Source organism: Juglans regia, chromosome 12 (assembly GCF_001411555.2).
Source record: "Juglans regia cultivar Chandler chromosome 12, Walnut 2.0, whole genome shotgun sequence".
Classification (NCBI taxonomy): domain Eukaryota; kingdom Viridiplantae; phylum Streptophyta; class Magnoliopsida; order Fagales; family Juglandaceae; genus Juglans; species Juglans regia.
This window is the reverse complement of record NC_049912.1, coordinates 8760026-8832114: the sequence shown is the minus strand read 5'-3', so window position 1 is coordinate 8832114 and position 72089 is coordinate 8760026. Positions and strand designations below refer to the sequence as shown.

Here is a 72089-nt window from a genome sequence, read left to right as displayed (position 1 = left end):
AAAGCAGTGAAAGCATGTAAAATAAAGTTGTTAAGAAGGAAGACAATTTATGATGGTTCAAAATTGCATATAAAAAGCAACCTCGTAAAAAGCAATTAAAAAATACACGATTATGAGGAGGTTGCTTTTTATCTTCCAACAAATAGTAGAGATAGCACTCGGAGTTCGAAGTTTGAAGTTCAGAATTCAGAGTCGATATCAACTCTGATTTGGACTCCGACTCCAATAATGTTTTTCAAAGAAATATTGATTTCAACTTTGAATTCTTATTACTCTGACTTCGTCAGAGTCGAAATCGGAGCTGCCGTCGGTCGAAGTCAGAGCTGGCGGAGATTTTGCCCAACCCTACTCATTATTCCTCGATGGTATTAATGGGAAATTTTGGACCCATCTCACTTGAGTTTCTTTCCAACTTTATGAACAAAAATGCTTTAAATTTTTATTTGCCGATTTGTAGAGGAGGGGTATCATAGTTACAAATAAAACCTAAAATTATTAGAAATCTTAATAAAATATTGGAAAAAACTAAAAGACAAAAGACTATACCACCAAAATAAAATCTAATGGAACATCCAACAATACTACTAAGCCTATGCACAAATTCTAAGTATTAGTAAACTTGCTAAGTCCATGCAAAGCTATCCACAAGCTTGTCTTGGAGGTAAGTTTCAAAAATGCTAGTTGCATCATGCTTAGCTCTCTCAATTTGCTAAAGAATCCCTTCTCTATAAAAATCTTGAAGAAAAACATGAAGGATTAAGAGCATTTATAACATCCAATAAACAATAATACTTCTTTGGTGAAACCAATTAACATCTAAAGTAGGTTGGATTCAATGATAATAACAAAAACATCAATTTAAAGACAGTAAATAAATCCCTGATGCAACATTGACAATCCAGTAAAAGTATGAGAGGCTTATCCTAAACGTAATGAAATAACAAACATCGGTTGTCAAGTATGTGACCAGAGTACCACCACATTTAGTTCATCCCTTGAAATTCGTTTACTGGCTCTGAAAATTTAAATGCAAACTTTTTATTTTATTTAATGCTTTGTGTATGGATTCCACTAAGATTCACTATCCCTAACTCACAGGGGTCAACAATGGATATCGACCTATGACAAGTTAGGCATTTTATGCATAGATCATGTTCATGTTATTTACTTATATAACTATGAGTACGCATGTTTTCCAAGAAACCCGATGTTAATATTATATTTACTGTATGATGTATTGCTTATTGCGCATTCGACTCATTTTTGTATGTTTTTATGTTTTATCTGTTGGAGGTGATGATTTTTATGAGGCTTGAATTGCAAGACTAGACTTGGCCAAGGTAAACGGGGCAAATGCCTAGACAATTTATGACATACTTAGTTTCATGATTTCAGTTTAATAAGTTATTCTTAATAAGTACATGAGACTTTATTGATTTTAATAAAGTACTTTCGTAGACTCTCTTTAGGTTTTAAGTATTTTAATAAAGTGCTTTCGTAGACTCTCTTTAGGTTTAATAAATAAAGATTAATTTTATTTATTTATGGAATCTTTTGTATCTGGCACTTCGTTAAGAAGAAAAAATTTTAAGTCAAGGTTAATAGCACAACGGTTTCCATATATTTCTAAAAATAATTTTATTCATAACCCCAGGAGAATGGAGTGTTACATTTAGGTGCACCATCAATGATGCATTCCGACATTACCATCCATCCCAACCTCATTATATTTTCATCAATCTCATATAACCAGTTCATTAACCTCATCTAACATGTATTCATACCATTCATTTTCTTTTACCTTGTCTTACCTTTCATTTTTTTTAAAAATAGATAGTCATACTACATAGTATTTAGTCACACATCAGTCATAGAGTTCTAAATCATAAAATATCTTTCATCGTAAGTAGGATTCGTGAAAAGTGGCTATCAATTATGGGCTTATACATATATATACCTTTAAAAACATTTACTACATATATATATATATATATATATATGTATGTATTTGAAAAGAGAGTTTAATAGTTTACCATAACATGATGTGTAGAAGAATATGATCATAGTCACTTACTTCAGTCCTTGTGCAATTTTAGCTAATCGTGTGTTTCTCCAATCTTTAAATTGAACCGAGGGCATCAAAGTGTGTGTCCCGTAAGGTATCCTAGGGCTTTTGGTTTTACCACAAAATATAAGAGAATTTCATGGTCTTGGAGTGGCCTTGGGGCTTATCTAATGGTAGGTAGGCTCTCATATGGGGTCTATAACTAGAGCTTGGAGGGTGTAGAGCCCAAGGGGTAAGGTAATCCTAGTATTGTGGGTTTAGTGGAGTGTTTGAATGTGATTTGGAGTCATAGTTGCCCTAGGAGTTGTGGTTGGAGTAGGAATGTGTGACTTGTAGTTGGAGTAGAACTAGACTTGTGCTTGCAACTAGAACTGTAGTGCAAGTAAGTTTCATGTGTAACATATGGCTCTTTTTTATAGGCTATATGGGCTTGGCAAGGATGATACTTGGCTTGTTCATCCTTACATGGGCTTATACATATATATACCTTTAAAAACATTTACTACATATATATGTATATATATATATATATTTGAAAAGAGAGTTTATAGTTTACCATAACATGATGTGTAGAAGAACATGATCATAGTCACTTCGGTCTTTGTGCAAATTTAACTAATCGTATGTTTCTCCGATCTTTAAACTGAACCGAAGGCATCAAAGTGTGTATCCCATATGGTATGCTAGGGTTTTTTGTTTTACCACAAAATATAAGAGAATTTCATAGCCTTGGAGGGGCCTTACCTAGGATTTATCTAATGGTAGGTACTGGGTAGTCCTCATATGGGGTCTATAACTAGAGTTTGGAGGGTGTAGAGCCCAAGGGGCGTGGTAATCCTAGTGTTGTGAGTTTAGTGGAGTGTTTGAATGTGATTTAAGTCATAGTTGCCCTAAGAGTTGTGGTTGGAGTATGAATGCGTAACTTGTAGTTGGAGTAGAACTAGACTAGTGCTTGCAACTAGAACTGTAGTGCAAGTAAGTTTCAGGTATAACATATGTGAGCTCTTTTTTATGTGTTATATGGGCTTGGCAAGGATGCTACTCGACTTGTTCATCCTTATATGGGCTTGTAGGTTTGGGCCTAATGGGTTTGGTGGGTTTCTAAAGTCTTGTTTGGTTACACAAATGAGATGAGAAATCTGTAAATAATAGTGAGATAATTTATAAATAGTATGTAAATAGTTTGACTTAAGATTTTTATGGAGTTTTGAAAAATAAGAGAGAAAAAACTGAATAAAAAAATTATAAAGTTAAAAGCGAGTTATAATATCATTTTTTAATATAATTTGTTTTGTAATTTGAAAAAGTAAAATTTTATTGTGTTTTGTTTGGAAGTTTGAGAAAGTTGTAATGATTAGATAAAAAAATTAAAAATTTAAAATTGGTGTTTATATGTTGAGATGAGATGGTTTCAAAGGTTTGTGAAACCAAACTAGGCCTAAATCTTCTTAAATTTAATCCTCCATAACGAGGGTTTCAACTTTGATATTGTAGAGCTACAATACATTTACTTTTTCTTTAGATTCATTTATATTATATCCATGTTTCCAGGCATCTAAACTGGAACAGAATACAAATTGACCAGAATCACATATCCCTGGGACTCATTTTTCAAAGTTGAACAAAGCAATGCTCTTGTAAGTGTGTTTTATGCTATATTGTTTGAAATCAATTATACAATTAAAGCAGCCACATGAACAACAATTCATTAATTAGTGGGCAAATCCCACCTGAAGTAGTATATCCAGATTACCAATTAAGGCTCCTTCACTTCATGTAAGTTAGTAATTGGTCATATAATTAATTCCTTTATTTCATAATCATTTGTCAGTACAGTCTATGATATCAATCATAACCGTCTTCTTAATAATAACCACTTATATTCACCAGAGTTCTCCAAAATGTAGCCTAGATTACGGATACTCATCTATGCTTTCTACCTTCTTGCAATCTAAATCTATTTATGTTTATCACATAATTAAGTTGAGAAAACCTGGGCAACAGCCCATCTGAGAATCACATAAAATCAGCCCCCCAATCATAATACAACACGTCAGCTTCTTTACATCATTATCATGCATCCCGCTACACTCGAGTTATGCCCGTCCAGTTCCCCTTTCCCATTCCTCTTTCTTCCTCTTCCTTCTCTTCTTCCTATTCAAACCCGCCACCCGACTCCACCCATTCCATCCCAACCCAAACGCGACGGCTCCATCCCACTCATCCCCGACGGAAGATAACCGGCGCAACTGCCTCTCGACGGCAATCCTGACGTCGCCAAAGAAAACCTAAAAACTGGTAATTTTCACTTGTATTGTATTGGAAATTTTCCAAAGATTTTTGAAATTTTCGGTCTTAACAGAACTTCATTTGGACTTGTATTGGAGTTATTGTGTTGGATTTAAATCTCATTTCGAAGTGATTGTAATTTGGGCTATGGAAATTATCTTGGCATATAGATTGATAACTCATTTGCTCCATGAAGTCCAACTGTTTGTAAAAACGTCTCAAAGGTCCTTCGGCCACTACACATTACCTATCATACGTGCATCTCAACCACTGCTCATTACCTATCATTTGTATAGTTATTGTTTTGCAATATCATGGTATTGGATCTGTTTTAGAATGAAACTGAGAGTGAATGGTATTGGATCTGTTTTTATAATGGTTCACCACTGCTCATTACCTATCATTTGTATGGTTATTGTTTTGCAATATCATGGTATTGAATCTGTTTTAGAATGAGACTGAGAGTGGATGGTATTGGATCTGTTTTTATAATGGTTCACCAATGCTCATTACCTATCATTTGTATGGTTATTGTTTTGCAATATCGTGGTATTGAATCTGTTTTAGAATGAGACTGAGAGTGAATGGTATTGGATCTGTTTTTATAATGGTTCATGGCTACTAGTTTAAGAGTAACCCATGGAGGGTACTGGATTTTCAGCAATGACATGTTTGGCAAGAAAAAGAAGCTGAGAGTAATTTTACATGGAAATGCAAAGAATTTTGAATCAAATTATGTTATTTTGCTTATTATTGAGTTTTTCAATTATAGAGCATGTAAAAGTTAGTCTTAAAAAAGTTATCTATGAACTCAGATTTGAGTGAGTTCTCCCTTGAGTTTTTGCTTATCTATAAACTCATATTTGAGTGAGTTCTTCTATGAACTCAGATTTTGAAATTGTCCTGGAGTGAGTTGTTTTGCTTATCTATTGAGTTTTTGCTTATCTATAAACTCAGATTTGAGTGAGTTCTTCTATGAACTCATATTTTGAAATTGTCCTGGAGTGAGTTGTTTTGCTTATCTATTGAGTTTTTGCTTATCTATAAACTCATATTTGAGTGAGTTCTTCTATGAACTCAGATTTTGAAATTGTTCTGGAGTGAGTTGTTTTGCTTATCTATTGAGTTTTGTCCTGTATATGCTTACTTTCTTCCATATTTTCCAACAAATTACAAGTTCAGGTGCTCATTCCAGTTCAAGTTCATGGACTTCAAGAGGGAAAGACAAAGCAAGGAATCAAAGGTTACTTCGTTCACATCAGTTGATTGAAAAAGCCAAATATAAAGTGATAAAGAAGAAGTATAAGGGAACTTTGAAGGCGTTGTTGGCATCGTGGTTGTTTTTTATCTCAATTTCTGTTGTACTTTTTATGTATCCCAAAAATATTAGTGTATGTCGGATAGTGATGCGACTCATGTGATGTAATGAACATGTGATGTTTTTTATTGCATCGATTTTTATGTAAGCTTTTTTTTTTAGCTTTAGCTTTGGACACTTGATTTGTAATGAACATGTGATGTAATGAACATGTAAGCTGTATTTTTATTGCATCGCTTGCACTTTCCCTATGTTGAAACAGTACTTGCACGACATTTGCAAGACATGCATGCTTACTCAAATATCAGATCAAATATTTCCATAAACATAAGTTTGGGACTGATTTTGGGACTAATTTTTTATGATCAACTTGTATATCTTCAAGCAAAGCCTACTCAAATTCATCAAATAAACTTTACAAAAATAATCCTTTATAAGATCAATGACATCCTTTACAAACAAACACTTGGTTATAAGTTCAATGACATCCTTTACATAAGTACATAACCCTTGGTGCTAATTACATAACACCAAACTCCCAAAAAATCACTTGAATCCACAACATCACTTGAAATTTTTATCCACAAAACTCCCAAAAAATCAGCCTTCAATCCATAAACCTTCCAAAAATATTGAGCTTCAATCCAGCAAAACACATTTTCTTCACAACCTTCAAATGCTCCACAACCCTCCTATGGCATTAATCACAAAACCATTAATTATATAAGACTTAAATTTTTACAAAATCATTTCACATTTAAGGACTTATTTCCAAAATGGTAAACCGAAAAAAAAAATGATTCACATACATCACCAAATTTGATTAAGAATCCAAGTTAGTGCGCTCGACCTCAGGTATATGCCCAATATTCCTACATAAACAAAAACCAAACAAATAGAAAAAAAATTAAAATTTTGATTAAAAACCAATAAATAAAAAACATTCAAAATCTATAATACCTGACTGAAGGACAGTTGTTCCTTGCATGTCCCTCGTTTTTACAAATGCCACAACGTCTTTTCTTAGTTGATTGACTCTCTTTTGGGTTCTTTGATCTCAAAGACTTTGGGCGCCCTTTCGTGGGCACCCGTGGAAGATCTTGCACCATCTGTGAAAAATTTGAGATAACCTCACTTTTTCTATTGAACCCATCATTGGTTGACTCCCCTCCACCTAGGCATTTTGATAGGTAATAAGAAATTTAATTCTAAGTAAATAGGCATAGCCAAGTTCAAATAAAGTATAAAAGCAAGTATACCTTGACAATTTGTATCGTCAATATCGTCATGATCTTCCATTAAAAGTAGCTCTTTATGGGCCTTGTCTAAGGCAAGGGAGAGGTAGTTAAGTTTTTATAGTCGTTCCAAGTTCCGCAATGATGTAAAATTGCATCATCAACTTGCTTTTTTGCATTGTTAGAGCGTCGTGGTGTGACATGCCCTTCGGGAATGGGTATGTCAATAATAGGTCGACTCTTAGCATTGATAGTCCATCTATCTAGAACATAGTGTTGTGACAAATTATGTAATTTATCTTTCTTGCAAAGTATACACATGATATCCCTACAGAGAATTCTCATAGACTCAAACATATGGCATGTACAAGTCCCCTTGTCTCCTCCACTCTCCAAGGTCACAATATAGATATGGGTGTCTTTGCCATGAGGTGTCACTATATAAGTCTTGCTTTCACCTTCATTGCACAATTTTGTTGACTTGTAGCGCTGACTAATGAAAAGCTCATTTTGAAAAATCATGAAAGATTTTCTTGTGTACACTATGGCAGCCTCTTCTTCAATTTTGTGAGTTGTTTTCAATATGGCCCGGGTAGATTTTGTTCGCACATCCTTTTCTTTCTCTTTAAAATAACGTGCATCTAATGCTTTCTCGTATGGATGCACAAAATCACTTACCATAGTACTAGAACGAACATAATCTTTGAGGAACTTGTTCATGTTTTCACTTCTTTGAGTTGTTGACATACCGGCACAAAATGTTGAATGCAAGTAAGCTGGAACCCACTTCTCTCATCGATTATAAAGATTATGCAGCCATGTGTTATCTCCTAGCTCATACTTCACTAATATAACACCCCATTTCTGCTCAAACTCATCAATTGTAATTGTCTCATGAATACAATGATGAAAATCTTTTTGAAAGTCTAGAAATCTGTTATATAAATGAGCTAAATGTTTGGAAAATTTTTGCAAAATATGCCATAAGCACAACCTATGAGTTGTATTTGGGAGTACCTCTACAATGGCCTTCGCCATTGCCTTGTCATCATACGTAATTATGGTTATAGGGGCACATCCAAGCATTGCCTCTTGCCATGTTCTCAATAACCATATATATGACTCGGCTGTTTCATTAATCAACAAGGCACAACCAAACATTATAGTTTGGTGATGATGAATTGATGATTAACTCCAGAAAATGAAACAAATGGTATCTTATAAATATTTGTCAAATATGTAGTATCAAATGTTACAACATCTCCAAAATATTGATATGCAGCCTTTGATCGAGCATTGGTCCAAAAACAACTTCCCATAAAAGCATTCTCATCAACTTGCATGGAGTACACAAATCCAGGCTCTTTGCATTGTCGATCAAGAAAATACGCATATAACCTTTGTGCATCTCCCTCTTCAAAAAGTTTCCTCCTTTGGTTTCCCAAGTAATTTTCCACATCCTTGCCAATACACCCAATGTTAAAGGCACCCCCTGCTTCTTTACTCAAGACCGACATTATCTTTTTCATCAGTACACCAGACTCATTCAAAGTCATAATAAGTTTTTTTTGGACACGTGTCACTCCCCTATGTCCACGAAGTAAACTAGTACTTCTCGGTGTAAGTAGCACGTGATTATGTTGAAGCACAAACTTACATACTATCCACTTTTCACCTTCTTTTTTTATCCCCATCAATGCTTTACAACCAATCTTTGTCTCAACGGGTTCCGGAATTATTCGTTCTTTTTGTTTGCCCATTTCCCGTCGAAATCCTTCCCTTGAGCAAATGTAGTCTACAACACATAGTTTTTTCTCCTCTTTCGACAATCGTGTATGCTGGGTTCGAATGGCAAAACCTTTTTTCCTTGCATACGCCTTGTAAAATGCTTGGGCGTCTTCTACGTCATCAAATACCATACTGATAAATGGCTCATTTAGACCACTACTCGAACAAGGTCTCAAATTCATTTCATCTTCCATATTCATTACATTTTCTACATTCACATCGTCACTCAGACGAACTTCATCTTCCAAATTCACAACATCTTCTACATTCACATCTTCTAAATTCACAACATCTTCAACTTCATCACTATCAGAACTCCAAATTTGATCCTTTGTTATAAAATAAGAAACAAAAAGTCAATGCACAAATCACATCAAATCAAGTTTAATTTATAGATTAGTTTATAGCTAGCTTATGTTATATATATATATATAACTAGCTAATGGATTTTAGCTAGGGAGGTTGGAAAGCCAGCTTATGTTATATATATATATATATATATATATATATATATATTTAGTACATGTAAGTTTGATTTATTTAATTATTGGAATGCAATTTGAGAATTGGAGGTATATAAATAAATATTCAAAGGAACATGTAGATGACATTGCCCAAGTTGCCTTTTTGTTGCTCATATTTTTGTAGTAGATATGTAGGCTTCTTGAGCACCATGCTTACGTGTTCATTGGGACCACACTTGAATTATTAATCTACTCAACTTTTCTCTTCCATTTTTCTTCAAAATTTATTATTTAAGGATGATTAATCTGGGGCATGCACTTATTTCTTAAAGTTAATTAATTAATGGTCCATTCAATATTATATAACTTATAAAAGAATATTTGTATTTGATAAGATGCCCAATTTGAAACTCCACTTTAACATTTTTTGCACATTGTGGTGTGGAGGATAAATATATGGACCCAACAATCACTGTCCAATAATTCCACCCAACAACAAAATGATTTCGTATACATGCCCAATAATTTCACCCAACACTTTTTGCACTTCTATATTACTATCCAGATAATTTCAAGTAAACAATAGTAAAGTTTTTCTATTCTATTCCTTTCGATTTCTTTTATTAGAACAAACTAGTACTCTTCAAAAAATTATGTTTGACATTTTTACAAATAGTTAGTGTCCTCAATTTCTATTTATATTTTTTAACACATTATTGTTTTGATAAGTAATAGGAAGGGGTCAAACAAGAGGAAATCTGGGGAAAAAAAAAATCGAGACTCTACATCCAGTGAAAAGAGAGAAACAAAAGAAAAAAATCAAGGGGTGCCTACAAGAGAAATAAAGTGTAGAAGTAATAGCTAATTGTTGGCAAAAGAGACTCTACAAAAGAGATAAACAATGAGCAAAAATCAAACCATTGTTGGCAGCAACGGAAATAAAAATGGCTGATTTCCTTGTCGAATGGAGCTTGGAGGAGTGATTTTGTAGTGGTTTTTGAGTTCCTGGAAAAAAAACAAAACAAATTGTAGTAGTTCTAACGGGGAGGGGTGGGGAAAGGGATGTGAAATAATCACATGTATCAAGTCTATTGTAAAACAACCTAAAAAGCTGACGTGTCGTATTTTACTGGTGGGCTGCTTTTACTCCATCTACAACGCGGCTGGTCCAAAGAGTTTCTGAATTAAGTTCTATCATATCTGAAACAAACTAATCTGTTAACTTTTTTTTTTTAATTTTGCTATAAATCAGTCATTGTTCACATCACATCCCATAGCTATAGTTTTTATAGGGTGTGAACTGTATTTCATAAACTGTAGAGTGTGGAATAGTAAATATTAACTTATGAAAAGAGTTTTTCCTTCTTTTTTTTTTCGCTTCTCAAGTCGAACAAGGTTATGATTACTAAATTTATATCTTCCTGCAATAGTATTTGAATAATACTATACGTGGAATGCGTAAGCGCCGTACAATCACTTTGAAAAAAAATGTGGTTCACTATTAAAAAATTATTATTTTTTCATGTGGGTCTCCGATTTATTCATTTTTTTCAAAGTGATTGCACGAGATTTGCGCACTCACGACTTCAACTATCATTTCTCATAGTATTTTATTAAGTTTAAGGATTGTCTTGTCAAGTCTCTAATGCTTTCAATTTATTTTTCTTTTATATCTTCTTAATACTTAAAAGCATGTATAACGTGAACAGTAATAAACAGTTCTAAACAGTGAGCAGTGTTCCAGCGTCTTCTTTTTGGTCTGTCGTTCCTTTGCATGATATTTTTTTCCCTTCGGTCACAATTTTACTTCTTCTTCGTTGAGTTTGAAACATCTGGTTAGTATTATTGTATTGTGGTGTGACAGTCGAAAATATCTGGCCTATTGATAGAAGGGATGGAGTGCATAGACGTCTTGTGGTTTTCTAGCATCTGCAGAGCTTTCAGACTCAAGTGGAGGAAGAAAAAAATTATCCCGTGCTATTTGAGGATTCTTCTTCTCGCCGTTGGTACGCAATATTCTTCTAATTTCACTTCTGCATCTTGTTTTTCTTTTTCTCTTTCTCGCATGTTTGTTTTCTTTCTACAGCTCAACAATAGAAATATATTTCTTCTTTGTTTCCCTTTTTCCCATACGGTTTCTTCTTCGTTTCAAATTTATTTTTCCATGTTTGTTTTCTTTCTTCTTCGTTTCTTTTTGGATTGAAGAGAGAGAGAGAGTTGCCGTGAGAAATGGGTTCGTGCGTGCGAATGTCAGTGTACGACGGAGAGGGAAAGGGAGGTTCGTGGTTGCTGGGTCTGCTAGAGGTTGTCGCCGGTGTGAGGTGATGGAGGTGCGGTGGCCTGGGTGGCCGCATACGGCTGCGCAATTGGACACAAATGAGTGAAACCCATTTCGATTGGGTTTCCACTAGGGAGAGACAACTGCGCGTGGAGGATATCGATGGTGGCTGCCTTGGTCGCCGGCGTGAGGGGGAGTCCCCGGTGGTAGTCGTGAGGCTGGGTGGTCACGTATGGCGGTGCAGATTGAGAGAAATGGGAGAAACCCATTTCGATTGGGTTACCGCAGGGGAGAGAGAGGGCTGCGCGTGGGGGACATCGGTGGTGGCTGGGTTGGTCGTCGGCGTGAAGGGTACTTGCCAGTGGTGGAGGTCAAGCTGGCCAGGGCACGGCAGCGCCGGGCTGGGCTGAAGGAGAACGGGCCGTGGGGAAGAATCGAGCCAGGGGAGAGAGACAAAGTGAAGAAAAATAAAATAAAATCACTATAATATTGAAGATTTTTTTGTTCAAATAATCATCAATTAATATTTCATTCATACAACTTATCAGCGGAAATAGAAAACTTAGTTTAAAAAGATTTTTCTTCAAACTATAAATCAGAAAGAGTACGTCTGAAATACCAATTTTTTATAAGAATCAATATAAAGACATTTATCGATCAATAAATCTCTTTATAGCTAGACCAATATATATAGCTGGATCAATATTGGACCAACTATATATATGTTGCTATATCTTATAATTTGGGATTTAAATACAACCATTCATCATAAGTTTTCAAATTTGATCTAATAGTAAAAATTTAAATACTGATTTAAATTAATTTAAAATAGATAATTAACATATAAATATCATATCATAAATAAATTATCAAATTTAATTTATAAAATATTATAGTTTTTGAGATTTAAATCCAACCCTTCATCATAAGTCTCTAAATTTAATCCAATAATAAAAATTTAAATATTGATTTAAATTAATTTAAAATAAATAATTAACATATAAATATCATATCATAAATAAATTATCAAATTTAATTTATAAAATATTAATCTTTCATCTTTAGATAAATAATAAAATTTTGTTAAATAATTTTTAAAAAAGTAAAATTATATAAATAATTAAAAATTTTAACATCATTTAAATATAATAATATTTTTAATTAATTAAATTAGGCAAACGTTTCTTGGACATTATCCTAATGCTAGTGTGTGTGTATATATATATATATTGCAGCCAGCTCATAGCAATCTGTTTGATGGGACTACAATTCCAGTTTCTCACAGCAGCGTGTCTATTGCTGAAGTTGCGAGTGTATTACTAGGTTAAAAAGGTAAAGGTAGAGCTAGGTGCTAGTCTTGAGGCTTGGGTTGAAAGTTTTTATTAACTGTAATTGATTTTGTTCAATGACTGAAGATTTGTTTTTCCTCATTTTAGTTGGCTTTGCCAGGAGCCTTAAGAAACTTAGATGGAGGTAGAAGAAGAGCTTTCATTTTTTAAAAATATTGAAAGAGATTTAAGAAATTCAAGAGACTTTTCTAATTATTATAGAGGAAAAATATTTTTTTTCGATTCTTTTTTTTTTTTCAATTTGAAAAAAAAAATAAAAATAAAAAAAACTTCTTTCCTTTTTCTTTTGGGAGGCCTGGGGCCATGGCCTCTCTCCTCTGGTCTCCATGTGGCTCCGCCACTAACTGCAAGGACAATGGATTCAAAATTGTCGATGAAAATCATCTTTAAACATGGTAAGGAGGCTTTTGTGCTTGCATGAAAATTAAAAGGATCTAATGAAACATATCAAGCACTTCAAGTTATTCAAGACTTTAAATCGGAAAGGGATTATTCAAGACTGAGAAAAGACCACTGGAATGGTGTTTCCACTCAAGAGGATCCCTTTGATTATGGTATTGATGTTGAGAAAGAGGGATTCTTTCTATTTCAGTACCAGTCTCCTCAGAGAATAAAGCTTGGATCAAGATAGTATTCCATGTTCTAGGTTCCTCTAAGATGAGTTCAGAGACTCTAAGCAGAGGATTTTGAATTATTCTTGAGGATCTAGGAGAGGGGACAGGAGGAGAAAGGATAAGGATCCAAGGGTCACTCCCAGCTTTAGTGTTAAAGCCATTGTTGATTTGGAGGCAGCAACTAAAGGCAATGAAGTCTCTCTGTTTTAAGAGGCCTTTCCAGAAGTTAGAGTCAGAATTTTTAGGGAGAACATTAAGCCAACCAGATCACCCATCAAAACCTGTCTCTCTCTCACTGAAGATCAGGCTCTCTGTCCATTGTGTTCAGGGGAGGAGGAATCTGCTTCTCACCTTTTTTTAAGGTGCCCCTTTAGCCACATTTTGTGGCGCCATTCCCCTTGGCCAATAGACATCACATTGTCACTGAAAATGATCTGAGTAAATGGATAGAAATTGTTCTTAATCCTGCCATCTCCTTAAATCTCAGATCTGAAGTTGTCCATAACTTCCAATTGTTTACTGTTTTAGCTATGGATAATCTTTGGTTCCTAAGAAATCAAATTATTCATGAAAATGTTTCCTCTTCTATTGAGTCATTTATCCAAAGAACCATTAAAGTCCCACAAAGATCACTGCAAATCTTGGGTCTGGAAAATATCCAATGTATTCCCAAATTGGTCTGCTCCTCCAATCGACCATCTTTTGATTTCTTTTGATGTAGCAACTAGGCATACTGGGAGTACTATAATTGCAATTTGCCGAAATCATAAGGGAGCCACAATCTTTGTTCTTTCAAAACACATACAGAGCATCAACTCCAACCAAGGGGAAGCACAAGCAGCTCTACTTGGAATTCAAGAAGCCCACACAAGAAATATAAAAAAAATCATTGTAGAACGTGACTCCCAAGTGGCTATTTCAGCAATAAATGGTAACAACAATTCAGATTGGACTATAGAAGGAATTGCAAGAGACACGGTTTCTACTCCAAAGTTTTGAAAACTGGAAAGCAAGGAAAATACATCGATCATAGAATCGATGCACGCATTCTGTAACACCCCGTTCCCGAAAAGACATTTTAGAATTTTCGAGGAGCCAGTGTGCTACTACTAAACTTAAATATAAAAAGCTCTTCCTTTTTAACAACGCGCCAGATACGAAAGAATTCCATAAAATAACAAACTTCAATACATACTGAAAATTTAAAATAAAGTCTGCGGAAGCATTTATTAAGAAATACAGAAGTCTTATGTGCTTATCAAAATAATTTATTTAAACCATAGAAATAATCATAGCAAAATCTGTCTAGGCCTCAGCCTTGCCTCCCAGAGTCAAGTCCTGTCCTGCAGTCTCATCTTCATAAATGTCATCACCTGGGGGGTTTAAAAAAAAAAACATGAAAACAAACTAAAATGAGTCGAATACTCAATAAGCAACACATCATACAGTAAAAATAATAAACATAAGGTGTCTTGAAAAGCGTGCATATTCATAAATACATGCATAAATAACATGAGCATGAATATTAACTTATCTTTCACTTATCATAGGCCGTTACCCACTGTTAACCCTCGTGAGTTAGGGTTAGCGAATCTAAAAAGATTCTGATTCCGCCCGTGGCCGCTGGTTGTGGAATCCATACATAAGGAAGACAATACTGGGTGCACTACCAGCATGCACGACCTGGCAATGCAATATGCCCATAACATAGGTACCGCTTTCATATCATAACATAGGCCGTTACATATTTTATCAAATCATACTTGCATACTTGTCATTTCATAGATTTCAAAAGAAATCACATACATACTTGTCATATCGTATCATAGATTTCAAACGAAATCGCATTCTTTCATAAATGTCGTGATACATGTTTCATCGCATAAAATAATGATTTTTCATAAATATTTTACGAAATAACTCTCTCATAAAATTATGCATTTCTTAAATAATTTTATGAATAATCTTTCACATGCATTTCATAAATAATTTCATGAATAATTTTTCACAAATAATCATGACTTTTTCATAATTTTATCATGTTTTGGGTACGTAAAAAGGGGCTTCCAATAAAGGGCATACATGCATAATATCTTTTATAAAAAGACAAACAGCTCACTGTACATACGCGTAAGGATATGATCATGCTACTTACCTTGCAACGCTAATCCATTATTTTCGGCACGAAATCGGTCGCCTATAAAAAATAAACACGTATTTTGCATAAATTTCTAATTAAACAAGTGATTCTATTTAAAAACCTAACTATTAAAATAGTCTATATTTTCTAAACCTAAACACTTCTCGACACTAAAATAGCCTTACCCGTTAGTCTTAAATAAGCAAGGATATTTTTGGAAAATAACATACTGAACATGGGTATTTTGGGAAAACAAAATAGAGGGGCATTTTTGTAATATAACTAACCTAAAGAAAAAGAATGATTTACGGTTTGCATGATCCGGTTTACGCGTGAAAGGAAATGCATGCAATCGGGTTGGGTGGTGCGATGCTCACCGAGAGAGAGGCTGAGTGCGACGGTGGGTCTGGTGGCTGGCCGGGTTTCACGGTGGCTAGGAGGGGTCGGCGTCGGCTGGGATTCTCTGGGCAGGGTGATGCAACGCCGAGAGAAGGAGGGAGGAGGAACGGAGAGAAAGTTTACGCACCACACAACGTGTATAGGGGCTACGGGCGGTGGCGCTGGGCGGTGGAGACTTGATCTCCGGCGTCGTCTGTTGCTGCTGACGGTGGCGTCGCGGCCCAAAAGTGGCAAAACGTGGTTCCCGGTTTGAGTGAGGATGCTCTGCTTCGAGGGGCTAAAACAGGGGAGGATGGCAGCGGCTTGATGGCTTTTCCGAGGGCAGGCCGTGCAATGGTTCTGCTAGCTGGGCTACGAGGTGGCCAGAGGGAGGAGCTGAGACGTGGTTTGCTTGGCTTGGGCAAGGTGGTGCTGCGGGGTAGCCATGCTGTGGAACTAAATGTGGGGCTGGGCAGTGCTAATGCACGGGTTTCCGTCGTGCGGGTGGCTTACGGGGTGTGGTGCACGTGAAGGCTTGGCTGAGCGACGGTGGTGGAGGGCAGCGACGAGGGGGGCTTGCTATTTGCCTTGGCGTGGAGGGGATCAGAGTACGACGGGGTAGTTTGGGAGTGTGAGGGGCTAGTTTCGGCTTGAGGATGGGGCTGGTGGTTGGACGTAATGAGCCTAGCTATATATATGGACCCAAGAAAACCCTAGTGAAGAAGGAGAAGAAACGTACGTGCATGGAAGTGGATTAGGTTTCGTGCGTGTTTGAAATTTATAGAATAAAACCTGTAGCTAAGAGTTTCATTTTGAAGAGGAAATAAGAATAGGAATAGTGTTTGGACTCTAATACACACGTGCTTGGAGTAAAAATAAAAGCTAAAAAAAAATAAAAATAAAAATAATAATGGAGACTTAACTCTAGGTTTATAAAAAAAATCATCTGATAATTCACTTTAACTCATTAAAAAATTTATTTGTAATTTATTTCTAAAAAAAATATAGGGTCGGGTCGTTACAATCTCCCCTCCATATAAAAATTCCGTCCTCGGAATTTGCTAGAACTCAACAACCAACGTACTAATTCTCCACATTCTTTTGTTGTCTTTATTCTAAATCCTTGGTCATTTAATCGAACCTATTATTCCCTGACTTTTAATCCTTTGATATTTATTCTTACACCTCGCTAATTCTTCAAAATTGTAAGCCTTGATAATGAATACGATTACAGGCCTAAAAATAATAATTCCGTGAAAAGTATTTAAAAAGAAAATTCTCCACATGCAATAATAATCTCAAATAAATCATAACCTGAGATTCTCCAAAGTTCAGATCCTAACTCCTATAATTCATGCTAAGATTGAATTTCGTTACCTATAGCACCTATAACATTTCCAGTAGTCATCATGAATACCACAACTTACATAGCTAATACTCCAATCAATAACCGATATTTCTAATTAAGGAAAATAGTTACCAGTGTTCTCATTGGCGGGCACATCGGTGTCACGCAACTGTACCAAGGAGAAAACTCGAGCTGGTGCCATATTCTTCTGTCCATCCCTTGTAGCTTGAGTAGTAGCTATGTTCTTCCCAGGACAGTCTCGAAGATGGTGTCCTTCCTTCCCACACTTGAAACATGCTCCGGTTCCCAACAAACATTTCCCTGCATGCCTCTTACTACACTTTCCACATAGGGGGAGCCATCCTGTCTCGCCCTGTCGTGGCCGTTGTCCATTATCCTGACAAGGCCTCTTATCCCTATGTGATGCTGGTTGGAGTTGTTGTTGCTGCTGTCGCTTTCTTTGATTATTGTAATCGATACTTTCTTGAATGTCTTCTTCAGCAATGGTAGCACGGTGACCAGTTCCGTGAAACTCCGAATCCTGAGAGTACGTACACGCTCCCTAATCCTGCGATTCAGACCGCGCTCAAACTTTTCAGCTTTCTTTTCCTCATCTGGAATTAAGTAACTGGCAAAACGGGAAAGCTCCATGAATGTCGTAGCATACTGCGCTACCGTCATAGATCCTTGAGTAAGATCCATAAACTGGCGAGCTCTCGACTCCTGAAGAGTTTGCGGAAAGAAGTGGTCCAAAAAGATTTTCTTGAAATGCTCCCAAGTAATGGGGACTGCTTCCCTCAATTCCAACTGAACCAAAGCCCGAGTCGACTTCCACCATTTGTTTGCCATGTCAGTCAAATGGTAAGTGGCATATTTCACCTTCTGATCATCCGTGCAGTAAAGCACTTCGAAAATTTGCTCCATACGTTCAATCCAGCTTTCCGCGTCTAAGGAATTCAATCTACCATCGAAAGTAGGTGGGTGCTGGTGGGAGAACTGTTCTAATGTGCATCCTACTTGTGTGGTTCTACCTACCACCATATCACCATTGACCATCCTTTGAAAGAAACGTGTCGCTGCAGCAGCGAGTACTTCTGAATTATCATCTTGTACGGTATTGTTCTCAGAGGGGGGTACGCGTGGTCTTCTTCCACGAGGTGCCATTCTAACATGCATGTTTTAACAATGTCAATCAAGATGCATTCAACTACTAAAAGAAAATTTATAACATACTTACTGCAGAGCAAAACTTGCCTTGGGAGACCTTGGCCTAGACATTTATTTCCTTCATTCTCTATTTTTCAAACATTTTTTTTTTTTTTTTAAAAATTTCTTTGCAAAAGTTTTTCTCTCTCTATTTTGAAAAGTCTACAGAATCTTTCGACCTGGTCTCTGATACCAAATGTAACACCCCGTTCCCGAAAAGACATTTTAGAATTTTCGAGGAGCCAGTGTGCTACTACTAAACTTAAATATAAAAAGCTCTTCCTTTTTAACAACGCGCCAGATACGAAAGAATTCCATAAAATAACAAACTTCAATATATACTGAAAATTCAAAATAAAGTCTACGGAAGCATTTATTAAGAAATACAGAAGTCTTATGTGCTTATCAAAATAATTTATTTAAACCATAGAAATAATCATAGCAAAATCTGTCTAGGCCTCAGCCTTGCCTCCCGGAGTCAAGTCCTGTCCTGCAGTCTCATCTTCATAAATGTCATCACCTGGGGGGTTTAAAAAAAAACATGAAAACAAACTAAAATGAGTCGAATACTCAATAAGCAACACATCATACAGTAAACATAATAAACATAAGGTGTCTTGAAAAGCGTGCATATTCATAAATACATGCATAAATAACATGAGCATGAACATTAACTTATCTTTCACTTATCATAGGCCGTTACCCACTGTTGACCCCCGTGAGTTAGGGTTAGCGAATCTAAAAAGATTCCGATTCCGCCCGTGGCCGCGGGTTGTGGAATCCATACATAAGGAAGACAATACTGGGTGCACTACCAGCATGCACGACCTGGCAATGCAATATGCCCATAACATAGGTACCGTTTTCATATCATAACATAGGCCGTTACATATTTTATCAAATCATACTTGCATACTTGTCATTTCATAGATTTCAAAAGAAATCACATACATACTTGTCATATCGTATCATAGATTTCGAACGAAATCGCATTCTTTCATAAATGTCGTGATACATGTTTCATCGCATAAAATAATGATTTTTCATAAATATTTTACGAAATAACTCTCTCATAAAATTATGCATTTCTTAAATAATTTTATGAATAATCTTTCACATGCATTTCATAAATAATTTCATGAATAATTTTTCACAAATAATCATGACTTTTTCATAATTTTATCATGTTTTGGGTACGTAAAAAGGGGCTTCCAATAAAGGGCATACATGCATAATATCTTTTATAAAAAGACAAACAGCTCACTGTACATACGCGTAAGGATATGATCATGCTACTTACCTTGCAACGCTAATCCACTATTTTCGGCACGAAATCGGTCGCCTATAAAAAATAAACACGTATTTTGCATAAATTTCTAATTAAACAAGTGATTCTATTTAAAAACCTAACTATTAAAATAGTCTATATTTTCTAAACCTAAACACTTCTCGACACTAAAATAGCCTTACCCGTTAGTCTTAAATAAGCAAGGATATTTTTGGAAAATAACATACTGAACATGGGTATTTTGGGAAAACAAAATAGAGGGGCATTTTTGTAATATAACTAACCTAAAGAAAAAGAATGATTTACGGTTTGCGATCCGGTTTACGCGTGAAAGGAAATGCATGCAATCGGGTTGGGTGGTGCGATGCTCACCGAGAGAGAGGCTGAGTGCGACGGTGGGTCTGGTGGCTGGCCGGGTTTCACGGTGGCTAGGAGGGGTCGGCGTCGGCTGGGATTCTCTGGGCAAGGTGATGCAACGCCGAGAGAAGGAGGGAGGAGGAACGAAGAGAAAGTTTACGCACCACACAGCGTGTATAGGGGCTACGGGCGGTGGCGCTGGGCGTCACTGGGCGGTGGAGACTTGATCTCCGGCGTCGTCTGTTGCTGCTGACGGTGGCGTCGCGGCCCAAAAGTGGCAAAACGTGGTTCCAGGTTTGAGTGAGGATGCTCTGCTTCGAGGGGCTAAAACAGGGGAGGATGGCAGCGGCTTGATGGCTTTTCCGAGGGCAGGCCGTGCAGTGGTTCTGCTAGCTGGGCTACGAGGTGGCCAGAGGGAGGAGCTGAGATGTGGTTTGCTTGGCTTGGGCAAGGTGGTGCTGCGGGGTAGCTATGCTGCGGAACTAAATGTGGGGCTGGGCAGTGCTAATGCACGGGTTTCCGTCGTGCGGGTGGCTTACGGGGTGTGGTGCACGTGAAGGCTTGGCTGAGCGACGGTGGTGGAGGGCAGCGACGAGGGGGGCTTGCTGTTTGCCTTGGCGTGGAGGGGATCAGAGTACGACGGGGTAGTTTGGGAGTGTGAGGGGCTAGTTTCGGCTTGAGGATGGGGCTGGTGGTTGGACGTAATGAGCCTAGCTCTATATATATGGACCCAAGAAAACCCTAGTGAAAAAGGAGAAGAAACGTACGTGCATGGAAGTGGATTAGGTTTCGTGCGTGTTTGAAATTTATAGAATAAAACCGGTAGCTAAGAGTTTCATTTTGAAGAGGAAATAAGAATAGGAATAGTGTTTGGACTCTAATACACACGTGCTTGGAGTAAAAATAAAAGCTAAAAAAAAATAATAATAATGGAGACTTAACTCTAGGTTTATAAAAAAAAATCATCTGATAATTCACTTTAACTCATTAAAAAATTTATTTGTAATTTATTTCTAAAAAAAATATAGGGTCAGGTCGTTACGCATTCCATTGCGCAATGTGCCGCTACCAACAATCAGTATGGTAGCATCCCGCTGATCAAGATCCCTCAATGTAGGATCCACCTTGTTTGTAAAGTTTTTGTTTCAGACTTTGGACTGCTTCTAGTTGTATTATTTTGTTATAATGAAGGTAGTTTAAACTTGCTGAGAAAAAAAAAAAAATGAAAGCTAAAAATAACATTTTTGCATTATTTGTTTAGTACTAATTTTTCGATTACTAAACATTGTTCTCAAATTTCATTATGCATTTTTAACAGGTAATCACCCATTTCCTTTTCTCACCTTTTATTCTCTTGAGATATGTTCTACAGGAGAGCTTTCTCGACAGCCAAACACTACCATAAGTCATCATGCAAAGCAAATCTAAGCATTTTCAATTTCCATTAAGCGACCCAATAAAAAAGTATATAATTTATAACCAAACATTTAAAAATATCCAAATTTTTGACACATAAGAAAAGGAGTTTCTCATAACATCTTCAGAATAATTGATAAAATTCATTCTTGTAGTGGACACTACTATATAGCCCCGTGTCTATCGCCTCAGGGTGTGCAGAATGTACTCAGCATAAAGGTCCCTTGCATCAATATAGCATGCAAACATCAGTAAGTGGAAATTTTTTTATGAGGTGGAATCCCAAAGAAGTCTGAACTCAATGTTTTTTACAACTTCAGTAGGTGGAGTTAGCACTAAGAAGAGAAAATTGAAGGAGATGCTTTATATGATTGGCTCAGTTTAATTATGTCTACATCTTAAGTGCATAATCTCGCCTTCCGAGCGAGTTCTAATATTAGATATGGGCAAAAAAAAAAAAAAAAAAAACTTTTGTTCACAGAGATAAGGCTTACATTGAGTACTGGATGGCTTCAACAGCAGTTGTTGAAGGTAAAAAATCATTGACTGCAACCTCCTTGTTCTCATTCTTCTTGTCTGTTAATTATGTCAAGAAACCTCACACATTATTCATGATCCTCAAATAAAGTCAAGAATCTATGGTATGTCAATAAATTTCAGATGTGACACTTGGAAAAGGATACAGTCTTCAAAGAAGCGGCGGATCTCAGAAAGGCGATGAGGGGCAAGTTCTTTGATGTCAGTATAGTGCTTATACTCTGGATCATCAGCACACACTGCAATGATCTTATCATCTTTCTCTCCCTGGAGTGAATGCTCAGAGTAGTTATTACCAAACCAAAAAATAAAAAACAAACATCCTGTTTTTAACCGCATTGGAAATGTACCTGGTCAATCATAGGCATAAGTCCTATGGCTCTGGCTCGGAGAAAGCAACCAGGAAGGACGGGCTCCTATTAAGTAACGGACTTAGTTAGGATTTGTGAGCGGTCATATCAACATCAAGCTCAAACATGCACACACCAAGAACTCCGAATACATCAAAAGCATATGGTATTCATGGAGGCAATTCAGTACTTCTGGTACCTTTATTATTGTTGAACTATTCAGAAGGATGCGGGGCAAAGATTTTTAAAAAATTTAAAACTGAAATTAGTAATGTGCACTTATAATTATATATTCCAGATGTTCTAGAAACTTCTGAAACAATCATGATTTTTTTTTTTTTGACAAGTAAAAAGACATAATCAGGAACTTTTTTGCAAGTAAACAAGATTGATAAATATTAACAAATGTTCCCAGCCTTAGAGTGAGACACTTAGAAACGTACCAATGGAGCTGAAATCCCAACAAATAATCTGAAACCCCTATGGATGAAATAGAATTGAGACCATCCACCGTGAGACTTCAAAGAAAAATGAGGAGTTGACAGATCCCATGCCAAACAAAAATGTCTCACAGATAACACATTTCAGGTGGGAGAAGAGGTCACAAGAAAAACCCTAGAGAGAACTGTAGTTTTTGATTTTGCGTAGCTATGACTTGAAACGCTTCCATTGTTTCACTTTGGAAGGTGGTCTTAAGGGCCACGCTTACAGATAGTTTTGGATTATAGGAGAACGAATGTTTTTTGAAGAGGAAGGAAAACCTTGTGCAGAAACCGACTGCTGGGTAAGCAGGGGAAAGAAATTTACTGCTTATATTCAGGGAGCTCTGCAAATATATAGATTGTATTCAAATGTTGCATAAATAATTATTATTTTGTAAACTCAATGAGGACGTGTCAAGAATTTAACAATTTCAAAATTATCCAAGACGTTTCACTTTCGCATTTGTTCATCACCACTCAAAAGATATGAGAATTACGACTTGTGTATTGAAAAAAAATAAATATGAAACAATTATGAATTACCTGCATAAGAACTAAAACATCCATTGGATCATTGTCTTCACACAATGTGCGAGGAATGAAACCATAGTTATGAGGATAGACTACTGACGAATATAAAACCCGATCAACCTGAGCAAATTTATTCCAACATCAAAAGAACAATCTGATGTTAATATCTATGCAAAGCACATGGAAGCAAATTGCAAGGACTAAGATTCTCCTGTAATAGAAGTACAACTCAAGAACCCTTTCAAATATTTTACAGTCGTCATCCAGCTGAATCCACCCACCCTTATTATAGTAAATGTGCACCAGAGGGTGGATACTGCCTACAGTTGATGGTTGGCATTTTTACTGGATCGGACTTGAAGCATTCTGAAGTGAACCTACCTTTTATAGCAAGTATGCTTCAATAAAAGGCTGAAAGAACATGCTTTTCAGACTAGCACTAAAACTTTCTACTTTTAGAGTATGAATGAGTCCATACCTTAATTAGTCCTGTTTTCTTGTCAAGCTCATATTTCACCTTACTTCCCTTAGTGATCTCAACAACCTGTACCATTCCAATCAAAAATTCAACGAAGAGATACTTTGGAGAATTTTCATGAAGAAAAGTAAACTCCATTTGCAAGTTGAAAATTTTTGCTGTGAAGAGAATATACTGGAAATTTGAGAAGGCTGGGAAAAGTTGGCATCTGGGAAATGGAATCTAATTGAATTTAGGAACAATTTGAAAGAAAAGCTCTTGTGAGTGGTTTTCCAAAATTAGTTTGCAGCCCTGATGTTTACTCACTGGAATTAAAAAGGAATGTTGCTGGGTTGGATTGCATTAGAATAACCATGAAGAAGAGCAAACTGTAAGATACTCATGTTTGAGAAGCCATATTTGCAATCTGGGACAGAGTTTGAGATTAAGGAAACATCTTTACTAAGACAATGCTTCTATTTGTGGGTGGCACGGTGGTTGTTCTTGTGCTTTGGTTTAATTGTGTACTCATGCGATGCTTATCCTAACTGCATGGAAGAAATTTCTCTTCGAACATCCTTTTAGCATATTGCAATTCCAAAAGAAGGAAAATAAAAAATTTCATGTTCATGTCTTCTAGTATGTCTTACTTTCCTCATATATATATATATTGTAAGTATAAAATATATATATATATTGAGAGAGAGAGAGAGGGGAGGGAGGGAGGATTTGCATCATTATTAGACGCACTACAATTAATGCAGACAAAAATAATATTGATGAAATTCAAGGCTCATTATTTATATCTCTTCACCAACAAATTTGGCTCAAAGGGTATGTAGACCAATTTATATTAAACATACACAGTTGAAGATATGAGGCGCTCCAGGTCCTGCAGACAGATTATGTAGAACAGGATTAGCATCTTTAAGTTTAAGTTCATATGAAGACTGAATATTGTGGGTTTATCTATACCAATCTCAAGATCATGCCAAGGATGTGCAGCAACTGATCTCCTTGACAGAGATGAAAGGATCCTCTCATTCAATCGGGGAACTGAACGTTGAGGATGACTTTCTCGAGCTTCAATTTCATGTGCCTCGTCACTCATCTCTAATAAGATGCAGAAAAGTATCACAAGGATAGCTTGAAAAATATAAGCAATTTTGTAGATTTTACAAACTCTGTTGCTATATGCAAATTACTTATATCAGTTGGCAAGAGGTAGTATTGCCAGAATCCTTTTGTTGCAGTCTGATATAAGTTCAAATGCACTTACTCATTGTTAAATGTGATGCAGGCACATCATGGATTCAAGAAATGAAGTTCAAATGCACTTACTCATTGTTAAATGTGATGCAGGCACATTATGGATTCAAGAACAGAAGTGTGTTGTTTATTAACACAAAACATGTATGCATATTTGTGTACAAGTAATGTGGTCTAAAATAACCAAATAAAAGATACCATCCAAAACACAGAATGAAAATGTATTCATTGCATATACTAAGGTGAGGTTGAGCGGTAATCAGTCTATTCTGGAAAACAGGTAGATCAACATTAGCATTACAATCAAACCCTTATACCAAAGCAACGCCTGTCTCTCAATTGAAATATTTTGACCTGTCTTCTTTATGATGCATCTTTTAATCATCAACATGGCACCTGATTTATCAGTGCACAACATAACAATGGTGCAATATTGAAAGATCTGTAGTGAAAGGCATCGGAAGATTTTAACCTTTGGGCTAAGAGGTTGGGACTTGAGAGTTCAAGTCAATTCTTGCCATACTAGAATGAAGTGGCTTAGGTCTCATTTGGTTACACAAATAAGATAAAATTTAAAAGTTGAATAAAATATTATTAGAATATTATTTTTAATATTATTTTTGTTTTGGGATTTGAAAATTTTGAATTGTTTATTATATTTTGTGTGGGAGTTTAGGAAAGTTGTAATGATTATATGAGATGAGATGAGTCTCCCAAACCAAATTGAGGCCTACTAGCATTAGATTATACATCTGCATATACATCTACATATTTGCATAATATGGCCTTAAATTGGACTACATTGGATTATGCATATCCAAGAATTTGTATAGTTATGAATAGTATTTCTAAAAATTTGAAGATGCATTATTCACTCTCCAAATCTTATTTTATTACTTTTTTTCTCTCTCCCCCCCCCCCCCCCCCCCCTCTCCTCTCTCTCTCTCTCTCTCTCTCTCTCTCTCCCCACCAAAAGATAGAATTTTAGGGAAAAAAATTCTAGTGGGTGCTAAATGATAGAATTTGCAGTGGTGCTAATTGTTAAAAAAAAAAAAAAAGGAAAAAAAATAAATAATAATAAAATAATAATATTCTTTTATTATTTGGCTCAAAAATGCATAATCCATTATAGGAGTTTTTCTTGATATGCAAAATCAATCTCTAAAAGATATGATTTTGCATATGCATATAGAGAAACCAATGCTAGTGCTCTAATATCAGTAACGGGGCACATGAAGCCCCATAACCTTTATGTACTAGATTGGCATGACTTCTGCATACAGATATAAATCAGTCCACCATATATATCTATGTGCTTGCTGGGTATGGGATCAGAATCCGTTGCACAAGATAAACTTAAGAGAAGTTGTGCTTCGAATGCTTTGCATATGTCGAGGTGTTAAAACTACGTCAAAAGATCAATCATGACACCTAGAACAACGTATGACACTGATGCAATAGAACTTTATCATAACTATGTACATAAACCGAAAAACGTACGAACATTATATGTGAAACCTGTATCTGTAAAAGGCCAAAAAAAAAAAACATGCGATCCACAAAAGAGACCATAAAACGTAGTATTGCAACAAGAAGGAAAAAATCAGTGCAAACATACCTAGAAAGGATTGTAGATGGAGAGAAAGAGAGATAGAAATATGGTTTGGTAAAGAGTATGGATTGGCGGAGTTCTCAAGCCAGCACCAGAGGGACCTTCAGGTTTTATAGTGTGTGAGAGAGAGAGAGAGAGAGAGAGAGAGAGAGAGATGGGGTTGGTCAACTCTACCAGGCAGTGCTTGTTTGTTTGTTAGTGAAGATAGCTGGACCCTCCACCTGCTCCACTCCACTTTCAGAAGACTGTAATTTCAAATTTTAGATACGCACCATATTTATTTTTATTTTATTTTATTTCTCTTAAACTAATTTATCATTCATACATAATATATTTAATAAAAATAAAAAATAAAAAATTATGTATAATATATAATGAGAGACGTGAGAATGATGAGTAGAACTTATTTTTCTATGATATTACCGTTAGAGGAGACGAGAACATACAAACCTTTTTCACGTGCTTTGTAATATCTTTAATAAAAAATTGTCAAGAATCCAACCCCTCAGTACATAAAAAATGTTAACACAAATATCTTTGAAAAAAATGAAAAGTAAAGAAAAAAAACTAGAAAACAAAAAAATCCAAATTATATTCACAAGTAAAAAATTAAAAAAATATATTAGAAATGGAAACCTAAAATCATAAAAGAGTTCATGTTACTCATCATTTATTATCCCAATCAAATCTTTTGATGTGCATTTGTGTGTGTATATATATATATAAATCATTTAAATAAGTACGTCGTTGAAATCACCAATACAAAATAATGGTCTCGGAAAAGCCTTGATTATAGAATCCATGTGTTTCCAAAAACTTGCTTTGAAATGCCATTGAGCAGTGGCATAAACAAATGTTATTAGCCATGGATGATGATGATATGGGGGATCAAAGTAAATTAAAATAGAGATGACATTCATATTAATATTGACCAGTTCAATATCTACACTCGATCGTGATATAAGCAGAAGACCTCATTTATTTCTTGAGACTGAAAAATTTACAAAATGGTAGAAACTAAAACTATTTACAATAGATAAGGTGCGTTTTGCAGGTACTATAATTTCCGACAAAAAGATAATATCTTGATTATAATTTCTAATATTAACCCTTAGAAATTTGATTACTTTGGGACGGGTGAGTCTCCTGCAATTTCAGACTATTGTCTTTATTTGGATGGTAGAGGCAATTTTGAGCTTGCTTCGTCAACTTTTTTAGATTTTTAGACTTGGGTGAATGGGATTTGGGGTACGAGGTGGCCATTGATGACTCCTTGTATTTCTTGATTTTTTCCACAGTCGGATTTTAATTCCAACGGTATAGTACCATAGCTGAGTCGTCAGTGCTGAGTTCGGGAGACCTTGATATTTGTTCACACAAGGGATTATTTCTTTGTGATTTTCTCTTTTAAGGGATGCGGGTCATCAAACAAACTAGGGGTGCTCAACCTTTTTGTTGTTATTTCTAACTTTGGCGAGGATGAGGATGAGTGTGTGGGCTTGATAATTACAAATGGGCTATTTATGATGTTGGTGTTTTTGGCAGTGGGTATTGTATTAATCAGCAGGTTAATGATTTATGGGCTACCCGATTTAAGGCTGACTGGGCTTGATCACTCATAAATGGGCCTTGCAAAATAAATTGAGAGAAAGGGTAGTTAGGACAGGTTTGGCAATCAAAACAAAATACAAAATTCTTATTTCATCTCATCTCATCATTATACTTTTTTTAAATCTCTATACAAAATATAATAAACAATTCAACTTTTTTAAATCTCAATACACCTTTTTCAAATCTCAAAACAATAATAATATTAAAATATAATATTTTAAACTTCAAAACAAAACATAAAATTTTCATCTCACCTCCCAAACCTGCCCTTAGGGTGTGTTTGGCAAGTGAGAGTACTTGAGGTACTATTCTTTACTTTATTATTACTTTTTACCTACTTTTCTACTATTCATTACTTTTTACCTACTTTTTACTATTATTCAATATTTTATTATTACTTTTTCATTACTTTTTCACTACTATTCACAAATATTCTCAACACTTCTCAACACTTCTCACTATCCAAACGTACCCTTAGGGTGAGTTTGATTACCAAACTCATCTCAACTCATCTCAATTCATCATTACAACTTTTTCAAATTCTAATATAAAATATAATAAACAATTCAACTTTTTCAAATCTCAAAATAATAATGATATTAAAAAATAATATTCTAACAATATTTTATCATCTCAACTCAACTCAACTCAACTCAACATCCAAACACAACCTTAGTCGGGTTGAGCATTGACGGGCCCTGTGTTTGATCTACTGAGTTTTAAATCCTTGCACTGTCAACTGAAGTTGTCTGAAAGGTATTAACATTTTACAAGAATCTGTTTATAGACAAATGGTTTTAACATTATTTAATAAAGCATCATTTTCGTTCAATATGAATTAAAAACTTTTGGTTTTAAAGATTATCATGAAATTTTGAAATACACAATATTATAGATAAAAGAGAAAATATTTCTTTCTTAGTAGTTCTATAATTCTGTTGCGCCTATTTAATTCCCAAAAGAAAAAGTCTAGGGAACGGCCCCAGTAAATTAGCCCCGCGGCGCACCATGAGATGACGTCCATGTTTTTTCTGACAGTGTAAAACATTTTTCTTTCCTTTTTTTAATTTTTTGAATTTTTAAATAAATAAAAAATCAAATACTTTAGAATTAAACTTGAATAATTGAATAAAATTTCGACCTAAAATTGGTGTAATTCTCTTACTTTTTATAGTACAATTGAACTTGTATAATGGAATAAAATTTAGACAATGCTAGACTGCCTATTAAATATGCACACTGGTACAAATGAGTTTTTTATTTTATTTTATTATTTTTCTTTAATGATTTTTTAAACATCTTTAACCATTAAGAAAAAATTAAAAATGAGTAAACTTACTAATAATCATTTTCTTAACTATTAAGAAAAAAATAAAACAATAAAAAATATGAGTGAACACATTTAGTGGACATATTATCATTTTACATAAGATTTTGTTATGGTGTTAACTTGTGCAATTGGCACTATTATATTTTTTTCCAAATTCATTGAGTTTCTAACTTTCTTTCATTTATGGCTTGGTTCTTCAACAGAGCATGAGCATTGGTCTCCACATTGAATAACTACCAAGCAAAATATATTCCATCATGATTCTGATTCATAAATACTTGTATTCATTAGTACTAATTTGGAATTCATTAGCATTGGCATCAGTATGCATCATCATGGCCATTTTACAAAATACAACAACTTGCCCAATGACTTAAGCAATTTACATGTTCCTACGATACCTTAAATTCAACCAATATGTCAAACATTACATCAAAATTCAACTAATAATGAAGTGATACATTTGAACTTTCTCATAATCACTTCAATGCATAATTTTCTTAATATCTTCAATTTCAAGGACTTCCATCTCTGATATAGTGCATTTGCCATGAATAATACACATTATTAAATAACACAATGCACTGTAAATAGCAAAATAACAAGTAAAATGTTGCTTGGTTGTGAGCATACACCTGAGTTATGATACTGTGTTGTGTTCCTATCATATAATCTTGTTGCAAGTTAGCTGCATTGGGAATCAAGTATTCGTCCATTCCACCTCTTTCTATTGTTTCACATGACTGATTTTTTTTTTATTCCTTTTATTTACACCACTAGTGTCCTTTGTCTTCTTATTCCCTGTATTCGACTTCTTGGAAATCTTTTCTATTGGAGGCACTCTCCACTTTGATGGTGGTCTACCTTTGCCTCGCACAACGTGAGGACTGAGCACTTTTGTTGAGCTCACTATTGTGGGGTCAGTGGGATCATTACCTCTAGAAGGTGTGGTCGGAAGTCTCGAGGAAAGATAATCGCCATCCATGATATCTAACCGCTTCAGCATATCAATACAATGTTCCTCCATTGTAGAAGCATTTTTTGCTACCTACAACATCGCCTCATGATTAGATCAAATCTTTGTGTCTCAGGATTTTCACTCAAGCTATCGTAACTACTCTTGATAAGGGTATACATTCGTTTTATATCTTTCCTCCATCATTCCAAAATATACTTTTTAGGCACAGTTTGAACATTTTGTGTATCTAAAATTGAAAGAGCATGTTGACACATGATACCTCTCATTTCAAACAGTCAACAACTACACTTCACCTCCAACTCATCTTTATTAAAGTAAATTGAAAATGCAACTAATTTGACAAAGTCATCAGTATTAATTTTGTCATCCACATGATACGTTGAAATTGCACCTTTGTTTTTGTAAAGATGAGCATTGCAACAAATCATTCCCATTATTTCCTTTTGCACTTCCTTAAACTTGGCAATTGTGTACAAATGTTGAAATATCCTCTCAAATGGTAAAGGAGATATGCATGGAATTGTGCAATTAAAATAGTGGAAGTCTGCTGCATTCTCGTTCTCAACCTTCTTCCTCAAGGCATTATCAAATTGATCGACAAACTCTTTAAGTGTAGTGCTTGAATGAACAAAACCATCAAAAAAGGCATTCATGCTTTCACTACGTTGTGTGGTGCTCATCCCTGTCCAAAATGCATCTTTTAAATACACCGGTACCCAATGCATCCTCTCACTGTATAGACTTTGCAGCCATGCATGATCATGCAAGTTGTAGGTGTCAAGAAATAAGCCCCAATGCTTCTCGAACTCCTCTGCAGTTTGACAGTCATACACACAACGCTGAAGTGTACTTTTTAGCCCACTATGGTATTGAGCATTGGAAGCCAACTTCTCTAGCAATTTCCTCATAATGTGCCACAAGCAGTATCTATGACGTGTTTGGGGAAAAACAATTGAAATTGCATTTTTCATTGCCCTGTCTTAATCCGTTATTATAGGTTTTTTGAGCTTTTCCATTCATGCAAGACAACCATGTTTGGAATAACCAAACAAATGTATTTGTGTCTTCAAATGATATCAATCCTACCCCCAATAGTATCGATTGGCCATGATGATTCACACCCACGAATGGTGCGAATAGCATACCATACCTATTAGTGAGGTATGTCGTATCAAACGTCAAAACATCCCCAAAATAATCATATGCTGTCCTACTCCTTCCATCAGCCCAAAACATATTTTTTAACCGCAAATCATAATCTAAATCCATCAAGGCAGAAAATCCATCATTCATTACTTGCATTCTCATAAAATATGCACGAAGGGCCTTAGCACCTCCTTTGTCAAGGCAAAGTTGTCTAGCCTTGTCAATATAATTACGACAATCCTTCTCTAGAAATTGAAGATTCTCAAACCCACCTGCATTAACAATTAAAGTGTTGAAGCTTTTGTTCATGCGTACCCCAGCTCTATCGGCTACGTCTAATTTCCTCTTGGTGATTGTGTCAATTTCCCTATGGCATCTAAGGTATCTGGACTTTTGGGGATTCAACCCATGATTGTGTACATTCTCTACTGTAGTTATACGCCACAAGCCGTTTACTAGCATTGCATTGATCTTGGCCTTGCATTTTGTCTTGCTGGTCGGACGTGGCTTAGAAACATCACGTGTGCGGTTACGTGCCTTACCGCCACGAGCACATCCTAGAGTTTAAGTATTTGAAAGTACCATCCACATCCTTTTTTACTCTTTGAATGTTAACCCCAAACCCTAGCTGCTTCCCATATTGCTTATAATAAGCTTGGAGATCCTGTTTAGTATGAAATATCAATCTACGAGTGGGTTCTTCAAGAGTAGAATTCTCGTTGAAGACATTTCCATTTTCAATTTCATCATCATCCTCCTCCTCAACCTCAATGTGAGCTTCAGGTGTAATTTCATGTTGTCCATCTACTCCATCTTGTTCATTATCCACCTCTAAAATGGTTCCCCAATCCTCATCTTGTCCATTCAAGTTCTAGAAAATCATATATGGGCAGAAAATCATGCATGGGCAGAAAATCATTAATGCTTCAGATCCAAAAAAATTATTAATAAAGGTATACATGTTGATCAAATTCATCATCCCTTGAATCTGAATCTTGAATGAGAGTCTTTTCAACCTCTATAGACGAACAAGGATTGAGTAGATTTGGATAATTAGTTGATGATGGAAATGGTTTGATTAGCGGCTATTGCAATTTTGAATTATTCATGTGTAAATACTTGTGACACAAATAAACAAAATGTCTAAAAAAACAAACTAAACAAACATATTACCTGACTTACCTGTGGGTGATAAGGGTTGGCATTTGGATAAAGAATCAAATGAGAATAAGGATTGAAATGAGAAAAGAATGCAGGTGGCATTGCCCCATTATAGGCCTAAAGGAAAATGAAGCAATTAGCCAAATAAACCTAAATAAAATCAAATAAATAAGTTTGATTATGAACCTACTCGTAGCTTGAGTAATCTAGAGGAGTTGTGTTTGGTATATCCTGTCATTTCAAATACAAGTAATTTATGACCACAAATTAACATTTTTAAAGGAAATAAATTTATAATAATCAATAACATAATTCTCTTTAAGAAGAATATATACTTGGGATTGAAAGGCCTAACGTGATCTTTTCCTTTTCTCATCGAATGGTGTGTTTTCACAAAACTCTCAGACAAAACTATCACACAAAACAAATAATAGTAAGTTGTGACAGCTCAAAGACATCGTTTATTTGTGCTCACAAAAATTGACATATTAATTAATTAACCTACATATGCAGACACTTAACTACATTGCAAAAAGATAAAGTAAATTATTTGAGCAGTCACTAAAATCCAGAAATGAGCAAATCAAGATAGTCCAATCTCTTTGCATTTTAAGCACGCCACATTCATCTAGATGCATTAATTTTTTTTTGTGACTTTTTGTTCTATTGACTTTTGGCTTGATCTTAATCAAATTGCTAACTATCAAAAAACAATAATATTTATCATCAACAAATCTTGTATCATATACAATGTGATTATAGTTGGGTTTAAATGAACATAGCAAGGGTTTCTAAAGAACCTAACTAAAATTAAACTAATGTATTTTTTAACTTAACTAAAATGAAAGCACCTTCTTTAGACAGAATCGTCGCTTTCACGATGGCAGAAAATTTTTCATGGCGTCTACTCACAGCATCAGCTTCCTCACACCAGACTGAAAGAGAGAAAATCGGAAGAAGATGAATAAAACTGACTGAAATATAAAGTTTTTTTTTTTTTTAAAGATATTTTAATTTTTTTATTAAAAAAATTAAAATAAATAAAATAAATAAAATGAGTACAATTGTTAGAAGAAAGAAGATAAAAAGAAAGCTAAAAGGAGATGTCAAGTCATAGTGTGCCGCGGGGCTGGTTAAATGGGGCCCTTTCATAGCAACTCTCATCTCTATATCCGAATTTTGAAGCATCAGTTTATACTATTTTATAAGTATTAAAAGATCTATAAACAGTGATGAATTAAAAAATCTCGATGACATTCTTCAACAAAACAATTATGCATATATATATATATATATATATATATTTAAAAACAATAGGACATGAACAGTTACAAACAGTAGAAAACATAGTCACTCCTTCCAAAGTTACTATCTATAAGGATAATAAATCATCTACACCTCTCGAATCTCCCAAGAAATTTTAGTTTTATTATTTAATGAAATTATTATTATTATTATTTATTTTTAATTTTTTTTAAACAAAAATGTTCATTATATTCTTTCTGAATTGTTTTATTTTTTATTATTTTCTGATGGAGTGGCTAACATGTCAAGACGTTAATTTTTTATTGGTTCATATATTGCACTAATTCCACACGGTAACTGCACATTTAGAAATTTTAATGAGAGCTGGAAAGAGAGTTTCACTCAAATTTTTGAAATCACAAAGAGCAAAACGCGAAAACTAAAAATCTAGCAACTATTTTGGAATCGAAAGAGAGTTCCAGGAAAGTTTAGATAATTAGTTGAGATGAGATGAAAGTTTAATAAAATATTATTAAATTATTATTTTTATTTTAAAATTTAAAAAGATTAAATTATTTATTATATTTTATATAAAAATTTAAAAAATTTATAATAATTAGATGAGATAATTTGAAAGATCCTCTCAATCCAAATAAGGTTATTTATTTCTGAGTAGTACTACATGTACTTACAATTTTATTTATTCTTTTACTTACAAAATTTATTTTATTAACATATGAAAAAGTAAGTTTTTGTAAGTATATTTAGCATTTTCTTTTATCTCTTGTTTCGTTTTTATCAAATGGGTAAATGAGTTTTTAGAATTATGTTTCAAATTTTCTTTGAAAATAATGTGGATAAAACAGATTTTACAACTCTTTTTCACAAATGATACCTGTGGTTGAAAAAGCTTTTAAGTAGTTATGATCAAGTTTCAAATTAGTTCATCTCGGACGGAAAATACTTATGTGATCGTTGACCGTCACATCAGCACCAATTAGAAAACTCAGTTTTTATTTTACAAAATAAAAAAATAAGTAAAAAATTAAAAAATGATTTTTAATTTTAAAAATGATAAATTATTTAAAATGATAAATAAATTATTTAAAAAATGAAAAGAAGTAAAAAACATTAAATAAATTATTTAAAAAATAATAAATTCTACGTAAAAGTTTTACACCACACACTTATTTAAATATAATAATAAAAATGATAAATTATATGTATCGTGTACGACTTTTTTATAGCATTTAAAAAAAAAATTCATCCGGGGTGGCCTTTATTTTTTCAAAAAAAAAAAAAATCAGTCTTTTATAAATTTTAAAATTCAGTTTTGATTTTAAGATTTTCTTTTTTGCGCAATTTTTTTTTATTTTTTTTATTTTTTATAATTTACTTTTTATCTTATTGGTTCAACTGTTGATATCTTTCTTCCGAGTCATCTCTAAAACATTTGATTTTTGGTGAGGTTAATCAACCACGAAATTTGACATTCTAAACATAATTGTATTGTGAAAAAAATAAAGAGTTACAATTAGAAGATGAAATTAAAGAAAGATTATTACATTTATTTTTAGATACTTCATCTGGGGAAGAAAATATAGATGATGGGGAGAAACATACACCATATAAAAGGAAAATTCTATTTGGAGTGTACACACTGCATGCTACTTATGTGACAAGATTTAATTTGTAAGAAAATTTATAGATTTTAATCTTGTAAATTAAATCATGTCATATCAATAATATAGATGATGTGCTTCTCACACAAACTTAAAAATAAAATGAAGTAATGACAAGGAAAAGTAACGGAAAAGAGTTATGAATATGTAATAAAAGGAGAGATATTTTTTTTATCTTAAATTTCATAATTTTTAATCACACTTATTAAGGAGTGATAGTTTAATCATTTTATAATATTTTCAAGCATAAGATCATTCTCAAATCATAAATTTCGAGTCTTCACACTTCAAGTTGAGATTTTAATTACATTGTGTACTAGGGTTGAACAAGAATCGTCGAAATTAACCGTCGCCGACAACTGAACTCAAAAACTGATGGAGAATTGATAGGCTGGCGGTTCAAATATAAAGTAATATTTGTTGGTCGGTTCGATTCGATTTTGCCCATAATTGAGTTACTAAACTATTGGGCACAATTTTTCATGGGTTTCACCAATTTTATTGTCTATATTGAGTCTTGCATGATTTGGTGCAAATAAGTATCGATTGGTTGTCTCCTTCCTAAATCCTATGTCTACTTGCCCAAAATCGATCCCAAATCGCCGAACCGATCGGCACGGTCCGATCGGTTTTGCATTCCTTAGTGGGTCGGTTCAATTGGTTTTGGGCAAATAAAAAAAACTTGTCGGTCGATTTTGATTTTAGATCAAAAGCAAATCAATCGGTTCAGTTTTCAGTCCGAATGTGTACCTTCCATCAACTTTATGCACTAAATTTTGAACAAATTTCTTCTCTATATTCCTTTTATGAACCCCAATTGTGGAAAAAAAAAATCATATTATCTTTTAGGATATGAAACGATGGGAATATAGAATAGAGTCAATAGACACAGGATATGACACGTTATGGTCAAATTCAATACCCATATTTGAACTTTTCAAAAAGAAAAAAGTCACTAAACATTAAAGACAAAGTAAAAAGACCCAAAATTGATAATCAATGTAGATAAGGACTAGAGGTGTAAAATCAAACCGGAAAATCGGTCCGGACCGGACCGGACTGGACCGGTTTTATCGGTTTTGAACCATTCCAATTCGGAACTGATTTTTAAAATGTAAAAATCGGCCAGTTTCGGTCCGGTTCTGGTTTTGGGATTTTTTGGACCGGACTGAACCGGACCAGACCGGTTGATTAAAAAAAGTAAAAAAATAATATTTTTATATATAAATTTTATACAAAATATTTTAAATATATATTAAATATATATAAATAAGTTTTATATATAATGTATAATTATAAATTTATACATTAAATGTTAATTTATAATTTCATATATATATATATATACACATATATGAAATAATTTCATATTATAATTTATAAATTATTACATTAAATGTTAATACTAATATATAAGTTTATAAATAATACTAATAGTCTAATATAGACAATAGATTATAGTTATACTTATAATTAATACTAAAAGTTTTTATTAAAAGATTATAACTAATACTAATACTTATAATTAATACTAAAAGTTTTTTTTTTATAAACAAATTTTTAATGACAAATTGTGAAATTTACATTTTAAAAAAACTGAAAAACCGGACCGGACCGGACTGGAAATTGGTAGAACAGGAAGTACTGGTTTAGGAGAGTAACCGGTGCGTAATCGGTTTTAGAAAATACAATACCGGTACATACCGGTTCGGTCTTAGATTTTGTCCAAAACCGGACCGAACCGGACCGGTTACACCCTTAATAAGGACATATTGAAAATCTTATTATCTTATTTATGAGTTAAATTAAAATTGATATTTGATGGTTTAAATAACATTTAAGAGGAGGTTTAGATAGTGAGTTGAGATGAAAGTTAAATTAGACTATTGTTAGAATATTATTTTTATTTTGAGATTTAAAAAAATTGAATTATTTCTTATATTTTGTGTGAGAATTTAAAAAAATTATAATAATTAGATGATATTAGATGAGATGGGTTAAAAGTCTTTTTTGTATCCAAACAACTCTTTAAATTTTACTCACAAGTTGGCATTTAAATACATTAGTTATTATTGGATCATAATTACAATAAAAAAAAAATTATCGATATTATTTTATGTTACCTAATTTAATATAAGTAATACTAAATATAATTTTAGAACGAGTAAATTTTATGCAGTAATTTTTTAAAAATAGTTAGAGTTCATCGTTAAAAAACGAGATATTTTTCACGCAAATCTCAAATTTATCTATTTTTCTATTGAAAATACAAGATATTGATCTCCTAAAACTATACACATCATTTTCGAATGCAAATTAGTTTTACATCATCCATGCATTAAGTAAGAAAAAAATTGTTATTAAAGAGAATTTTTGCATATAAATATATTCATAAACATAATATTATTTTTGTGGAAAAAACAGTCAGCTGATGAGGGATAAGCTATGCGTCCACTCAGCAGTCAGCAACTCAATTCTCTCTCTTCCCTGTTCTCCGAAAAAGATTGTCCTTTCAGCCTGCAAACAACATCGGCGTCGTTTCCACACAAAATACGCATCCTTTCCCAACAACGTAGTACCAAAAAGTTAAAAAATCTCTTCAACTCAAATGATATTCCTCATCCCCAACACCTCAAAACCCTCAAAAACAAAACCACCTGATCGCTGGATATCCCACAATTAAACGAGAACAGGAAGACCCTGTTGTGGTCGTCCACTTCGAGAACAGGACATGGATCTTGGAGACCACAACCGCCGGTACCGGTTGGTCGGGGACTATATACTTGGACCGAGAATTGGATGGGGTTCCTTCGCCGTCGTCTGGAGGTCCAGGCACCGCTACTCGGGTGCAGAGGTCGCTGTCAAAGAGATAGACAGGACGAAGCTTAGCCCAAAAGTCAGTGAGAATTTACTCAAAGAGATTTCCATTCTCAGCACCATTAATAACCCAAACATTATTCGCCTTTTCGAGGTCATCGAGGTACAAACTGTTGTTGCTTTCTCGGTTCTCTTCTGCAGTAGACGTTGTTTTTTGTTTTAATGATAATTATAATTATACGTGGATTTTGTTTGGTGTTTCTTGGGGGGTTTGCAGACTGAGGATAGAATTTACCTTGTTTTGGAGTATTGTGATCGTGGTGACCTAGCAGCCTACATTCAACACCACGGCAAAGTCTCCGAGGCAGATGCAAGGCACTTCATGAGGCAATTGGGTATGATCAACCGTAATTTTACTTTTTGATTGTTACACGCCCAAAATGCCCAAGTGTAGTAGGGCTACAAGTCAGGGAATTACTTTTATTGTTAAAGGGTATTATCGGTTCTGCATGTTTTTTTAATTCAGTTGGGTCTAGATCAATGGGATGTTACAGTTCATGGGCCATGATTTGTTAATGCACTAGTCCGTGCGAAGTGGGTCAGTTATTTCCTAATTAATTGCAAGTCTGTAAACGCCTATTAAAGGCCAGCGTATTATGAATGAAGATTATCATCAGTTTGAATCTCATCTTGCCATGTGCAACCTTGGAGTGCCTGGCTACTCGAATTGCTAGAATTTACCTGAAATCATTTCCTAGACCATAACAAGTTGGTATCAGAGCCAGGTTCTTGCGATATGGCTGAGAGAACACGACTATCACAGTTATCTTAAACAGTAAACAATTTACAAGAGGGAACCGCTGCACTGAAGGAAGAGCAATCCAGGCAGGGAATGCTAATAGAAGGTGTGCTGCAGCAATTCAATAATTTGGCATCAAGCTATGATAGGTTGGTACAAATTACAACTAAACTCAGTTCAGGAGAAGAGACTTCTAACAATGTAAAACTAAATGCTAATCCTCTATTTGATGGACACGGGGGGATCCAGGCTAGATCTCTTCGGTTGAATTTTCCTCGCTTCGATAGGGGAGATCCCAGTGAATGGATCTTGAAGGCGCATCAGTTCTTCAATTATTTTGATACTCTGGAGGATCACAAGCTGGAAATTGCTTCTTTTCACATGGAAGGGAAGGCGCTGACTCGGTATTATTGGCTGAAAGAGTCAAGCCCAGTGACAAAATGGGGTGACTTCTTGGAGGATCTCCGCACCAGATTCAGGCCTTCGGCATACGAGGATCCAGTGTGTGCATTCACCAAATTGATGCAGACAGGGAGCGTAGAGGATTACCAAACAACTTTTGAGAACCTATCCTACAAAATAAGTGGGGTAAGTGAAGAGTTTCGTATAAGTACTTTTCTAAGTGGTTTAAAAGATGAATTGCGAATTATTGTTACCATGTTCAAGCCAAATACTCTTGTTGCTGCTTTTGGTTTGGCTCGGCTACAAAAAGAAGAAGTGACCGGAAAACAGTATCCTTGCCGAAACACTCAAGCCCAAAGCCCTTATGCACCCTCATTCAAGCCCACTCCTCTCAGATTACCTGGACAAAATACCATACCTAGATTACCAGCCCTAAATCCAGTACTTAGATTTCCAACCCCCCAAAACCCGATACCTAACCCACCATTCCAGAGAAGAAACCCTTTTCCCATAAAGTGTATAAGTCCCAACCAAATGCAGGAAAGAAGGGATAAAGGTCTGTGCAATTTTTGTGATGAAAAGTATCATCAAGGACACAAATGCAGTAGGCCCAAACTATACTTACTGGAAGGAATGGAATTTGAAGGGGAAGAAGAAGAAGAATTGGAAGAAGAAGAGACCTTTAACCAGCCTCATATAGAGGTCATACCTGTAGTTTAGCAAGCTGAACTATTAGGCATATCCCTGCATGCCATTGCAGGGACACCTTCTCCCAAAACCATGAGGTTAGTTGGGAAAATTGGTAAATGTTCAGTTTTATTGATGTGAATGTAGCAAGGAGGGCAAAACTACTAGTGGAAGAAGGCCACTTGGCAGTCCAGGTTGCTAATGGGGACATCCTTCCTTGCTTTGGTTGCTGTAAGACAATTATTTTAAAAATGCCAAGCTGTAACATTTTAGCCAATCTATTCTTATTAACCCTAGGAGGGTGTGATGTTGTGTTAGGGGTAGATTGGTTAAGAAGTTTGGGGACTATTCAGTGGAACTTTGCTGATTTAAGTATGAGTTTCTTTGTGGAAGGGGGGAATTTATTTTTGCAGGGTTTGAGGCTACCTGAGAAGGCCATAGAGGAAGAACATAGTTTGAGCAAAGCTGCCCTTGTAGAAGGAAGAGGAATATGGCTACAGTTTATGGAGATCAGTGATAGTCCAGGAGGAGCACCAGTAGAGCCCTACCATACAAGCTGTTTTGAATGAATTCAAAATAGTGTTTGCTGAACCCAATGGACTCCCACCCCCTAGGAGTCACGACCACCAGATCCAACTCCAAGAAGTAGCTAAACTAACATGTGTTAGGCCCTATCGATACCCTTATTATCAGAAAGAAGAAATTGAGAAGCTGGTCAGGGAGATGTTAAAGGCTAGGATCATCCAACCAAGTCAAAGTCCATACTCTTCACCAATTCTCTTGGTGAGGAAAGCAGATGGGAGCTGGCGTATGTGCATTGATTACCAAGCTCTCAACAAAGATACCATCAAAGATAAGTTTTCCATTCATAATATAGATGAGTTATTGGATGAGCTTAATGGTGCTGAGTTGTTTTCTAAACTTGACTTGCGATCGGGCTACCATCAAATCAGGATGAAACCCGAAGATGTACCCAAAACTGCATTTTGTACACATGAGGGGCATTATGAGTTTTTAGTGATGCCTTTAGGCTCACCAATGCTTCATCAACCTTTCAAGGGTTGATGAATGGGATATTCAGGTCGTATCTCAGGAAATTTGTGTTAGATTTTTTTGATGACATACTTGTGTACAGTAAATTTGTTGAAAAACATTGAGGGCATCTTAAAGCTATCTTAGAAGTTTCGAGATAACTTTGTTCAACTAGTCTTTTTAATACTAGCTCCGAACGAAAAACTCCCTTAATCGTCCAAAACCTCAAGATCTGCTGAAAGGGGGTGGGAGCTTCGGCTCCTCGCCCCCTCCCCTTGCCCTCTCCCTCTTCTCTGTCTAGTTTTTAACTTCTGTGTAGTGTTTTTATTTTTCTTTGTATTTTTAGGCCGAATAAGGGAGGATCGCCGTTCGAGCCTTTCCGGCCACCAGTTCTCTACACGCGCCCCACCGGTGTGAAGCCCAGCCGCCGATCTTCAAAACCTCCAAATCCGGTGTCCATCGGAGTGGCGCGTAGACCGCACGCGCGGGACGAAAATCCGGACAGCGTTGGTGCGTGGCCCTCACGCGCCACCGAGGAACCCTCTACCGACACCACGCTCGGTTGCTGTGGAACCGCTGGCTCCAGGTCTTCCAAGTCTGACCGTCGGCTTTCCTCCCAGCGTGAACAGTCCTGCACGAAATATTGCCGACCAAATGTGTACTGTTCATCCGTTTTTTTTTTGTACTGTCTTTTGTTTCGTTTCTATGTTGTTGTCCGTTTCAGTTTTTTGTAGCTTGTCTTGTTTTCTTATGTTGGTGTTGCTTTTGTTGACCCGAGTGAGGTTTGGACCCTTAGATCGGACGTAATCCGGGGCAAGGCTTTCGAGAGTGTGGGGCGATGCTACGGCCGGTGGTTATACGGCCGGGCTGTTGTGGTCTGTATGTACGCTGGGTGCTCGCTCCACCAGAACTCGAAATGACGATGCTTGCGGTGGGCGTGTCGTCTGAGGTCTCATCAGAGCTTGTGGTCTTGTAGTTGTTATTGTAGTTTTTTTACAGTAGTTTGTTAGTTTTAGTTATAATAAAATAGGAATAGGCTTTGGATTTGATGTCCATAGCAGTGTCCCGTACTCTTCTCCCCTGGGAGGATAGAGAGGACCTTTAAGTTCTGTTTTTACAGAGCGCTTTCTCGGGTTCGAGAAAGTTTGGTTAGAAGTTAAGACAATGTCTACTGCAAATGTATTTGTGTGTGGGGAAGCTACAGATCTGTTGAGTTAGTTGGCTTATTACTGGATTTTCTGTGTATTGGAATTTCTTGTATCGATAAGTCACACTTGTAACTTCGATTTCTTAATGAGATGAGTATGCTCCATTCCAAAAAAAAAAAGAAGTTTTGAGATAACACCAGCTGTATACTAAGGCCTCAAAATGTGTTTTTGGCTGTCTGGAAGTGGAGTATTTGGGCGATGTAATTTCCAAAGATGGAGCCAAAGCAGATCCATTAAAGATTACAACCATGATGGAGTGGCCTGAACCTAAGAATCCTAAGGCTCTAAGGTGATTTTTGGGTTTAACAAGTTATTACAGGAAGTTTATAAAGGGATATGGAAGTATTGCAGCCCCTCTAACTGCTTTACTCTAGAAAAATTCCTTTAAGTGGAGTGAGGAGGCCAGCCAAGCATTTGCAGCATTAAAGGTAGCCATGGTGACCCCTCCTGTTCTTGGCTTACTAGATTTCTCCAAGATGTTCGTGGTAGAATGTGATGCTTTTGGAAATGGTTTGGGAGTTGTTTTAATGCAGGAAGGGAGGCGCTAGCAGCCAAGCCTTAAAAGGTAAAAATATGTTCCTATCCACTTATGAAAAAGAATTTTTGGCTCTTGTGTTGGTATTTCGTAAATGGAGACATTATTTGTTGGGGCACAGATTTAAAGTAAGGACTGACCCTCAAGCTCTAAAGCATCTTTTGGAGTAAAAGGTTGGAACACCTTTTCAGCAAAAGTGAATAACAAAGCTGTTAGGCTTTGATTTTGGTGTGGAATATAGCAGTGGCAAAGGAAATAAGGCAGCAGATGCCCTCTCCAGCCAGACCAAGGGAACAATTCAGAACTAGAGGTGACCATGACTAATTATGGGGACGCCAAGGCCATTAGTATCGTTACAGTTAATTGGTGAGAAGGGCTCCATCAAGTATACCACCAAGATCCCCTGTTGCAGCAGTTACTCAACTACTACCATCAAGGTAATCTTGATCCCTTCAAGTACTAGTTTAGAGGAGGGTTCCTATTCAATAAAGGGAGGTTACACTTGGGAACCCTAAAGATACAGTAGGAGCAAGTCATGCAGCAATTCCATAGCAGCCCTATGGGAGGGCATATTGGTTTACAAAAGACTCACTCCAGGCTCAAGAGGGAATTCTTTTGGCATGGCATGAGAAGGGACATCAAAAAATTATAAGAGAATGCGAGGTATGCCAAAGAAACAAAACAAAAGATCTCAAACCAGTTGGGGCTTTACAGCCTCGGCCAATACCAAGTAAAGTATGGGTAGATATCAATATGGATTTCATAGAGGGATTGCCTTTGTCCAAGGGATACAGTGTCATCATGGTGATAGTAGACAGGTTCAGCAAGTACAGTCATTTCATACCAATGACACATCCATATACAACAACAACAGTCGCAAAAGCATTCATGGAAAACATATTCAAATTGCACGGCATACCGCAAAGCATAGTCAGTGATCGAGATGCAATATTCACAAGCAACTTTTGGAAAGAAATCTTCCACTTAAGTGGAACCAAGCTGCTAATGAGTTTGGCATAACACCCTCAAACGGACGGGCATATAGAAGTAATGAACAAATGGTTAGAAGGGTACCTCAGGTGCTTTACCAGTGATCAACTCAAAGATTGGGCCAGTTGGCTAGCTTTAGCCGAGTGGACATACAATATCTCAGAGCACTCTTCCACTGAGTTCTCCCCCTTTGAGATAGTTTACAGACAAGAGCCACCATGACTCCTCCCATATGAGCCTGGGACCATGGCAGTACAAGCGGTTGAAGACGAAATGAGAAGCTGAGATTTCAGTCTCACCCTGGCACGGGTAAACTTGCAAGAAGCTCAAAAAAGAATGAAGCTGTACGCGGACAAAAAGAGAACAGAAAGGGACTATAACGTGGGAGATTGGGTCTATTTGAGATTAAGACCCTATAGACAGATGACGGTCGTAGTGAGGAAAAGCTTGAAGCTTTCTCCAAGGTATTTTGGGCCTTTCCAGATCATTCAAAAAATTGGAAAAGTTGCATACAAGCTCGATCTACCCAAAGAATCCTAGATTTACCCAGTATTTCATATTTCTTACCTAAAAAGGAAGCTTGGGATCTAGGTAAACCTTAACCCTAGACTACCGACAGTGATGGAGAACGGCACAATGGCCCCCAAACCAGAGAAAATAATAGACAGAAGGCTCAAGAAAAAGGGAAATCGCGCGGGAGTTGATTTCTTGGTTCAATAGAAGGGAGCTAACAAGGAGGATGCCACATGGCTTATGCAGAGGAGTTGTGCAAGACATATCCCGAACTCGTGGGCGAGTTCTTCTGAAGGGAAGGGTTATATTACACGCCCAAAATGCCTAAGTGTAGTAGGGCTACGTAAGTTAGGGAATTACTTTTATTGTTAAAGGGTATTACCAGTTATGCATGTTTTTTTAATTCAGTTGGGTCTAGACTAAGTCAATGGGCCGTTACAGTTCATGGGCCATGATTTGTTAAGTGGGTTGTTATTTGTTAACGCACTAGTCCGTGCAAAGTGGGTCAATTATTTCCTAATTAATTGCAAGTCTGTAAACGCCTATTAAAGGCCAGCGTATTTGAATGAAGATTATCATCAGTTTGAATCTCATCTTGCCGTGTGCAACCTTGGAGTGCCTGGCTACTTGAATTGCCAGAATTTACCTGAAATCATTTCCTGGACCATAACATTGATTTCTTGGATTATAACTGATTTATTTTTTTACTGTGCACCCAAGTGGGTTTGTGCCTGACCTTACAGATGTCGTCTTTTGTTTTTCCTCTGACTTTTCAATTAGACAAAGGTAATTTTTTTAGTGGTTAGATTATTGGGTATATGCTCGGCTCAGTCTTATGCCTTGCTGTGGGCTGTGTAAAGGCAATCAAATCACTTTCATTAATGATTAGGCTAGTGGGTATCTTCCAATGTGCCGATTCTCAATAGCCTACTGCATTTTATTTCCCGCGGGTTCTCTTTGTTTCAGTCGTAACCAAAAATAAAATCATAAAATTTTGACCTTTAATTGTTAGTCTGGATTGTCCTGTGCAGCCGCAGGGTTGCAAATACTTCATGAAAAACACCTCATCCACCGAGATTTGAAACCACAGGTATTTATGTTTCTCCTCAAACTGGGATTTCAAACATCTGCTCTTTTGATTGATATGATGCTGAAGTCAAATTTAGATCTGGTAACCATGAGTGCCTCTGTACTATCCATGTTGTTTGTCAGAAATTAGAATGCTATGCCGTTGTTGGCTTGTCATCCTACTTCAGGTTAGAGTGTGAGAAGTTCTCACATATATATGATTTCTGTTATATGGTTAATTAGTACTAGAGGAGCTCCTGTGCTCCATACTGCCTTCTATTCCTTTTTTTTTTTTGTTTGCTATGTGTTCAGTTTTGTAAAAGCAAAGGCGGGACCTCTGAAGGAACTGAATGTAACTATCACTTTTTTTTTTGATAAGTTATCACTTAATAATTAATATGTCTGAAGGTCACTTGGTAAATCAAAGTTACATCCATAAGCATGGTTCTTATTTTGATGGAATAGTTATAACTTCTATGCCTGGATTGAGATGACACGTAATATTTTTTTGTGATTGGTTCGAGTCTTCCTGACTTTTTCTTCTAAAATCTGCAGAACTTGCTCTTGTCAACTAGGGAAGCAACTCTGATTTTGAAGATTGGTGATTTTGGTTTTGCAAGGTAAAATTGTTCTGATATTACGTCTAACAATTTCAAGAGCATTTCTGCATTAAATTGAGACAAACTGCAGTAACTATGGGGTACTTTAATCTCTGAAATTTCCTAGAGTAGAGAAGTCATCATTAACATAAGAGAGCTCAACAAAAACTTGTCCCAATATGTTAGCCTTGCCTATATGGATTCAACAAAGTTTATCGAGGTCATATGTTGCTGAAATCTTAACTTATCGAGTAAGGCACATGCCTAGGTAATTATTGAGTCTTAATCACAATTATATAGTATAAGAGATTATCTTATTAATTATGAGCCTTTTAATCCTCGGTAATTTCTTAAGTGTTTCCCTACATAATGTGGAATAATATTAATATGATGCAAAAGATAAAGCAAGGCGATAATATTTCAAATTTTTTTGTGCATGCTGTTGTTTCATTGACTTATTTATTTGGCAGGTCCCTGATGCCCCAAGGCTTGGCTGATACCCTATGTGGTTCGCCATTATACATGGCTCCAGAAATTATTCAGAACCAGAAATATGATGCAAAGGTGAAACAATATTAAATTGAATTCACATTGTTTCTTCTTGTAGATAGGTGTGCCGTTCTATTCTTATTCTATTGGTGCTGCCTGCAGGCTGACTTATGGAGTGTTGGGGCCATTTTATTCCAGCTGGTGACTGGGAAGCCGCCATTTGATGGCAATAGTCATTTGCAGGTTTCAAAAAAAATTATCTGAACTATTATTATAAGCTGAATTACTATATGAAAAATCATAAGATTTTCCATGCATGATCAAGCCATTAAAGCTAAAAGAGGGATGGCAATATGATCATATATGTTTTCTGTACTATTTCATACCTATTCTGATTAGTTGTGTATTACAGCTTTTTCAGAACATTTTAACATCAACTGAGCTGCAATTTCCACAAGGTAGTTTGGAAGAAATACATCCAGATTGTGTGGATCTTGTCCGAAGTCTATTACTTCAAAACCCAGGTACTCTGTTGGGGTACTAATTTATTATATTCTTTTTTATTTGTTTTGGGTCGGTTGGGTGAGTGGGGTGGGGTGTTGGTGGATGTTTGTGGATTTATTTATATGAATTAGCGGTCAACAATCGAACATACTTATTATTTGTTCTGCTACTAGTTATTATAATCTTAAGTCTTTTGCCTGTGTAGCTCATCTAGAAACCTCCATGTTTATCTAAACACTTCAATTTGCAGTTGAGAGATTAACATTCAAGGATTTCTTTAACCACAAGTTCCTACGGGAGCCCAGGTTATACTCTTACCTTCTGATGTATATAATTCATTGCGTTGGTTCTTTTTGGGTCAATGCATAACTATTATCTTTAACTTGCAGACCAAATGTGGAGGTTGAGTACTTTTCTCCACTTCAACCAATGAAGTCAATGGATGGGAATTTCAATTCAGTGCATCCCACGAGCTCATATAGCAGAAATCCCAAATTAATTACATCTTTACATGACAACATACTAAAGCAAGTGGAGTATGGTGACAATTCATCCATCACCAATAGTGGTCATGGGTTTACCCCAAATATTTCAAGTCATAGGATGGGGAAATCTGTCGATGAGGGATGTTCATCAGATCAGCGTCCAGGTCTGTTTCTCTTCTTAGGATGTTTCCCTTGTGTTCGTGCGTTGTTTGAAATTTCTTATTTGTCTTATCTATACAGTTTCTGATTCAGTGGAGTCTATTGAGAAAGATTATGTCCTTGTCAATGCTCCATTTGCTTCAGTGGAGGGTTTCTCTTATTACCTCGAGACTTCCCTGCAAGAAAAATCTACAAGCAGAGTTTCTCTTTATCCTTTGAGGAAGAATGACTTGGATATAGCTGTTGCAATGCAAAAAATGGAGCTGGCCGATAGTTCTGTTGGTGGTCCAGAAACTGCACAAAGCCATGGATCAGATCTCTTAGTGACATCAAATGCATCCTCTATATTAAGGGAAGCACAAAGACTAACCATATTGCATCCTTCAACTAGACTCCACTTGTTACATCACTATCTCGAGGCTCTGGCAGAACTCTCACAAGAAAAGGTTTGTTATATAGTGCTCTTGGCTTTAACAGATGTTGTGCTTATCAGATAAACAAGATGTGGTGCTCATGAATCAATCTGACGATACTGTAATAACATATGGATACACATTTTTTAAAAGCGAAGTGAAAAATACCTAGTCAAAAGGGAAGTGAAAAAAACCAGCAAACTAAGCCCTAAACCCACCAGGTCCGATCCCACAGAAACAAACTACCCCTCCAGAGATTAGACAACACAAAACCCTACTAGCTATGCAATGAACTCCACCTAAAGCCCCAAAAAGCATCACAAACTCCTCACACAAAGCAAAACAAGAACCGAGGATGCCATCCCTGATCAACACAAAAAAGGACTGAGGATGCCTCAATACGCTCACAATCAGTCTTCTGTGTAACTTTACCGGATTCATGCTACGGAAATCATAGTTGATGTAGTATAGTTTTCTTAAATCTTTGTTGCCTTTATTACCCATTTTGGAACCAAGGGCTGAGACTCGGTCCTCAAGGGAGTGACTTGCTTTGATGGCTGTAAACAAGGCCTCAAGGGACTCACGATACTCGTCCCAAGAAATTCTCACCACATGGCAGATATTCTTCAGTCTTCAAAACTCAAGGCAGAAATTTTCCCTTTCTTAGCCTTATTAGCAATTGGCAAACAAGTGCTTAATGGGAGGGGAACCTCTTCAGAGAACACTGCCAAGTCTAGGCCAGACTGAGAGACTGAAACCCCCCACCCCCCCAATCCACCCCTCATCACTCGTATCGAAGTTGACACAAGCCCTCAGCTTTTCCTTTGGATCCACAGGAGGATTAGCGACAACTGAACACTCAAGAGAATTAGCCACAACTCAGTGGGACATAAATAAACTATTGAAGCACCATTCAAACTAAGATGGGCAAGGGCAGCCCCACTTGATATCTCTGAGTTGGAATTACCCATAGGCCTAGCCATATATCTTCATTATCTGAAGTGGAAGAATGAACAACCATTTAACGAATCCCTGCAAAATCTAATACCCGAGGCGTGCTGTGAAGGGCATCCAATTCCTTTCTCCTTTCCGACTGTGTGGCTTTGGTGGTTCCTGGATAAGGTGATGCCTCTCTAAATCAAGGTCCATATCCATTCCTGAGCTATTACTAGCATTGCTGCGGTGGAAGAAGGGAAAGCCCATTGCAATGGACTTGTGGGATCAAGGTTTGGCCTCTCAGGGCAAATCATGACAGTGGAGATATGTGACGGAGTCACAACTACCTTCTGAACCACCTCTCATTGATCAACATCTCCTGAGACCTAAAACGCTCTGTATGAGATGGCTGAAGAAGGGGAAAGACCCTGATCAGATCTGGATCTGCCAATGTTCCTGTCTGAATATGAAGGTGTTGGGCCCATGGATTGCTCTTCCTTCTGCGTTTGGACCAAACCCTATTCCTTGCCAGCCCACAGATTTCAAGGGTGGTGGTTCTTTCTTGGGTATGAATTGTCGGGTGAAGACAATTGCTATTGGTTGTAGGTCTTTCGTGGAGGTGCTAGCTAAGGCATGGAAGATGCAGTATCGCAAGCCTTTGCTAGAGGAGGAGATGGAGAACCCTTGCTTTTTACTAAGCGCAGAAGTGAAGATGCTGAGTAATCCATGGGTTTTGCCCATGGTGCCAATGGCAGGGCTGATGAGTGATCTATTGGTTTTCTCAGTGGGAAGAGTCATGGTCGGACTGTTGGGTCTAGTCCAATGGTTGCCCATAGTCATGGACTTATCCCAAGTCTCTCTGTCATTTGCGTGTTACAGTAGAAGATGCCTTTGTTGTTAGCGATGATTAGAAGAAAATAAGTACTAGTAGGGATTCTCAAAGATGAGTTGGGGATTAAATTTTAACCAATATGGACTAGGGACTAAAGTTTATTGGTCTTTTTAAGAGGAAGGCCCAATCTGAGATAAGTGCCCAATGTTCAGAAGCTTGTGCTTATAAAGGGCATGAAACGTGCTTTTCACTTAAAATCACTTAAAGTGGCAATGTGTGGGGTGTACAATTGTGTATATGCTATAATTACCCGGTTTAACAGTAGAAAACATTATATATGAATCCCTTTGGAAATATTAGGACTTGTCCATGTGTTTGGTTTGGCATGGAAGTCTTGTTGTTTCTCGTTGCCGTCATTTAATACAGTTTCACCTGTTATTGCTTGAAAGTGGTTTTAAAGTTATACACATAATTCATCATCATTTTTTTAACGTTATATCAAGAGCATATTGCACCATTGGTCTGCATTTCAGAGCTCACACATCTGACTGGTAATTACTACCACTTGCAGTATGATGCTGGACTTTTTCTAGAATCATTATCAGTCGAACTAGTTGTTTTGGCTATATGGAAGAAATCTCTTCAGATTTGCAGTTCTTGGCTTACCTCCACCACAGAAGGTGAACTACCTGCAGCTAGTTCCACCAATGACTCCATACCTTATTTGGAAGGTGCAGGTTCGTCATCGAACTCTGGAAAACATATAGACTTTAGCGAGCCTTCATCTGTTTCCTTGTGGGCAGAACAAGGATTTCTTTCTGCATTTGATCGTGCAGAAAAGTCATCGTCTCATATCAGAGATATGGATGGTTAGGCTGCCTTCAACTTTCTAGAAGAAATATTTCTGTTCTCCAATTAGAGAAGTAGCTTTGAAATATACTCAAGTACATCAAATGTATTGCAGGTGCTGCTGAGATGCCAGACACAATGGAAATAATATACCAAAAAGCACTCGCTATTGCGACTAATGCGGCAGTAAGTAAACTTAAACTGTTTCCTCATCCTCTCTCATTTTAAAACCCCTAAATCCTTTTCAGAAATGAATCAGTACTTTCCTCAAACAGTGTTTGCATTCATTCCAGGTTGATGAGTATATGAAGAACAAGGAAAGGGCCGCAGCATTGTACTCTAAAGCATTGCTTCTGCTTTCATTTATTGTAAGAGAAGCAACGTGCCTGCCACTGAACCCACCTTTTTCCTTAACTGGTGCCGATATGAAGAGAATTCAGCAGTACATCATCAATTTGCAGTCTCATCAGTCTCGCTGCCTTGTGTCACAGGATCCTCATAAGCAATCCCTGCCGCCCCCTCGTGGCAAATAACATGGTAGTCATTCAAACAACAGCTTCATCGGGTTGCTGATTACTGAAGCAGCTGCTAGAAATGGTGGAAAGATTGCACTGTACAAATTTTGCCTATGGTGATGAGTTGGATATTATAAATCAACTTTTCTTTAATCAACATGATGAGTGAAATACTTTTGACTGGTGTCTGATGTATAGGGGATGTGATGTCAATAGTTGGTCATCTAGAATGAGAGAAATGGCCTCATTGCTTGAGCTTGTGTAAATAAATTTTTCTATTCTTTGTCCATACAACACTGTAAATATTATGACTAAAAAGAGCATGTAATATTATTTATTATCATTAGTAGTAGTAGTTTGCTAGCAAGTGCGAAGTGCCTCTCGTAACTCTCGTTTGGTTATATAAATCATCTGATCTTATATTATCTAATTGTTATAATTTTTTTAAATTTTTACGTAAAATATAATAAACAATTCAATTTTTTTTAAATTTCAAAATAAAAATAATATTAAAAATTTTTATTTTAATAATATTTTATTTCATCTTATCTTTGTAACCAAACGAGGTGAAAATGCATGCAATTATGCTGAATACAACATCAGGCTCGGTGGTTTTGGCTGAGGAAAGGCCACTGGTTTTATTTCTTTACTAAGGGTAGATTTGTAATATTATCCTCAGTTTGAGTTTGCTAAACGCTCGTGTAGAGTAACAAGTGTGTGGCCGAATACAACAGTTTGACGATGATACAAAGATGACTCTCAATCAATGGTATTTATTCATCTTCCCGAGTGTTTCATTCCTACAAATTTCTAGTCCAAACACTTGCTACTATAGGCACGACATATGGACTCCTCTTTTTTAAGGAAAATGATAGTACTATGATTCTAAAATATGTTCACTGATATTTTTATATTTTTATTTTTTTCTCAATGTTTAAGTGATTATTAGTTAATTTATATTTATATTTATTTTTTTAATGATTAAGGACGTTTAAAAAATGTTATAAAAAAAAAAAATTATTTACACTAGTGTGCATATTTAGGATGCATATTTAGTGTGCACCCTAGCATTGTCCCTTATTTAAATGTTTCTTGTGGGTAATGTAAACTCCACATTTAATACTGTATAGTTCTGAATTATAAAAAATGTTTGGGTAAAAAAGTTGTAAAAAATCCTTTTGAGTTATTCTATTCTCAGATTTTTACACTATATACTATTTACATGGCATAATTGATTCGAAAGATAAATTTTAAAATTTAAATTTTACAAATCAAATCTTATCATTTGAATCTCAAATTATGCCATGTAACCAATGTATGTTTTAAAATAACAGTACTCAAAATCCTAATATCTTCTGGAAGCAAAACTAAAAGCATTAGGCTAAAAAAAAAAAAAAAAAACTACAAGCATTTGGCAAATACGCACCACCCATATTAATGGCTGAACTCATAAACTTTGAGCTTTTCTCTTTGATGGGAAGTTATCAACAAAGAAGCATTAAAATCTCCTGAGAAAATTCAATAATTCAATTCTACTTCAGTGCCAAGAAAGGTGCATGCAAAGAAATCGGATCAAGATCTCTCCTATGACAATGTGCCCCATTCCATTCTTGGGTCCACACTTCCAATAGATGACATTAAATACTGTAAAATCTGCATTGTCTACATCTCTCCAGATTGAAAAAGCCATTGAATTTAAGTGGATATTAAAGCCTTAATGAAAAATCACCACATCAGCAAAATGCAATGAGCTACAAAGCACGTCCCATTTGATATGGTTCTCTAAAACCAACAGGCTTCAGCGCTCACTTAATCCATATATGATGAAGGGAAAAATGAATAGATGTCGCAGACAATAGACATACCTTTAGCTTTAGGGGAAGGTGGCCAGATCAAGGCCTATTCAATACTTGGATTGATTTTTCTGCATTCTATTTACGGTAAGTCTTCCAAGTGCAGTTGCATGGGTTCAAGATAGTATGTGAGCAAATGTAGACATACAATATGGTACACACCCACACGACAAGTTTCGTGAGCTGGGACTTAAAAATGAAACAGACTATATCATAGATAAGGGGAAAATTATAAATCATGTGCAACATCAAAGGTTTCCTTTGATTGCGTGTATTATCTATGCTCAAGTTGAAGCTGCCCCTTCCACCAAGCGAATCCGCTTTGGACCTTTCTCTTCCCCCTGGATGCTGGTATTTGTCAACCTGTTTTCCTTGGCATCTACTGAACACCTTTTGTATGGCTTAAATCCCGTTCGACAAGTCTTAAGATTTCCATGTCCAAGTCCTATTTTTAGCAGCCCATCCTCTCCATTGTTGCTGCCTTCAAACTTCGAGTTTCCGTGATGGTTTGAACAAGACCCACATGTTCTGCTGTTGAGGTCTAACAGAGATGCATTTCCATTTTCCTCATCTGTATTATTTTGCTTGTCTTCTTTGATATTGTCCTTCTGATGTTCCTTGTTCTCTTCGTCGTGTGGAGGCGAAAAACTTTGTGGCAACAACTCTCTAGAGAAGAGTGCTTGAAAGGCCAGCCGCCCCTGAAAAATAAAATAGTGCAAGAGCAGCAATGAATGCAAGAACCAGGTAATAAGAAAAATTATTTCTGTGGACTTATTTTAAAAAGGAACTCATTATTAAACAACATTGTCCTATAACCTCTTTGGAGACCTCCTTCCACGAATCAACCACATTGGTGACAATTCTGCTGCGGCGATTACTGATCTCAGCAGCTAGAGAGTTCTCATCAGGTTCTGTTGGCTCTTCCATTCCTTTCTCATGCTTCTCTAACTTTGCTTTCTCATGCTTCTCCAATGCATCAGTCTCTACCTCACTGCCAGAAGTTGTGTTGGAACCACAAGAGGATCGGTCTACCTGCTTTCCGTTTTTTGCTTTGTTTAAATCATGGAGCTCAGTAGCTGCTTCAACCTTCTCATGATCATCAACTTTTGATCCCGTGCTTAGCTTTGCACCTCCACTCTCCACAGATTCTGATGACAGAGTAGGTGATTTTGAAGCTGAATTATGAGCCTTCACGGTTTCTGAATATTCCGGCTCCAGTTGTTGCATGGGAGGATTTTGAAGAGTATTCTCTTCTCTGTCTATCTTGGCTGCTGGGGGTCGATCATCCATAGGTGAAACAGAAGCAGTGGATGGGGGAACACAAGCATAAGCAGTATGAAGAGGAGCACATATAGGAAGTAGTCCATGGGCTGCCCACCATGCAGTTGCAGCAGCTACAGTATTAGCCGCAATAGCTGCCATACTTGGAGTAGATCCCATTTGTCTCAATGGGAAGCCTCCTGGGTTGCCGAGTGGAGAATCTGCAGAAGTCTCCACATTTGCATAGGGCCAAACAGTAGCTGCAAAAGTTGCTGCGGCATGAGCTGCAGGATTTTGCAGCAAAGCAGAGACAATAAGACTTGAAAATGTAGAGGAAAGGTGAAATGATTGGTAGTCATCCTGGTTATGGAAAATTGGCGTAAAGGGAGGAGGTAAAGCTGGAAATGATTGTTGAACAGAAGATCTGGGAATGTTATTTTGGTGTTCAGAACTGGCAGTTGAAGCTGGGTTTGTGAACAGGTTAGGGTGACCACGAACCTCTCCTATTGGGTGAAATATGGACTCCTGGAATGACATATCTGAGGAAGGAGTTTGAGTACATGTTCCTAGGCTTCCATCTAGAATGTGCACAGAGACGTGCCTTGGATAGTTCTGAGTGGTTTGCATCTCCTCTATTGGCAATGCACAACTCATGTCATCTGTTTTTTCACCTTGAACAGATTTCTCGTGTGGGACATTCGACTTCTCCAACTTTGAGCCTTTACTAGTGCTAGTACCCTGAACCAGTTTGGCATCAGCTTTGTCTGACTTCTGATTTTCTTTATGTTCGATGGTGACAAAGGATTCATTTGTTTCATCCTGTGTAATTGCACCTTTAATTGAAGGGATAAATTCCCTTAACATACATGAGTTTCTGAGTACGACAGGAGTTGATACAGAACTTTTGTTTGCTGAAGAAACAGAAGATTGTTGGGCTTCTTTGTGAAGGAAGAGCACTGAGCAATTGTCATCCTGATTATCTTTTGCATTTTTTGGTTTTTCACTTCCATTCTGATACCAAAACAAAAGCATGCAAAGAAACAAAAAACCAAAATAAACAAAACAAAAAGGTGTAAGTGATAGGTCTTGAGAAAAGTGAAAATGTAAGTGAAGAAACAAGAATGTCAAATGAATTTAATAGAACAAAATGCGATAATATCAACCTCGGGTGGTGGTTCTTTCTCCAAGTCCAGTGCTTGTTTAAAATGCAAAGACGAAACTGATGTCAACAGTTTTCCATCCTTTGCTCCCACCAGTGATGCAGGAACACTGATGCTTTTTTTCCGTGGATAAGGATTGGTTGGTTTCCTCTTAGGGCGTGGAGGTGGAATTTCTATATCAAGAGCTTGTCCTATGGGAACACCTTTAATGAGAGCCTCCTTCTCTAACTGAAAGCAAAGAAGTCGTTAACAAAGCCACCACAGTAGAGGTAATATTAAGTATATAAACCATTGCAACTTCAAAGGAGCAAAAGAACCAGGCACACTGTTTAGCTTCATAAAAGACTGACTAACATGAATGCACAAAACACGATGTTAAGAGACCTTTTCTAATCCAAGATGGAACAAAATAAAATCTTTACCTCGTGTCATTGTCTGGAAGTGGTTACAAAATGCAGGGAAAGGGGGTAAACTGATAGCAGTTATATATAGACTGCTAGAACTTGGCTTTAGGGACTCGCAATGTCTACATATATATCTATTGTCTCATCTGAAAATATGGTGTCAGATCAGATGCATCTGTTGTAAGCAGGAACTTCCGTTTTTTGGACAAGTACAGAATCTTTTTTTGATTGGCGACAAGTTATAGAATCTTAATATTAAAAGTTATAAAAGACAGCCCAAGCACATACGATGTAGACAGAAGGAACACCTAATAAAAATAGAAAAAAAGTATAGAGAAAGTAATGAGAAATACCTATAGTGGCTGCCCAAAGAAACATAGTATAGCGAAAGAAACTATTTTAGCCCTTTTGTCGTTCATTCACAATCCTCAAATTTCCATCATTCTTTTCCCTCCAAATACACCACACTAGAGAAATAGAGACCATCTTCCATACTACTACAGTTTGTGCACTTCTAAGTTTCTCCAGTTGGCAAAGAGGCCTACAAATTTTCTGTACATAACCCAAGCAAACCAAACTTTACCGACAAAGTCATTCCACATGACCCTGGCAATATGACAATGGAGTAAAATGTGGTCTACATATTCCCCACTCTTTCTGCAAATAGAGCACCAATATGTCGTAATGATATGAAGTTTCATTAGGTTATCCATGGTGAGAACATTTCTAAAGGTTGTCCAAGTGTAAAAGAAAAAAATTGCTCGTTTTTTTTTTTTATAAAAAAAATTGCCCGTAAAGAAAAAAAAATTGCTCTTAAAGATGCCTGAACTTGTCAAATATTTCTACAAGGAGAAGAGTTGCTAGACACAGGTATAAAGACTTGATAGAAAGATGCATAGTGAACTTCCCTCACTTGAAAGGTTTCCATAGAATCTTTAGTGCACTTCCAGGCTGTAATTTATAAAGTACAACAGATTGAAAAACTCTGAAGACTACCAGTCCTCTGAGGGAAGTCTTGGAAAACTCCAATAGGTCACCCATTGATGCCTCTTGCACTCGTGCGATACTGTAAACCTCCGGGAAAGTTTCATTGAGGGCCCCCTCTCCAAACCAGATCCTAGAGTCATCACCCACCTCAAATCTATCTAGCAGGAGTTGAAAGAAACACTATCCTCTTCTGATATTTTTTTCACAATCTCAACCTATGTTGTTCATGTATCTCATTTAAATACCACTCACCCTAGTCACAACTAGATTTAGACTCCACCACAGCTTTCCACAAAGCCTCTCTCTAATGTTGGTACACCAAAGCCACTTCCTAGAAGGGCTTGATCGAATAGAAGCAAGTTTCGAACCCAATCCTCCTATAGAAATCAGAGATCATCTTACCCAATTTACTAGGAGAAATTCAAACTCTTCACCTAACCCACTCTAGAAAAAAGTGCCGTTATAGGTTTGTTTATTCAATTGACCACACTAGTGGGAATGAGAAACAGAGATAAAAAATATGCACACGAATTGGAAACAGTACTCTTGATCAAGGTGAGCTACCATCTTTAGACAAATACATCCTCTGCCAACAAGTTAAACGACACTCAATTTTCTCCATAACACCATCACAAATAGACCTGGCCTTGAAAGGGACACCTAAAAGGAGGCCAAGATATTTCCTTGGAAAAGAGGATACCGTACACCCCAATATGTTAGCCAGACCCTACATATTAGAAATCTTATCCATAGGAACAAACTCTAACCTGGCCAAATTCAGTTTCAATCCAGAAACAATTTCAAATCATCAAATAGGGCCCTCGAGGAGAAGAGGTGTTGTGGCTCCACCCCACAAAATACACTACTCCTGCCCCTTTCATATAAATAAAAATTCTGAATAATAACAATAATAATAAGCTACACTAATGGGTGAGATGGAACTTTAAAGTTGAGACACGGCATCAATTGTCCTAAAAAGGGTAACAAAAATTTCCATTACAGCTTCAGTTCTTCCCACAAATTTGAGATAGGATTCATTTGAACATGCTCTTGATTTGCTTTTTTTTTTTTTTTTTTCCCTTTTCAACCTGTTCTCAAGATCAAATAGAAATTTAAGACACTGGACCGAGGAATCCTAAGCGTTGCCCTTCCTAGGTACAATTCCATTTAAAGCTCTGACTGAAATGACTTGTGTACATTTTGTTATGTTTACTAGCCTTACTCTTTTCAATTCATTCAATGGTACAATATGTGGGATCACATTTTTTCCAGTGAGTTAACACGAAGCATCCATAAGATTATATGAATTGAAGTTCTTCCACCAAACCTATAATTACCTCTATGATCTGACTTCAAACAAATAGCAGTCTCCCTAAATTCAGACTAAAATAAAAATTAAAAATAAAAACGGACATAGCATCAGATTTAGGCCTCGTTTGTTTTCAGAAAACATCTCAACTCATTTCATCTAATTATTACAACTTTCCCAAATTTCAATACAAAATAAAATAAACAATTCAACTTTTTCAAATCCCAAAACAAAAATAATAATAAAAAATATATTCTAACAATATTTTATTCAACTTTGTAACTTTAATCTCAACTCATCTCATCTGCGAAAACAAATGAGGCCTTACTGTTTAAGGTAACTTTCAGTTATAATTATTGCTTCAACCCTTTGGTTTCACATCCAAATGCTCCAGCCTGGTAGAAAATAAAAAGACACCATAATTGCACCACTAACTAGGAGGAGGAACTACACCTTACACTTTTGTCAATGACTATGATTAATTTAAAATAGCTGTAGTGTTGCATCCTAGTATGTATTGTAATTAAAGTCTACTACAGAGTATCTTTTCCATAAATAATTATCAACACTGCAGAAATTATTTGAACAGTGAAAGAGAGGAGCATTCAAGGTTCAAACTTCTTTACTGGATGACAGTTGGACAAAAATTAAGAGAAGGGGGGGGGGTTCCCATTTACTTGAAAAAAAGGATTATATATGCACTTCATAAGTATGCTTCCTGACCTTGCTATTTTATGCAGGAGCAAGAGCCCACTTTCATTATGTAAAAATGCATGAGAACATGCACTCTTCCAGGTGTGCGCAGAAAGACACACAGGCCTAATTGAAACCGATAAAAAGTCATTGTTCAGTGCAGATCCGAATTCAGAACTCTGTAACTCAGAAATTATTAGAAACGAACATAGATTGGGGGAAAGAAAAGACTATTGAAAAGGGGGACATCCAAATGACGCAGGCAGTGTATAGGAGAGTTCCTAAGAAATTACAATATAAAAGTAAAAAGTTAATTAAAAAACCTAAAGCCAACATCCAGTTATTAATTAACGTAAATTAACAAAAACCTATGGATTGTGAAATCTTTAACATTCCATTTCCTTCAAATAGAAAACATTAGACAATGTAGAATAGCATTCCACATTTTACCACGTTTATGATAATCAAAATTTCCTTTTCAAGAAACAAGCAATTCAACAACACTCTTTCAGCATCACCCATTAATAATTAAGATCAGATAACACTACCAACCATATTGCCATGAACAGAGAACAATGAAGTGAAAGTTGATCAGTCAACTAACCAGACTTTATCCACATACAATACCAGTCCACGATTTCTGTGCTTCTATCAAGAATTTCCATTGTGGTAAGTAAAAGTTTCATTAGCCATAAATTCCATTACAAGCCTTGGATAAGACCTTAATAATGAAATTCTAGATTTATTTTTTTGAAAACTAATATAAATTTACTAGTATTTTTGTAATACCTTAATAGTATTCTAGTATTATGCATTGTAAATGTTTTATCCAAGGGTGGCATCCACACAAAATATCAGCTTACGTATGCAACATTCATACACCATATGCTCCTCCTAGGTTGCTAACAGTTCCCCCCTCAAAGCTGCATAAATAGACTGAACATCAAAATGAGCCAATCGCCATCACCTGGAGGAAATTATTAGAGTACAACAGGAAACTGACACCCACTCCCAATCCTGAATAGCATGTACAAACTAGAATACCAATAAGCAGCATCTCCCTCTTTGGATCTTCCAACATTAAAACCAATAAAAGCACCCTTACTAAAAAAGAAACAAATCTGGCCATCAGCCCTTTGAAAGACCTATTACCCTGTCCCAAATCGTTTCATAACGGAGAAGGAATCATGAAAAATATCCCACCCACTCCTAACACAAGCTAGTCCAATGAGATCATCTAGCTTCTGCAGAGTTCCCCTAACCCGTATTATTTCCATCTTCACTCCACTAATGCATGTCCACAACTGATCTTGTTCCTTCATATAAGAACACAGCCACTTCCCCAACAAAGCCTGATTGAATACACAGTTTTCTCACACACAACCTACCACGACATAAAGGAGACCTACCAGTCTACCAAATGAAATTCAGAGTTGTCCCCAACCCCCCAACACGAAGTCCTGTTGAAATTTTTTATTCTATTAGCAACATGGATGGGTATAATAAATATAGGAAGGAAATAAGTAGGTATGGGAGGTAAACTAGAGTCAATAGACAAAGTTCTCTTCAAATGCATAATACTCCTATCTCTGCTAGATACAATTTCTTCAGCCTAGCCAATATCTTTTTAATCAATTCAATTATAGAATTTCATATCGTGTGCCTTAAAATATCATCCCAGAAGCAATTCCAAACAAGTTATAGGAAAAGACCCAAATATACCCACCTAACACACTAGATCGTTCTGACATCCTTTACCCAAACCAACTCCCCTTTGCAAAACTCATTCAAACCCAACACAACTTCAAAACAGAGAAATACACACCTGATAATTTTGACTGTTTCTTGATCCGCATCATGAAAGAGTTTAGTATCATTCGCAAACACTAAATAAGGCAACTCTATCACTTCCCAAGGATGAACCCAAACGAGAAAACCAAACAAATACAACCCCACTACTCTTAATAACATTTAACTGAGAATCTACATAACTAAATGAACAAAGTGTTCACAGTGAATGCCTTGTCTTTAGCCTCAAGAACCATTGCAGAGTTCACCGTAATAGTAAATTTGACCACAGAGGTCAAACCAGAACCACTTCTGCCTCTTCTTTCTCAGAGAACATGTGCTCAGCGTATAAATCCAGAAAATAATGTCCAAGTAGCCATAGTCTTTCAGTCTGATACTCTACTTCAGCTATCCCACTCTCATTCTCAAGGAAACTTACCCCGTACGTCTCCATACTACACAGTGAATGCCTTGTCTTTAGCCTCAAGAACCATTGCAGAGTTCACCGTAATAGTAAATTTGACCACAGAGGTCAAACCAGAACCACTTCTGCCTCTTCTTTCTCAGAGAACATGTGCTCAGCGTATAAATCCAGAAAATAATGTCCAAGTAGCCATAGTCTTTCAGTCTGATACTCTACTTCAGCTATCCCACTCTCATTCTCAAGGAAACTTACCCCGTACGTCTCCATACTACACATAAACTCTTGTAAACATGCAAAGGTTGGCAGTTGTTCGCACGCTACAATAGAGAGAATGGAATACTACAAAAGCGTAATCCTTTCCAACCCGAAAAAAGGGCTTGAAATCCTTCAAAATGCCGTATCTTGGAGAATGTGAAGCAAGAAATGATGGTTCAATAGAAGATTAAAATGGATGGCTCAAAAGTAATAGGAAAGCTAAAACCATAGCTCTGAACCTACACTGTAAACATGTAAAAAAAATCATAGAATACATTCTTTACCAGAAGAGAGAAATATTACATTTGTCGTGCATACACGCACATATATATATATATATATATAGAGAGAGAGAGAGAGAGAGAGAGAGGTGTTAAACTATTAGATATTTCTTCTGCACATGAACTAAAAGGTGAATGACACAAAACTAAGAAAAGGTCTATTTAATTCAGTGAAATTCTCAGGAGAGATCAAAACTTCATTATGCTGTAACCTAGAAAAAGTCAATTGCTATGTGAAGAAAACACGGCAATCTATATATGGGAAATGATGAACCTCAGCCAACATATATATATATATATATATATATATATATCAGAGGTACTTTAAACATCCTAATGACTAGCTGCCTAACCCAGAGGCCGACAGGCTGCCTCCTCAGATTACTCGAGAATCCATATAAGCAGTTCTTGATTACTCAAGACACAAATAGTTAAGCAACGTTTACCTTGAAAAAGGAAAACAATGTACAGTTTACCTACCACAGCCAGCTCATAGCTCCTCATCCTATTGAATAATTTTTTTTTTATTGGCACCGGGCGTCCAGGAACAGTATCCTGACTAATCCTAGGGGTGCAAAGGCCTTTGGCAAGGAATTTACCGTAAATGCACCTCGGGTAATTCAAGGGAAAAATCTCCCAGTCCGATGGCCCCTAGAGATTGTTTGCACCCAAGGGGATTTGAACCTTTGACCTGGGGGGAGCATACCCCCAAGCCCAAGGCCTTTACCACTTGAGCCAACCTCTAGGGATTTCATCCTATTGAATAATTTTATAACCATAAAATAAGCAACCTCCTGATTTACCAGAGTATCCCAGTAGCTGCCTCATCAACATTGATATTCACTCTTATAACACTTAAGCATTGAGCATTTGGAGAAAAACTTGATACCATTTCATAAAAGGAGAGAAACAAAGTCTATGTAAGATGCATTGAACATCTGAGAGTCTACCAAGAAAATAAAAGGTACAGTCCAAACACATCATTTTAAAGAGGTTGAGGCATCTAGACAAAGGAACCTTCTCTAGCTTGAGTGAAGGGATAAGTTGACTCCTTTATTAAAAAGCTTAGTACTGCTAGCGAAATGAATGAAAATCATTATATTCCATGTTAAGCCACACATTTTCCAAAAAATTAAAGTGATAGGAAATGATAGATTTAATTTATTTGATATCGTAACACTCCATTTTCATGTGCACGACCCACACCTTTTCTTGAGACCATAAAATGATAGATAGGAAAGTACAAATCTTTTTTTTTTTTTTTTTTATAAGTAAACGATTAATTTTTTGATAGGATAAGTAAACGATTAATGAAGTGGAAAGTACAAATCGAATCGCTTATTTTATATATTACACCTACTAATTGAAATCAACAGTTTTCCATGACAGCGCCTCTTATGCAGTCTCTCTTAACTCACATTCCCTAAACATTTTTGTGACTCGGCAGAAAATTTCTCCCCTTTTACCTTGGCGGTAAAATAGCAACTCAGCAAAAATAGGTAAATGGAGACGCTGTTTAAGCGGAGTTTGCTCACTCATTATAACTCAAAAGTGTTCCCAATCCATATACAAGATAAAACATGCTCCACTAAGATCACCTTGAAAAAGAGTCATTGTTGACCTCAAAAAATCTTGCAAGTGATAACAGTTTTTTTGGAATGCAAAAAGCATAAGCACAATAACCGCACTTGCTTAAATCAGTTTTTTCTGCTTTACACTCCACTCAACTTCCTATTGTTTAAATATAACAATTTTAGATTAGGGAATGTTTTAAGCCAGAGGGAAACTGAGAAGAAACTAGGTCAACCAAATCATGTTCCCATCATCCTGGAATAGTTGAAAGGGACTTAGGCCCCGTTTGGATTCAAAAAGTGTTTCATCTCATCTCATTATTACAACTTTTTCAAATTCCCATGCAAAATATAATAAATAATTCAATTTTTTCAAATCCCAAAACGATAATAATATTAAAAAATAATATTTTAACAATATTTTTTTCAACTTTCATATTTCATCTAAAACCATCTTATCTCATCTTTGAATCCAATCCAGCCCTTAAACAACCTCTTCCACTGTTTAATAGGGTTTTTTTAACTGATTAAAAAAAAATTTTTGAACCCAGGATATACCTTCCGCTCTGTCATTAAAAAGGGATAATGTAATTTGAGACAGCAAAGGTTCTCAACAACTTTAAAGGATAATAATCATCAATACCATATATCATATGCATAACAAAATATGTAAGAAAAAACAACATAATTTTGCCCCTTACAAACATCTAAAAAGTTCCTAGTGTATTAAATAGATTAGTGAGAACACAAGAAAGTATTACATGACAATCAAGCTAAATGGAATATGGTAAGTCAATAAAAAAAATCATTGGAAGTACACAGAACTGGAACCGCGTCCAAAGTGCAAGTATCATTCACAACTGGCAGAAAACATCTCAGACAAGCATGAGGTGAGAAAGTAGCGATTGACCTTTGAGAAGAATTTCTGTGCATGACTCCTGATCTGCACAGCAGTCTTTGTTCCTATATGTTCTGCGCACCACCAAGTAAAACACAAAAAGAAGAAAAAACGAATCTCCGATTAAGAGAAGAATAAATAGCAATATAATTCCATGGAATTCCCTAATAAGAGATATCCAAGGGATACAGCTCAAGATATCTTTCCAGATATCCTAAGTTTGCGCCATAGATTGCACAGTTCAATTTGCATTCCCGCCTGACTAATTAAGTTAAGTGCAAGGGAAGTAAAACCTTCTAGCCGCTGCCAAGCTCGCCCATAAAGCTTCAAGGCTTCTAGAAACCTGTTATGCTCCTCCTCTGTCCATCGCTCTCGTTGCTTTGTAATTGTATACGGTTTTCGCGTCTACCATGAACAGAAACTCACAGTTCACATTCTTATCTTCTGATACGCGACTTTCAACATCAACAAGCATTCAAAAAATAAATAAATGAAAAATTAAACCATTGCCATACAGTCGTCCACTTCTCACCTTAATAATAAGTTCTTCACCAGAGGAGTATGTGTCCATTAGTGGACCCGGGAAGCTAGAAGCTGCTTCAAATCCTCTCTATCGAGCAACGGCGAAAACGAAAACGTCCATTCCTTTTCAACCACATCAAATACTAGAAATACTAAAGCCGCCGCTGTCAACGACAAAAGCTGATATGCCGATGTCACTGCAAAAGAAAAAGAAAATAGACAATTATCGGTAGAGATCCGCCTCTGGATTGCATAGCCACAGAAAAGAATTCCGATTCACAAGCACTTTATTATGTATCATACTGTGAGATAAAATAAAATTTAAAACCCTCTAAAAAATTTTAAGCATCCACCGGAGCACAGAGAGACGCTTCTCCGAAAGAACTACTAAAAGAAAATTCCTTATTCAGAATCCTCACCAAAACGAACCCGAAGACGCCAAGACCTTTTGAAAATGTAGCAAAGAAAGAGAGAAAGTGTGATCAGTATACATAAATTCATCTAGTTCTATGTAATGCTTTCATGCGCATATACTACCTTTGAAGTAATGTTATCCCTCTGTTTGGTTACCGGGAAAGCATAAGAAAAGCAAAGAAAGTAGATTTACTAATCTTAGATTCTTCAATAGTCCTCAACTATGCCAAACACATCTGTTCAACAAGGTTGAGGAAGGTTTTTCAAGTGGAACACATCATAAAACCGGAAAAACGGATCTCTTGCTTTCGTTTCCTTTGCTGTAATTTCTCGGGAACCAAACGGAATAGAAGCGTCAAATAGACCTAGAAAATAGAAATTGGAAGGAAAAAAAAGTACCTTCCACGGAAGCCATGGGTAGATGAGAACTCTCGAGGCAAGGACGGGTGAGCTCACCCGAGATTGGCCGGAGATCCCATAGTTTCCAGCAATGATAGATCAGAATTTGCCAGACTTTGATCGTTGTAATCGGAAACAATCAAAATCGTCGGGGAGAGAGAGAGAGAGAGTGTGTTATAGAAGGAAGACGAAGAGATAGTGAGAGTAGCCGTGAGACCTAAAACACCAGCAGAAAAGAACTTGCAGTGAGAGGGCAAGGAGCAATCTCAGCCACTATCTTAATTTTCTCTGTAGATTTATTTTTAAATAATTATTGGGACTTTTTCGTTTTTATTTGAGGCTGCGAAGGACCGGAAAGCTACACGGAGACGAGTGCGTCACAGGATGGCGCCAAGTGTCAATCTTTTAGTGGCCGACTCACGCTTGACACCTACCCTGCTCTTTTTAATTATTTATTCTTTCTTTCTTTTGAGTTTTTCGGTTTCCGAAATTTGTCTTCGATTCTCATCCACAAATTCCTGGGTTGGGGTTAGTCCGCAAAAGCGCGTCCAGCTGTACCCGTGGGGCCCATTACCAACGTGGAACCTGAGAGAATCAGGGTAACCGATGGTTGCCGGTCACGGCTCATGAATCCACAACTTTAATTGGGCTGGATTCGGATGTTAAAAATAACCGAACCGTTTGCTTGTTTCGGTTTTTAGAATTATTTTTTTCCTGTTTCCAAATTTAAAAGGGTAGGATCAGGTAATTATCTTATACCCGCACATTAAGCCGCTCGTCTATTATATAGTCTACATTGAGATATGAAAGTTAAAATACTCTAACTCCGTCATTATATTCTTCGCCTCTCTTAGCTCTCACAAACTCACACAGTCACACTTCCACCTCCCAATGATTTATTCACACTTTTTCTTCCCGCTTGTTCCTCTTTTGTTATATCTTGATCTTTTCTTTACTAATTTATCTTCTCACTGGCTCCATCTTCTCTCTTATTCCATCTTCCAATTTCTCTCAAAGTCGAAAGATCAAGTCAAGGCTCTTGAAGTCAAAAGATCAACCCAAGGCCCTCAAAGGTTCTTCAAGATCTCAAAGTTGCGACAATGGGTTTTGAAAGTTCAAGATCTCAAAGTTGCAACACTCGGTAAATATATTTTGTTGGGTGATTATAGTCGTGCTTTCCATTTTGGGCAACATAATGGAAAACACAAGGCTCAAATTGCATCCTGCAGATGGTCCCTCCAATTAAATCTAGAATGATCAAGTGCTTGGAGTTGGTGAGTCATCAAAACTGTAGAAAAAAGTATCATCAAATATGCAAGATTTTCTTTTGCTCCACTGTAATGGGAAGTCTTGAAGCCCATTCTTGCGTAAATATAATATTCTCTCTCTCTCTCTCTCTCTCTCTCTCTCTCTCTCTCTCTCTCTCTCTCTCTCTCTCTCTCTCTCTCTCCTGCAAGAATCTTACACGCAATCCCCCTTTTTTAAAAAAAAAAGGGTCGAAATACCCGTTTCCCTCCGAATCAGTTTCAGGTTCGGTTAATTGGGGACGGGTGAGAACTCGAGCATTTTTGTTCAGAAATTCTTGGTTTCGGGTCGGTTCGGAACAATATATTCTAGGTTGGCACGGGTCGGGTGAACAGTTCTACTTGTAATATATTAAGGATAATGTTGGCATTCAGCCATTACAAGATCTGAAATATAGGAAATAACAAAGTCAATATCAATCTTCTCTTCATCTAACAACACTGCTTCCCTTGCAAGTTCATGTGCAACTCGGTTTGCATCCCTTTTGACATGTCTTACCCTCCAACCAGCTCCAGGCATCATCTGTTTGATGTCTACAATGATAGGATTGTAACTATACACATCTTCTTTTTGGTTATGTATGGTTGACACAACATGTGAAGAGTCACATTCAAACATGCAATTAATCAGGCCAAGATCCTTACACAACTTTACAGCTTCAAATAATCCCCTTGCTTCAGCCATATCAACATCTGAGCAAAATACTTTGGGTTTCAAGAAACTCAATAACACGGCCCCTTCCCAAACTCGAAGCAAAATGCCAATTCCAATCCTGTTTGCTTGTTTATGTACAACAATATCCCAATTGATCTTTGTAAATTCCTCTGGTGGCCCCTCCCATATAACTGCAACATTTGGAAACTTAAATTTGCTGATAAGAAATGGCCTCCATAGCTTGCTGATATGAATCACATTTATTGATAGCATGCTGAAATAAAAATGAGGGATGAGTAAATTGTTGTTCATGAATTAAGGAATTCCTTCTATGCCATAAAGATCGAGCCACATAAGCAAAACAAGCTAAATCCCTTCCTTGCAACCTGTCAACCATCTGTTTACAAATTTGAGCAAAATAAAGATCAGCAATTGCCATTTCCTGCAGATTCTTATCTCCCATCATCTAAACATCCATAGCAGCAGGACATGACCATAGAATATGCCTAGTAGATTTAGGTTCCAGTAAACAGATAGGACATCAATTATCAGTAGTTACATTTCTTTTGTAAAGATTCATTTTAGTTGGGAGGGAATTTGAAATAGCTCTCCACATGAAATTCTTAATATAGTTAGCAACAGGTAGAGCCCACAATTCTTTCCAACAAGAATCATACTCAGCTCTTGTAGATGTCTCACCATTAAGACTCCTAGTTGTCTCCATATACATATGATAGACACTTCTAACAGAAAAGATGCCATTACGAGTCCATTTCCATACCAGTCTATCTGGGTTGCCCAACATACTAGTTGGTATCTATAATATTGCAGCAAAGTCAGCTTCATTAAAAATAGGCTAGACCAACTGAACATTCCACCAAGCAATCTGTCTATCAATTAAGTACTCAACCAAAGCATTAGGCCCCAAAGTCTGCATTGGAGATTGAATCATACACGAACTTTTCTTTGGAATCGATCTATCCTGCTAGATATGAATCTGTATACCATTTCCCACTCTCCAAATAAGGTCATCCTTAAAAATCCTTATAACCTGCCATATATTTCTCCACACAAAAGAAGGTATTCACCCTAAGTTGGCTTGTAGCCCTGAGGATGAAGGAAAGTACTTAGCCTTAAAGATTCTACTAGGTGGGGAATTTGGGACTGTGAGAAGTCTCCAAGCCTGTTTAGCTAATAAGGCCATATTCAAACTAGTAAGATCCCTAAAACCACACCGTCCTTTCTGCTTACCAGTACATAAAACATGCCAAGATTTCCAATGCATTTTATTTCTATCTCCCATGCCACTCCACCATAAATTTGAGATTAAGGAGTTCAACTTTTGACATAAGGTTTTAGGCAAAAGAAACACACTAGTGCAATATGTTGGGACTGATTGAAGCACTGCCTTGATTAGACCTTTCCTTCCAGCTTGAGATAGAAATCTATTTTTTCAATTTCCAATCTTACCTTGCACTTTGCTCACAATATCCTGAAAAGCCCGCCCTCAATTGAGATTTACCCACCAAACTAGGAAGTCCCAAGTATTTCTCCATGTTAGATGAGTCATTTAAACCAGCAATCTCCTTGATTGTTGAGACTTTTGTATTTCTACTTAAAAAAAGAGAAGTCTTATCTCTATTGAGCAGCTGTCCTAAGGCATTTTCATATATGCTTAAAATATGATTCAGTCTTCCCCATTCCACCATATTTGCTTGACAAAACATCAAATTATCATCTGTAAAGAACATATGATTCATAGACAGCACACCCCTAGTAATAGGCACACCCCTAGTAATAGGCACACTAGAAATTAATCCTTGATCTTTAGCAGCATATAGTTGAGAACTTAAAGCTTCAGCACATAAAATGAAGAGATATGGTGAGAAAGAGCAGCCTTGTCTTAAACCTCTTGTTGGTTTGAAAATTTGTTAAGGTGAGCCATTCACTAATATTGAAAAAATGGAAGATGAAACACATTCCATGGTCAATTGAATCCAATTCTGTGCAAAACCTAACTTAGTCAAAACCAATATTTTGAATGCCGTTTCGATGACCATTTTGGTCGAGGCAATAAAACGAGATATTTCGATACCGGTACTGTTTCAGATACTATTTCGAAATAGTCTATATATGAATAAATTATATATAAAAATTATATTCCAAAATAATACTCTATATATGAATAAATTATATATAAATATATATAGAAGTTACAAATAGTCTAGTCTAAATTGGGGGATAAAAAAATGAGCTTGTAATTTGAAGAAATGAAACGAAAAGAAGAAAAAAGTAAAGGTTGAAATATAGGCCGCTACGGGCTGAAACGACCAAAATTTTGACCGATATGAAACTATAAAATTTTTTGTACCAGCTACGCCACATAAATGGTATATTCAGCCGTATCGGTCGGTACGGTACGAAATCAAAACTTTGGTCAAAACAACCTTGAGAAACACCCATTTCACATGATCATAGGCTTTACTTATGTCAAGCTTCAATTCCATATAACCCTTCTTGCCATGCATATTCCTATTCATTATATGAAAGGGCTTCATATGTTTCTAATATATTGTCAGAGATCAAAACGTTTAGGCACAAAAGTACATTGAGTTGGAGAGATTAAGTTTGGTAGAATACACTTCAATCTGTTAGCTAAAACCTTTGCAATCATCTTGTAAATCATATTATAAAGACTAATTGGTCGATATTCAGTTAAAAACTAAGGCTTGAGGTAATGATTTAAATCAATAATAATTCTATTGAGAGATTTATAATTGTAAATAAGTTAAGATATGTATTTAAATTATGAAATAGATTGAGATAAATTTAATTTTTTTTATAAAAAAAATTTAAAAATAACATATTTCTTTAATGATTAGTTTGAAATGGATTAAATTGATTTTAACAATCAGGCTTGTTTGAGAAGTGAAATGAGATGAGAATTGTGGAATAGTAGTAAGATAGTTTGTGAATAGTATTGAGATAGTTTGAGTTGATTATTTTTTGGATTTTGGAAAAAGAGAGAGAATAAGTTGAATAAAAATATTATAAAGTTAAAATATTGTTAGAATATAGTTTTATAATATTATTTTTATTTGAGAATTTGAAAAAGTTGAATTGTTTTTTATTTTTTGTTTCTAAGTTTGGAAAAGTTGTAATGATTAGTTTGAAAATTTTGTATTTAAATTATGTTTGGGAAGTAGATGGAATGAGATGAGATGATGTGAAAATTTTAGAATGAGATTTATTTCCAAACAAGCCCTAAAAAATTTTGAACATCTTCCATTAAAAGAAGTTTTGAGAACGTTGTTTAATCTTTTCTTAAAATTTTGTTATGATGTAATATTTATTACGTTTTGTGGATCTATATAAGAGAACTTGAATACAATTTCTTTTGTAATTTGTTTCGTATTGAAATTTACAAAAAATATATATGAATAAATATAATTGTTTCAAGGTACTTGTAAAAGTTATTTTGATTTTTGAATTTCTTTATTAAAATATTGGCAAATAATTGGATGAAAATTTATTTTAAATTTTGCGTTTTTTTTTCTTGGATGATGTTTGGATCGAAGTTGAAAAACGGTTTTTAAGAAAAGTTAACCAAACATAGCTTTACAGTATCTTAGAATTTTGTGAATAGTAATAAAATGACTTGATTAATATGTTTTATTGCGTTTTAGAAAATGATAGAGAAGAAACTGAATAAAATATTATAAAATTAAAAAATTGTTCAACTTCCATTCACAATCGATAAAAAGTGTGCAGTATTGCACAAATTTAAGTTCTAAATTGGCATACATATGTCATGAGTAGTTAAAACCTGCCTAGCAGCCTCAAGTATTGGCTCGGAATGAACATTTATTTACTACGAAGCATAATCAATAATTCAATAGTAGAGTTCTGACAAATTAAGAAATTAACATAATCAGTGATAAAATTTTTTGAAGTGTTTTGTATTCTAAGAGTGTTGCAGCTCTTTGTCTTGGCTGTCCTTCAAGCGGTACGACCCAAGCCTGTGGTTGGCCACCACCACGTATGGTTCTTCCCATCAGGGTCCAAGCTTTGTAGTTCCTATGTCCATTCTCCTTTTTTGCCTGCCAGTTTCTTCTTCATAATTCCCAATAATCCTTTGTTTGTAGCCTCTGCCTG

At 36.1% G+C, this 72089-nt stretch overlaps 4 protein-coding genes across 6 annotated transcripts; 1 reads left to right on the top strand and 3 right to left on the bottom strand.

Moving 5' to 3' along the window:
- Positions 1-21536: 21536 nt before the first annotated feature.
- LOC109001433 (soluble inorganic pyrophosphatase 1-like) lies at positions 21537-26912 on the bottom strand. The gene is made up of 9 exons (XM_018978717.2): positions 26778-26912; positions 24866-25003; positions 24754-24782; positions 23912-23977; positions 23446-23553; positions 22421-22486; positions 22217-22337; positions 22028-22109; positions 21537-21756 (listed from the first exon to the last, which is right to left on the bottom strand). Exons 2-9 carry the CDS (start codon positions 24999-25001, stop codon positions 21714-21716), a joined length of 651 nt encoding a protein of 216 aa, XP_018834262.1. The 5' UTR covers positions 25002-25003; positions 26778-26912; the 3' UTR covers positions 21537-21713.
- A 4054-nt stretch (positions 26913-30966) lies between these two features.
- Positions 30967-33100, bottom strand: LOC109001322 (protein FAR-RED ELONGATED HYPOCOTYL 3-like). The gene is made up of 5 exons (XM_018978564.1): positions 33020-33100; positions 32797-32922; positions 32420-32708; positions 31842-32109; positions 30967-31618 (listed from the first exon to the last, which is right to left on the bottom strand). The coding sequence occupies exons 1-5, from the start codon at positions 33098-33100 to the stop codon at positions 30967-30969; spliced, it is 1416 nt and encodes a 471-aa protein (XP_018834109.1).
- A 5267-nt stretch (positions 33101-38367) lies between these two features.
- On the top strand, positions 38368-52097 carry LOC109001415 (serine/threonine-protein kinase ATG1a). Its single transcript, XM_018978690.2, has 13 exons — positions 38368-38905; positions 39020-39137; positions 45940-45998; positions 46532-46596; positions 47046-47139; positions 47227-47307; positions 47477-47588; positions 47819-47873; positions 47958-48217; positions 48294-48658; positions 50965-51262; positions 51358-51428; positions 51536-52097. The coding sequence occupies exons 1-13, from the start codon at positions 38657-38659 to the stop codon at positions 51773-51775; spliced, it is 2067 nt and encodes a 688-aa protein (XP_018834235.1). The 5' UTR covers positions 38368-38656; the 3' UTR covers positions 51776-52097.
- Positions 52098-53623: 1526 nt separating this feature from the next.
- Positions 53624-66249, bottom strand: LOC109001394 (protein LHY-like). 3 transcript variants are annotated; one of them, XM_018978651.2, is made up of 8 exons: positions 65976-66249; positions 65582-65607; positions 65173-65359; positions 64934-65045; positions 64653-64714; positions 56034-56258; positions 54427-55881; positions 53624-54308 (listed from the first exon to the last, which is right to left on the bottom strand). In XM_018978651.2, the coding sequence occupies exons 3-8, from the start codon at positions 65209-65211 to the stop codon at positions 53895-53897; spliced, it is 2307 nt and encodes a 768-aa protein (XP_018834196.1). In that variant the 5' UTR covers positions 65212-65359; positions 65582-65607; positions 65976-66249; the 3' UTR covers positions 53624-53894. The 3 variants fall into 3 exon arrangements, with proteins under 3 accessions (XP_018834196.1, XP_018834204.1, XP_018834213.1); XM_018978659.2 differs by having other exon boundaries at positions 65173-65607; XM_018978668.2 differs by lacking the exon at positions 65582-65607.
- Between the last annotated feature and the right edge of the window lie 5840 nt (positions 66250-72089).

Coding starts and splice junctions, on each gene's coding strand:
- LOC109001433 (XM_018978717.2), bottom strand. CDS start 25,001: ATGAGTGACGAGGCACATGAAATTGAAGCTCGAGAAAGTCATCCTCAA. Junction 24,783..24,865: donor TTGGCATGATCTTGAGATTG/GTATAGATAAAC, acceptor ATCTGTCTGCAG/GACCTGGAGCGCCTCATATC. Junction 23,978..24,753: donor CGCCTCATATCTTCAACTGT/GTATGTTTAATA, acceptor GGAATGGTACAG/GTTGTTGAGATCACTAAGGG.
- LOC109001394 (XM_018978659.2), bottom strand. CDS start 65,211: ATGGACACATACTCCTCTGGTGAAGAACTTATTATTAAG. Junction 64,715..64,933: donor AGCTTGGCAGCGGCTAGAAG/GTTTTACTTCCC, acceptor GGTGGTGCGCAG/AACATATAGGAACAAAGACT. Junction 56,259..64,652: donor CACAGAAATTCTTCTCAAAG/GTCAATCGCTAC, acceptor CTTTGCTTTCAG/TTAGAGAAGGAGGCTCTCAT.
- LOC109001322 (XM_018978564.1), bottom strand. CDS start 33,100: ATGCCACCTGCATTCTTTTCTCATTTCAATCCTTATTCTCATTTGATT. Junction 32,110..32,419: donor AGTAAAAAAGGATGTGGATG/GTACTTTCAAAT, acceptor TTGTTAATGCAG/GTGGGTTTGAGAATCTTCAA. Junction 31,619..31,841: donor ACGACATACCTCACTAATAG/GTATGGTATGCT, acceptor AACACGTCATAG/ATACTGCTTGTGGCACATTA.
- LOC109001415 (XM_018978690.2), top strand. CDS start 38,657: ATGGATCTTGGAGACCACAACCGCCGGTACCGGTTGGTCGGGGACTAT. Junction 47,589..47,818: donor TCTATTACTTCAAAACCCAG/GTACTCTGTTGG, acceptor TTCAATTTGCAG/TTGAGAGATTAACATTCAAG. Junction 48,218..48,293: donor TTCATCAGATCAGCGTCCAG/GTCTGTTTCTCT, acceptor TTATCTATACAG/TTTCTGATTCAGTGGAGTCT.